This window comes from Echiichthys vipera, assembly GCF_963691815.1.
Source record: "Echiichthys vipera genome assembly, chromosome: 18".
Taxonomy (NCBI): Eukaryota; Metazoa; Chordata; class Actinopteri; order Perciformes; family Trachinidae; genus Echiichthys; species Echiichthys vipera.
This window is the reverse complement of record NC_139843.1, coordinates 5,534,668-5,606,756: the sequence shown is the minus strand read 5'-3', so window position 1 is coordinate 5,606,756 and position 72,089 is coordinate 5,534,668. Positions and strand designations below refer to the sequence as shown.

Here is a 72,089-nt window from a genome sequence, read left to right as displayed (position 1 = left end):
TTCTTGGCATCTGATTCGGTGTGTTTCGCGGAGCACTGTACTCTTGCTCTACACAAAAGCTACAGCTCCTCTACTTCCTCTCAAAATACGGAAGAAAAGCCTCAATATCACATTGGCGTGGCCGAGATGTGCGCGGGTCATCCCGATGTTACAAGGGACCTAGTCTAGCCTTGTGTTGATATTTAGAAGAGACCGGTGAGGGGTATCTTTGGATATAAGGAAATAGAAAGATATTAAAGATATTATGTACTCGATTACAGAAGCTCTTACTTGACAAACGCTGAGTTTCTACACAGAGAATCATGCAAACACACCACGTTAAATCCTGTGTTTACCATGTGCTCATGCGTGTCTTGGAAAGACAGTCAGCATGAAAAAAGCATTAAAAACGTACCAATCGATTAAAGGAAATCTCAGTCAGCTAAGACCAAAACTATAAATTAGTCGACCAATCGTATAAAAAAGGGGGAGCCCTAGGAGATATCATCGTCTACAGTCAAGAGAACTGTCTTGCCCACAAATCTAAGGGCCGTGGTTTTGATTCATAACTCATCATCTACGCTTCTACACGTCTGACCTGAGGAAAAACAAAGCTGAGAACATAAAACTCGAATGATCTCCTTAATGTGTCATATGAAGAAGATACTGAGCCCCAAAGTGATAAAACACAGGGTCACTTTTCCTTTGGTTGTCAAGGTTCAATGGGACATTGGACCCCTTTGTGAGTGATAATGATTTATTGGACGTGCCGTGTTCAATATTCATCACAGAGCTTCAGAGAGGTCCTTACTGAGCGCGCAGACACGCCGGGGCCACGCACAGCCACAGTAAAGACTACGACATGACATAAAGGCCCCACGTAACCATAAGAAGCATCACCATAAAACAAAAACAGGCCTGAGCTGTAGAGTTAACTTCTACGTCAGTCACCAAGTCGGCCTTTAACTTAAGAACATCTCCAGAATTAAGGCTTTTATGTCCCAAAGTGATCAGGAGAAGCTGATTCATGCTTTCATCTCCAATAGACTCGACTACTGTAACGCTCTTCTGACTGGACTCTCCCAAAAAAGTTCATTCAGGACGCTGCAGCTCGAGTTTGAACCAGAACAAAGAGATCAGATCACATCAGGCCGGTTCTTTAGACCTCACACTGGCTCCCAGTCAGCTACAGAAAAGATGTTAAAGTTCTGCTGCTGGTTTACAAATCACTGAATGGGTTTGGGGACAGAATACATGAATGACACGTGAGTAGAGTATAAACCCAGCAGAGCTCAGGTCACAAAGTGGAGCACAGAGTTCAAACTAGACGTGGTGAAGCAAGCATTCAGCAGCATTTGAACTGGGACAAACTAGCAGCAGATCTGAAATCAGCCCCAACTGTGAGCACTTTTAAATCCTGGGTAAAAACGTCTCTTTTGCTGTGCTTATAGTTGAACTCTTTATAATAACTTTAAACATGATCTATTTTCTTTTCTTTTACTTCTTTAATCTTCTTTGCTCCTGCTTTTAACTGTGTTTTTATGCTGTTTTTAACAAAGGTTTCGTCTTTATGTGCAGCACATTGAGTTGCCTTGGTATGAAATGTGCTCTATAAATAAAGATGCCTTGCCTTTGGACTCACACCCCAACTGCATTTGTCATCCACTTCCCAAACCTAAGCTCCCATTAGAGACCAGAGCAGAGGCTTCACATACCCTCGATATTAAGTGACCTACATTTGGGGCTAATTGCAAGTTCTGCACATTACATATGCACACACACGCCAACTGCATGGCAGGGCTGGCACCTAAAAAAGCTGCAAAGCCCTGCTTGTTGGGAGTCAGGCCAGACCCCCTCACATCACCATGGAGACGCTCCTCCATTGTGGGGTGAGAATTAATGCACTTGAGGGGTCCTGGCACGTCTGCGGTCCCGGGGGGCTCATTCATGCTTTTAAATAATAATAAAAAAGCAAACTTTAACGAGTTTTAAAGGCAGGAATTTAAGATATATGTAACTGTGTTAAAGTGACAGGAAGCTCCCACTAAAGCGACAGACCGTGCTGGTAATTACAGTGTAACTCCGATGCGCACTGGATGTTCAGGGAGAGGCTGCAGCCATGACGCACACACACACAGAGAGTAAAGCACTTTCTATCTGTCCTGTAACCGCGCAACAGGTGCAGGGAACAAGGTGCGTGAAACTTACCTGAAACCAAAGTTATTTTAGTCGTTTGTGTTCGAACAGGGAGGCGGGTTAGTCGAGCTGTGTATTCGCAAATGTTTCATCGTTTCCCGGCGGTGAAGTTAAGCGTAATTCCCAGGATCGCGTCCCCGCCGCCGCCGCCGCCGCCGCCGCTGCTGGAAACCAGGTGGAGGTTTTGGGAGTGGCCCGGCAACTCTCGGATTTAACTCCTTCCTTTCCCCGGCAGAAGCCACCCAGCCGACACTACCTGTTTGTAACCTGTTCTCCAGTTACATCATTGCACGGCGCGTTTTTACGAGCACAAGTTTATAACTGACGCTACAAAACCTGCAGCTCCACTAGGTATAAACTTTAATACGCACCCGGGAAGAAGTCAAAAAAACACCTCCACACCCGCAGAAACTGTCGAAACCGAGCCCCTGGATCAGCTGCTTGGACTGAGGTATTCAAGAAACATCTCGCCCATTGAAATGGCACGGAGGGGACGCGCATTCATATGCTGATGAGCTGGCACAGATACTGTGCGCTCAGGCAGCAGCGGCCCGGACCTCCACTGCAGAAAGAGTCTCCATCTACTCAGTCTGATCACACCTAACTGTTCTAATCAGTGCTGGAGTCACTTAAAAGGGGGTTTTACACATTAAAGTAGGTTTTAAAGTGATTAAAGCGAGTATAGGGAAGAAGTCAGATCACTTACGCAAGTAAAAGTTGCAATACTACAGCGTGGGAATAATGTTACAAGTGAAAAAAGCCTGCATTTAAAACTGCATCATTAGGTAAAAGCATAAAAGCAGCAATTAGCATCAAAATTCAATACAATTCAATTTTATTTACAGTGCCAAATCACAACAAAAGTTATCTCAGGACACTTTACAGAGTAGGTAAAGACCACACTCTATGACCTATTTATGATTTTATAGTATAACGTTATGATTTAAATATAGGTTACTAAGTGAAAGTGCTTATTATGCAAAATGGCCCTTATCAGAATAATGTTCATTTATTGAATTTTTAAATATATTTTGTTAGATTATTGACATGATTTTAATGCTGGGGCTGAGAAAGGTGTGGCTCATTTGAATTGCTCTGTAAACTGCTGTGTATCTTAATCCATTATAATAATATATCATATCTTATTTATATATCAATATATTATATTATCACTTATTTAGTTTGTACTTATTTTATTTAACATGCTGTTAAACTGCACGCTGCCTATTGTTGTATATTGTATAAACCTAAGTTTAACCACAATGTCTGTTGCACTCTGTCACGTTAGTTATTGTTTGATTTATTTGATGTTAGCTTTCTTTTGATTTGATTTATGTTTTTATGCTTATTGTCACTCTGATCCTTTCCCACCTTTGTATTGAAACTGTTACTGATAAATAAAGCTTGTTGAATTTTGAATCTTGAATCTTGAATCAATATATTGAGTAAAAAGTATGTTGGGGCTGCTCTATATACAGCTGTGAACCTTAATCCATTATAATAATATATCATATCTTATTTATGTATCAGTATATTGAGTAAAAAGTATAATATTCCCCCTGAAATGTAGTGAAATAAGTAGAAGTAAGTATAGAAGTGTCACATTAACATCTACACGACCTGTGCTGCTGCTCTCTGTGTACAGGTGCATATAGTTTATACTATTCTATAATCTATTTTCATCTTATTTTATTGTACCACATGTATTTATTGTTGTTGTTTACATTCTCTGTATGCACTGACTGGGCCTGGAGAAACAGCATTTCATTGTTTATGTAGACAAATACACAAAGATATGACAAATAAAGCATCTTGTCAAAGTAACATAAGATGGAATGAGTAAAGAACATATATAACTCAAAATTGTACTTTTTAAATGTACAGTTACTTTACACCACTGACTGCCACATGGGAAGTTGCTACAAGTTTATTCAGTGGTTGGAGTTTTAAACAGACTGTATATGAAAAAAACTACAAACTGTGCTGCTGCTCTCTGTGTACAGATGCATATATTTTATACTATTCTATAATCTATTTTTAATCCTATTTTATTGTACCACATGTATTTATTGTTTTATTGAATAAATATATATATGCTTTATTGGCCTAATCTGAGGAGGAGACTATGCCATAAACACAACAACCAAACAACAACAAAACAACATTTTTGTTTGAATTGTTTAAATCCTGAGTACATTTACTGTTGTTTATAATAAGTGTATTTTGCTCGTTTAACTACTTTTCAATGGTAAATCAAAGCTGTGAGAGTAAATGTGATTAAAGGAGATGTTTTAGCTTCATGGATCCTTTGTTGCAGGGTCGTCCGTGCGCTGTTGAGGCAACATGTGAACTCTTTCTCACTCTGTGAATCCAAGCCGACGTGAGATCTCGTTGCTGCTCGTGGGCATTTCAGAGACAACAGCTCTGCTCTGCTCACAGGTTTTATATTTGACAAATGGCAGCGATCCAGATTCCTTTTGTCTCACATTCCCTTACGGTGAAGCAGCGTCTACCTACAACTCCACCTCACAACTTTAAAAATATAAAGTATTTTGTGTCATGACATGTTTTCCTCCACTTCTCATGCTGTTGGATAAAACTAATGATGTGAGGCCTTAAAGAAACTAGCTGCATCAGTGAGGAATTAGAGGATTTGGACACTTATGAATACAAACAAGTGTGTTTTTGATGCTGCAACTAACGTTTATTGTCATTATGGAGTCATTTGCAGATCATTTTCTAGATTGATCATTGAATCGTTTGATCCATATAGTGTCAGAAAATAGTGAAAAATGTCCAACACTGTTTTTTAAAGTCCAAGATCATTCCTTTAAGTGTCTTGTTTTGTCCAAAATAAAAGATATTTCCATATTTGAGAGGCTGAAAAAAAGCATTTTCTGCCATTGTTGCATAAAAAATGACTTCAGATGAATCTATGACTCTTTCATTCAGATCACTCTGTAGAGATCTGTGTTTGATTTGACATGTAAGGTGTTTTTTTGCTGCTCACTGATAAAAAAAGACACTTTAAATCTGCTTTGATTCAACGCTGTAATAAGACAGTGAAACCTCAAAGCCAGTGTGCTGCAGCAGCATCTCTGTACCTTAGTAAATGATAACACAGCGCCCCCTCCTGGCTGTAACATCACAGTGATACGTTGATCTCATGTGTCACTAATACAGAATGATGATAAAGAAGTGACCTTACCTGCTTAATGGGAGGTTGCTCTGTTGACTGAGTTGCTTCTGCAGTTTGATTCTGTTGCTCCGTCATTAACGCGTCACATGAAGCAACAACATCAGGCAGCGTGGGGAAGGTGTCAGGTTTTGGGATGTTTATCTCTGGTATGGTGTCGTATATGGGCGAACTAGGGGGTGAGGGGAAGTCCGTATCCTCATCATGTGGAGAAGCCTGTGGCCGTTCGATGCTGTCATCCCGCAGTGAGCTTTCTGACTGTCCCTTTTGGACCTTGGGCACAGGATGAGGTGTCGTATACAGTCGCAGCAGGCCGGTATTTAGAGGTGCAGAGGTGAAATCCTCTGTTGAATCCTGTGTCTTTATGTCCTCTTGTCTGGTTTCTCCCTCCTCCAGAGTCCCACGGGGCGTCACATGTGGTATCTCACAGAAACCGAAAGTGGAGAACCGGCACGTCTCTCTTGAAGCATCCAGAGCGGATAAACGAATCACTGTTGTCCTTTTACGTGGTGTCGTGTTATCACCCATACCCCCTGGCTCACTGTCAGTCTCCGGCTCATCATGACCAGGAGGGTCTTCAGTGAGTGACCGGAGCTCCTTCACATACAGCGCAGGGACATAAAAGGGCCTGGTGTGCTGGTCTTTGCGGACGTGCCACCAGTGCTCGTTAGTCTTGGAGACCAGGATGTAACTTTCGTCAGGCTTGATGGTCACGAGGCGACCGTCCTTGGCCGTGTACTCGAATTCATGTTGCACTGACACCAGCCCCATGCTCCGGTGCACCCGCGTGGCCTCAGGGTCACTGCGCGGTTAACATCTTGGATCTGCAAATAGAGGAAATGTGAAGAGGGTGGCCTCAGTCATTATAATGTTAGTGTTTCATAGTTCATTGTGTCTGTTTGTGGTCATTTTGTGTCTCTTTGTGGTCATTTTGTGCCTCTTTGTGGTCATTTTGTGTCTCTTTGTGGTCATTTTGTGTCTCTTTGTGGTCATTTTGTGTCTCTTTGTGGTCATTTTGTGTATCTTGTTGGTCGTTTTGTGTATCTTGTTGGTCGTTTTGGTGTCCCTTTGTGATCATTTTGCATTTTAATGTAGTTTTTTATGTCTCTTTATGGTCATTTTATGTCTCTTTGTGGTAATTTTGTGTCTCCTTAAGGTTGTTTTGCGTCTCTGTGGTTGTTTTGTGGTCGTTTTGTGTCTTTATTTGGTTGTTTTGCATCTCAATGTAGTTTTTTGTGTCTCCTTATGGTAATTTTGTGTCTCTTTGTGGTGATTCTGTATCTCTCTATGGTCATTTTATGTCTCTTTGTGGTCATTTTATGTCTCTTTGTGGTCATTTTATGTCTCTTTGTGGTAATCGTGTGTCTCTTTAAGGTTGTTTTGTGTCTCTGTGGTTGTTTTGTGTCTCTTTTGTGGTCGTTTTACGTCTCTTTGTGGTAATTTTGCATCTCTCTTTGGGTCATTTTGCGTCTGATAAGATAAGATCAGATGTTGTTTTATTTATCCCCAGGGAAATGCTTGAAGTTTCAATACAAAGTAACAAAGAGTGCAAATCTGTCAGACCAATATGAATCTTTTTGTGCATCTTTTTGGCCGTTTTGCATCAGTGTGTTGTCTGTTTGCCTTTCTGTCGTCATTTAGCTTTTTGTATTTGTCTTAGGTCTCTGTAGTCGTTTTGTGGTCATTTCGAGACTCTCTGTATTTATTCTGTGTCTCTTTGCCATCATTTTGCATCTCACTGTAGTTGTTTAAGGTCTCCGTACTTGTTTAGTGTCTCTCTGACAAGATGAGATAGAACTTGATTCATCCTGAGGGAAATTTTGCTGCAGTACAAAGTAGCAAAAGTGTTTTCCTTTTCATCTGTCAGTAGTCGTTTGACTTGTAAACAAAAGTCATTTGAAACAGAGGCTCTGATTCACGCAGGGCCTCCGGACCCCCTGGGCCCGTCCAGGCTAGTGTTTGACATTATCATAACAATGCTCACTTACAAGAAAGGTTAATGAACGCAGTTTGAGGTCAAGATTAGGAACAAATGGCAGAAGTAAAAGCCTCTCTGTCTGTACACAGGAATAGACAGGAAGTTGCTTCCATTTGCTGCAAAACATCTTCAACTCAAACTCACAGACCGTAGAGCAGCCGACTGAAAACTGCTTTGCCACAAAACAGGAAGTCTGCACCAACCTCGTCTCAGCGTCAGCGCGACGTCACCTGACAATCTCAGTTCGCCTTATCAGGCTTTGTTTTATCTATGAATCCCTCGGAGGGCTTTTTTATTTCTCCTGCAACACACACAATGCAAAGAAACAACAGAATGACGTGTTAACAGCTGTATTTCACACACAAAAGGTGCAGTTTTGTGTTTTTTCTGTGAGCAACATCTTTAAATCAAAACATTCACTTTGTGTCAAACAAGTGTGAATATTCTTTTCTTAACGTGTCAAATAACCTGTTTGAGTAAAGCTCAGAAAAATGCTAAATAAAATACGGAAAATCAAAATATTACCAACATGGGGAAAATTACTTTAGGTTTAACTCACAGTATCATGTTGAATTTGGCAGTTTAGCTTAATTTTTACAAAAGTAAGGATAAGTGCAACTCAGATGAGCTGAAATACACTTTCAAGCTTAATAATAATAAAAAACAAATCCCACCCTAAACTTGTATGCCCTGAGGTTTCAGTGTGGGGTAATAATTTGTTGCTACTTGCCTGAAGTTGTTTCCAAAATGTTCCCGTTACTCGGTGTCGCTCAGACGACCTTGAAGCAGTTTTGTGTCTGAAGAGCCGGAGTCGTGGAGCCCAAACTGCTGTGGAGTGTCTCTGCTCGCCTACGAAACGCTTATTTCCTGTTCTGTGTGTGTGTGTGTGTGTGCGTGTGTGTGTGTCTACTGAAAGAGGCCACCGGTGATACATTACAGCACGAAAGCCACAAGAAATGGGAAGTCTGCCTGACATTACTTCCTAACATAATAGTCTTGATATTTATAAATTGTTTTTATGGACGCTCACTGACTGGAAAGAGTGTTGAGGTGGGGGTTAAATTTGACATTACAGCACAGAAAAACTAAAAATACAACAAACTTGGTGAATAAAAAAATACACAGTTACTGTAACTGCATGTTGAGAATGAGAAATACTTTAATAATCCAAGGGGGAAATTGTTTTTGTTTCAAACTCCAGCTACACAAACAACATGTTTAACAGCAGCAATATTATACAGATAACCCCCAAAGCAATTTCAGTCAAAAGACGTTTCACCTCTCATCCAAGAGGCTTCATCAGTTCATGTACACATCTGACCAGACTGGGACTGGACCAGGACCAGGACCAGGCTGGGAAAGGAACAGGACCAGGCTGGGACTGGACCAGGACCAGGACCAGGCTGGGACTGGTCCAACTAACTGGTGTGGAGATCCAGGTATTTAACCTCTCACAAGGCCGATGATGTCACTGGAACCGTCGTAAGAGTGGCAGTCGTTGTAGGGAAGTAGGTTTAGACTTGGTTAGTGCTCTATTGAGTCTGAACGACAGTCGTTGGAGTCACAGGAGGCCGTTTGTGAACAGTTGTTCTTTGAGGTTAGATTGTTGAATCTCCTGAAGGGATGAAAGGGCAGCACTGTAACTGTCACTCTAAGAAGGTCATCATTAACTGGATCTCCACACCAGTTAGTTGGTCCAGTCCCAGCCTGGTCCTGGTCCTGGTCCAGTCCCAGCCTGGTCAGATGTGTACATGAACTGATGAAGCCTCTTGGATGAGAGGTGAAAGGTCTTCCTGACAAATAACCAAGTCCAGTTGCTTTTGACTGAAATTGCTTTGGGACTAATGGGTTTTCTCAGGAGGGTGGCTGGAGTCTCCCTTAGAGAGAGGGGGAGAAGTTCAGTCATCTGTGAGGTGTAGAGCCGCTGCTCCTTTGCGTTGAAAGGAGCCAGTTGAGGTGGTTCAGGATCATCTAGTAAGGATGAACCCTGGGCGCCTCCCTAGGGAGGTGTTCCAGGCACGTTCAGCTGGGAAGGAGGCCTCGGGGAAGACCCAGGACCAGGTGGAGGGATTATATCTCCACACTGGCCTGGGAACGCCTCAGGATCCCCCAGTTAGAGCTGGTTAATGTGGCCCGGGAAAGGGAAGTTTGGGGTCCCCTGCTAAAGCTGCTGCCCCATGACCCGACCTCGGATAAGAGGCTGAAGATGAAGATATGATGAGATAAGTGTGACTGTAGATGACAGAAATTAACTGAGGGGAACATTATTAGTAAAGGCTATGGCACCACTGTGATACATACATACACATTTAATTAGTCATGTTGTGTTTCATTCATTCAATGCTAACCATGGTTATTGAGGAGACTCACACAAATACATGTGTTACAACATAGTGTTTGACATATAGTTTCCGTTAGGGGTAAAATTTGTTTATATTACACAGGTAGAGGAAGCCCCGCATGACGCAGGGCATCAAAAAATTAGTTAGAACTCATAATGTTCCTCTCCACGGAAATCTTTAGTAAAAGGCGAAAGATTTATACGATCTGAAGAGAAACATGAGCGTACTGCCCAATGACATGACTGAAGACGGAGTCAATTCCCGACACACACGTTACAGTGACGGTGGCACTTTATCGATCAAGCCAAACCTCGCTGTCCATGGAGTCTGTAATGTACTCACTCAACTTAACGCAGGATATATTGAAAATATATAGAAAATAACTATTTAGATAAACGATGTTTTTATCTAAATGACAGATTTATCAAACGTCTGAAGTGAGGCGCGGTGCATGATGGGTAGCGGTACTTTTACCCCGGTGACACGCCGCAGTTGGAGAGTTTTTCCTGAATTACAACGAAACAAACTAAAAATAATCGTCAAATATGAACAAAGCTTAATCGTGGAACTACAAACATGAAAAACTAGTCAAAAGTCACAAAATAGGTCGAGAAACCATACGCATGCGCTGTACGACGTCAGAGAGTAAAAATAACACGAGAGGATTCCCTTCCGCTACTTCCGTGTTCGTACAGAAAGCTTTCAGGCACAAAGAGTTGGTCCTAGTCGCCGTAGTTACTTTGTATTTCCCCGTTAAAATTAAGCCATACAAAAAAGGCGTTTAAACAGATGCTAAAGGAAACCTGTGTGATTAAATTAAACAGTTGGAGAAGGCTACACATTATTTTAAAGGGTCCTGAGCCGGCCTTTTTTAGTGTTTCCGCTTTGTGCTTATATGTTCCTAAGTTTTTTACTGTTCCAGCATGGAGAAACAATTTATTCTGACCTAGAGCCTTTTAGCAAGTTATCCTGCCCATGGTGCTCAATGCAATTTCCACAAAGTTACAATTTATAATATATAATGTGGTGCGAGAAGGTTACAGGTTCGCATCCCGGCCTGGGCCCTTCTGTGTGGAGTTTGCATGTTCTCCCCGTGTCTGCGTGGGTTTTCTCCGGGTTCTCCGGTTTCCTCCCACAGTCCAAAGACGTGCAGGTGTTCAGTTAATTGATGACTCTAAATTGCCCGTAGGTGTGAATGGTTGTCTGTCTCTGTTCGTCTCTATGTGTCCTGTGATAGACTGGCGTCCTGTCCAGGTTGTACGCCGCCTCACGCCCTATGTCAGCTGGGATCGGCTCCAGCCCCCCCGCAACCCCGACCCCGGGATAAGAGGTTGAAGATGAATGAATGAATGAACAAAGTATAACTGCAGTGAAATCCAACGGACTGTATCAGTTTCTCCATTTCTTCAAATAAAGGAACACCTCTAAATATACAATACTTACCCCAATTATCTTCATGATGATGATAATGTCGTTCACATGCGGTGAAGTTTTGACCTGCAAGCATACAGCAGGCCTACAAATGCCACGCACGTAGAAATGTTGGTCTATACTTTCACAGAAGTCTGGAAATGGTAGGAGACTTTTTCCAGTTTCAGGATCAGCAGTCCCAGTGTGAACTACCTCACCTCATTATTCAGGAGGTGGAGAACAGAGATTTCTTGTAATAATCTGTCAAATAAAAAGGTGTCGCAGCAGAATTTGGTTAGCTTTCACCAGAATGAGGTTTATTTGCGGTAATGCCAAACATTCTTTGTATGATCTGAAAAATCACAAGAGTGAAGTGATGGTTTGGTTACCGGCCTCATGGCCTAATTGCAGTTTTCATTATTACAGTACATAAAATACGTCACAATCAGAATGCTAGTACGGCAAACAAAATGGCAGTTTTGTGCAAAAACATCAGGACTGTACGTTTTCAGAAGATACAGTTGTCAACATCAAACTGGCAGGGGACTCCGTAGAAACTTTAAGAAACAGTAACGCAAATAACCAGCTCTGAAGTGGAGTCCATGCAGTATCAGTGGCACTCGCACACATTAATGCAAGCTTGTGTCATGTACTCCATCTTGTTAATAACGCCTCCACTCCCTCTGGTCTTTAGATTAAGCTGATGTTACTGACAGGTCACCGAGCAGCAATGGCGTTCAGACTGCACTCCAGACCATAATTAAGCTTCACAAACAGTTTAAAAAGAGCCGTCTTTGGCGCACACCATGAAAAGTTGTCACCTTGGTCCGTCTACATCCAAAAGGACTGATTGGTTCTATTTTATCTTTTGGTCGTCTGGATGGTCATATAAATATAGATTAATACTTTAATGTAAAAAAAATAAGGCAAGTTTCAGTTCTTTAAAATGTGTCGTGTTCTCTCCAGTAGGATTTGTCGACCTACTGTGCATTTTTCACTGTCCACAAAGCCACGTGTTGTGTCGCAGTGGATATTCCTGCGCATAAGGCTGGGCTGCACAAAGGGGATTGTAAAACCGACCGTTTAAAAAAGTGCCTGCGTGCAGCTTCACCCAGCTTCCGTTCAGTTCATATGGCCTTGACATCGATAAGGTGGCCGTGCTGGGCGCCTTGCCTCAGGGTCTTGATTCCTTGAAGCTTGCGGCCGTGGAGGGTGAAGCGAGACCAGGCGGCCAGCTGCAGCAGGGCGCAGGTGATAGGCACAAACACCACCATGTAGAAGCAGCCCAGGCGTAGAGGCGGAGTCCCTGAGCCAGAGGCCACGTCAGGCACTGAAACCAGAGAGGCCTTCACGGGTTCCCTCTCAAAAATATCATAACCTGGGGAAGAGACAACAGGTTTTCATTCAGTATACGCAAAACACAGAAGAATCAATTCACACTTTGAACGTCTTTATCAGGACGGATGGTCCCACCAATAACATATGGCTAGAGTTTAGTCTCTTGTCATGTCAGTAAACAATACACAAATTGGTTTTGGGTGGCTGGCTAGTGCCTGTCCCACACTACAAGACTTATACAGATGCTATAAATGTGAAAGACCCCCACACGTAACAACATGTAATAATATATATATAAAAAAGTTTTGTGTGCACAACACACGCTGACACATTCATTCATGAACAACCCGAAACCAACTCTCCAAACCAGAAATCGCACGATTGCACGAAGCAAACAGACGTCTTTCTCGTCCCACTGTACTGTTGTTGTGGAGGATGTAAATGGAGTTTAACTAGTTCACATTTGGGTTTGATATTAGGCAAAACTGGAGAATACGTGAACATGACTTCATCCACATTGTTACATGTCTACTTTCAAACAGGCTTCGATGACGCCAAACCATATCGACATCCTACAATCAGTATATCAATGCAACGACTTATATACACTTCCTTATGAGGACGTGTCGGTACCTGTGTAAACACAAAGCAGCCAGGTGCCGATGAGTGGAGCGAATGTCTGGCCAGGTTTGGTCAACAGGGCCACCATCCCGAAGAGGAGAGCCGAGGTGGCCTGCTGCCGTCGATTGACCACAAAGTCCTCGTCCACCAGGTCAGAAATAACCAGTTTCAGCAGCTTGCACGTCCCCTCTGTAAACACCCGGTTACTAGGGAGGAGGAGAAGTCTTCAGTTACAATCTCCAGGAGCAACAGTAACGCAGTTTGGGAAAAAACATTGATACAGTTAGGTTACAATCAAGGTGTGTCACCTATTTATAATGTCTCTATGGGTTGAGCGTATTCTCTGAGGAGGGGGAGGAGGAATGGATTCAGATTGTAATGGAGCTTGTTGAGGTGTGGCTGCACCACATTATGTTGTTTAAAACACTGTAACAGCTTTATCACTTGTGGCTGATCTTTTTTTTTTTTTTAACAGCACAGCCTGAAGGACTGAGACAAAGAACCAAAAGCATTCACACACACTGTTGACAATTACCACGTCTGTTTGACTAACTGCACACACTCCATCTGGGCTCAGCCGCTGAGTGCTTAAGAGAGCTTTTGAATCCTGTTGTCAACTATAAGAACAGCAGAACTGTAAGAGATTAATAAATGGAATAAAATGAACAATTACCCAAATAAAAACCTGGAATTTGCTCAACGTCTTCTCTGCTTCTTAAATATATATATATATATATATATATTTTCTCTTTATTTACAGAATATAGTCATTCTCTTCCTTCATACTCTAAATTCAGCGTTTCTATTGTTTGTCTGCAGCGGTTGTTCAATAACTATAATGAAATATGTTTGTCAAGGACCATTTTTTCCACGACAAGACGCCACCTACGTTATTAAACACTAATTGGACGACATCAACATGACGAAAAAGACTAAATTAAGTTTAAAAAATAAATATTTTTAACAAAATGTTGTAGATTTTAAAGGTATTTGACTCAAAAAATGAAAGCACTCTTGCTCGTTCTGAGTTCTGACACGTTCCCGGGAACACAAGTTACTGCAGCACAGAAAAGTTTAACACAATATTTGGATACAACTTTTAACAGATGTTGAGTTAACCTTGAACCGAGGCTGTGACAGAAAAGAGCCCTTGTTGTGTCTTTATGAACGCGAGGGACTGAACAAAACAACATGAACAAAAACAAGCAAACTGAAACAGGAGCAGTCACACATCGGATCCGTGAGGCATGTGCTGATGTGTGTGTGTGCGTGGCCATACCTAGCAATGAAGATGCACAGCAGATAAATGTGGTCAGCCCCTGCCAGCAGCATAGCCACACTAAGTCCCAGTTTGAGCATAAATAGCCAGCGGATAACCTGGTAAACCCCGTAACGCTGGCACAGTGTCAGGAAATACAAGTTGTTCAGGTGGGGGGCAATGTAAGAGATGCCTGCGTGGGAGCAAAAGCAGAAGTGCATTAAAGAAAAAATAAAGGTAAACAGCAGAAAGAATAGTAATTGTAAACAAAAAGATGGATAGCAAATAATACAGAAAGAGAACCCGGTTTCAGGATACTGATCTTTAGATGTAAGATAATGATTTTTAGATTAATGTAAGACGCTGCATCCACATCGACAACTAAAACTTTCCTTTATATACAGTATATATTTTTAAGTCAAAAGCATAATTCATGATTTTCTTAAATGTTTGGCCTGTGTGACATATTTGATGGTATACTTCATGTTATATTCAATTCATAAAAGTAACAGTAAAACATACTACAACATACTCTGCACAATTAACCCAAATAATAGTGAACGCAGGAAGTTTGTGAAAATTAGCGATTTGGAAGAATTTTGTTTATTTCCTGTGAATATTGCAGCAGAGAGGAGGTTTCATCTTGTTTTTTTTTGTTAAAGATAATTTTTTTGCAGTTTTTCAAGCCTTTATTATAATGGACCGACAGGAAATGGGGTGAGAGAGAGGGGGGGGGAGACATGCAGCAAAGGGCTGTAGGTCGGAGTGCAACCCGCGGCCGCTGCGTCAAGGACCTTCAGTCTCTTTACATGGGGCGACTGATCAAACCACTGAGCCACGGGCTGCCCCTCAATCTTATTTCATGTCAATTTTATCGCCCTGTTCAGTGTTTTCTTCTCCCTGACGCATGACCAGTGTTCTCCCTGACGCATGACCAGTGTTTCCTTAGCTCCTTGATTAACCGTATACTTTTCTAATGCAGGACGAGGACGTTTATCAGAAAGGGAACGCTGTGAATAAAGCTTGTCCCCTTTATATCGTTAATAATAATCCAAACTCGAAAAATAACAATTTTATTTAGTGTTCTTCACAGAAATCAATGAAAAGCTGAGATATAGGCCAACTGTATATTATGTCCTACTGTATATTATGTCCTACACCCCTTAAAATCAAGAAGGCCTCCCGACCCCCTGTGTAGCTTTGTATTCCCAACCCGCAGGTTGGGAATAAGTGGCCTTGACAATGCTGTGCTAATTACTGCAATATTCATGTTTTCATGTTTGCCTGTGTTGCCTAGCTCTAGCGCTACCAAACATGGATTCATGAGTTTGGTGTGTGAGTTGCTTCCTGTCTCTTACCGAGTAAGATTGAACCTGTAGAGGCAGAAATATTGTCAGACAGGAGATGCTCCAGGAACAGAGGAAAGAAGTTGCTGTTGAAATGGCAGTGAAACACCTGTGGGGGAGCAGAGACAACAACCGGATCTTACCTAGTAGGTAGAAACAAACTGAGCAGAGTGCCTTCTAACTTTAGCTCTACTAGAATTCATAGCACATCCAACGTTACTGACGTCTTACCTGAATGAGGTTCATTGACACAAACCACATGAAGTTCTTGTGTTTGGAGAGCTGCTTGAGGTACTGCCCGATGGTAACAGGTTTTTCTGGCTGGCTAAGTGGAGCATGACCAACACTCAACCTTTGACAGAGCAGAAGGAAACGAGAGAGGAGTGAGACGGAGAGAAACAACAACACAATCCAAACACATGTCAACCAGTGTTGGTGAGAATTTCCATCTTTAGAAAACCCTTACTCTTTGAGTGTCTGCGCCTCATCCAGTCTCGGACGGACTTCCTTTTGGAAACGACGCTGGAGCAACCGGGACACTAAGAAAAAGCCCAAGACGGAAAAAGCTGCGAGAGTCACGCAGAAGAGACGGAAGGAGTAGAAATCCTCCTTGTCCCAGAAAGAGTAAGACAGAAAGACGGAGAACGAGCCCAAAGCGCTGAACACCGAGCAGTGGAAGTTGAGGCGTGTGCGGTCGGTGGCGGACACGGCGAGGTCGGCCAGCAGGGCGCTGTGATGGAGGTCCACCATTGTCAGAAAACCGTCGTACAGACACAGGCACAACAGGAACTGCAGTCCTGGTCTGGCCCACGCCACCCAGAAGGCCAGGAAGGACAGAGCGAAGAGAGGGCCATTTGTGGAGAGGGCCTTCAGGCGCTTGAGCACCACCTCTGGAGTTGTGATCGGAGAGCCCGACCTGGGCGGGAAAAACAAACAAACGAGACAAATAATCAGTAATTAGAAAGAAACACACGCTTGTTATCATTAAGAAACTTCTCTGGTGCAACGAGATACAGACAAGACTAACAGACATATTAAAATATCTTTCAGTCTGTTTGTTTTGACGATGTACTTGACATTACACTGTGTAACTCACTGTGTAAATACAGAATCAGCAGCACCATGAACACAGTAAAGTACGCTAAAGCCTTCATAACAACAGGACATGAATAAGAGGGTGCATGGTTCCTGCTTTACAAAACCCAGACAGTCAGATTTAAGGACGCAGGTCTCAAACCTTTACACAGAATAACGTGATCAACTTTGTTTTACGACAGGACAGAGTCACAGACAGTTTAATCAAAATGAAATGCAAACACAGATGGCAGCTTTATGTTTGACAATCCTCGCCCTGACAGCGTGTTTACCGAGCCTCATGAGAATTACCGCAGCTGATAAAAGAGTTTGTGCGGAGACATTTGCGTGCACGTGGGTGTGTATTAATCTATTCGTTTAGAGGCAATGTTTGCGGGAATAACAGAGGGACAAATATGCAGTTTGACAGGAAGGTCAGGAGGGATTGGAGGGATTGGGGATGTCAGACTGAAGATGATTTCCTAAGCGTCAGCAGCATTTTACACAAAGATACAGTGTCGAAATGTGTCTGAATACAAATATAATGTATTCTAGGCAAATGTAACTCAGAGTTTCAAAAATGACACTTGTGCTAATGCGTCACAGTGTGAAAAACATGAGCATGAGCAGAAAGTGTACATAATAATCAGTATCTCTGAGTTTTCAGCTAATAAATAGCCTGTGATTGTCATTCATTCATTCATTCATCTTCAACCGCTTGTCCGTGTCGGGGTTGCGGGGGGGGCTGGAGCCGATCCCAGCTGACATCGGGCCTGGACAGGACGCCAGTCTATCACAGGGCACATAGAGACGAACAGAGACAGACAACCATTCACACCTACGGGTGATTTAGAGTCATCAATGAACCGAACACCTGCACGTCTTTGGACTGTGGGAGGAAACCGGAGAACCTGGAGAAAACCCACGCAGACACGGGGAGAACATGCAAACTCCACACAGAAGGGCCCCAGCTGGGATGCGAACCTGACACCTTCTGATCGTGCATTTAATAAATAAAGGAGAACAAATCAGGTAGGATGAAAAACACCTGAGGGCTCGTAAAAGGAACCCAACTATCATAGAAATTAAAGAGAGCCGTACATGCCTGCCCCTCACTTATAAACAAACGTAAATATTTTAAAAAGTCTCCAAAAGAAAGAATAGACTTTCCAAAATACTTGAGATAAAAGAGATAAAAAGAACAATAAAGAATTAAATATGCTGATATTAGGTGTCTGGTGTCAACTGCCTCTCTCCACAGGGAAAGAAAAGATTGCTGCGTTAATGGATATTTTTAAAAAGGGGACATAATAAACAACACCTTTGTTTTGTTAATGTATCTTTTATTTGACTACACATTTATTCTGATTTTTTTTTCCTTTGCTTTGGGACAGCTATAAATAAAGGAAAATTGCTATGATGAAAAAAAGCAATTATCCACTTAAAATGATTCTCATTGATGTTGTTGTGTAATCACACCCAAGCCTAATTTAGCTGATTGTTGTAGGCAGCTGTTTTTGCAGTGTTTTAAATGTTTACCTGGGTGGAAACATTATTAGGATGGAGACACTTACTGAGGAGAGTTGAGGAAGGCGTGATCACTCAGCCAGCCGAAGAGAGGGTCATTCAGACTGTTCCAGATGAGGAACACCGACTGTGGAGCAGGTAAAAGGACAATAATGGTTTTTAAAAGCAACAAACAAAAGGATGATGGTCATCGATAAGCTAGAACCTGACATCCAGCTTCTGAGAATTAGAAGAAGACTTGTGTGGGAGGACTGTGGATCTAAATTCTGATACTTTACTTACCGTTTGAATAATCCAATTATCATAATTTTATGTACAGCTGGGCAATATACTCATACAATCTTCTGATTACATGAATTTCACTGTGATGAACTTCAATGATCAAAATCCAGCCACCTGTGCTTTCTATCACTTCAACAACACAATTAAATAAATAAATATGCGACGATTAGTTGATTAATCAGTCCCCATCTTTCCTGATGATTGATTCATCCTAGAAAAGTCAAAATTTCAGCTTCTAAAATGTTATTTACTGGTTTGCTTTAGTCCTCTATGACAGTGAATACATCTTGAGTTTGAACAAAACAAGACATTTAAGGGCACAATCTTGGGCTTTATCGAAATAGTGAGCAACATTTTCCCCCATTTTATGACATTTATGGACCAAACAACTACTCGATTAAACGAGAAAATGACCAACAGATTGATCGATAACAAAAATAATGGTTAGTTCAGGTTTAAAGGTAAAAAACTGCTTTAGCCACATACTAAACTGGCAAGCAGGACTCACCTACAGCATTAAAAACCACTGCTGACACACAGCAACATCAAACCGGCAAACCAGTGGTACATTTCAAGCCCGGAGTACGGATCTGTAGGTCTCTTTTTACTCACCTCTCCCACCCAGAAAGAGACTTTATCAATCTTGTAGACGGACACGAATGTCTCCACGTAGTAAAGGAGGAACACATTGTGAAGGATGGAGGTAAACAAAGCCAACGAGCCGTAGAGCACTGCAGTGGAGACGACGCTTTGCCAGCAGCCCCAGGTGCTCCTGCCCATTCTTCTTTCTCAATCACTCTCTCTGTCCGCCTTTTCTCCGTGCCAAGCTGCAATCATCTGCACTGCCTGGCCGACCCAGGGTCACCACCTCATCGTAGCCTACAAAAACACGGTGCAAGAGTGAGTTATGTTCAGTTCAGTAGACAAAGGGAAACTCACCCTGAGGCAAACAGACATGCTGCATAAGTGAACATCTGAATATGCTTAAGATGTTTCTGAGCATTAGTGGAAGTTGCATCCACGTCTCTAACATGTATCTGTTTCTGAACAGAGTTTGAGCAGACCAAAAGAGAGCTATTTTCATAGCAATGCTACTGTAAGTAGTCATTAAAGTTAGTTACGCTGTAGGCCACGGTTCTTTTCTCCCCTGGCCCACACCCAGCTGTGGTGTGGGTAAAACTATAAAACTGGAATTTTCCTCAGTCTTTTTTATGACCGCTCCCCTGACACTGCACCTCATAAAAAGCTGGTCTTCATGCAGTGAAACGACGAGAGGAACGTCAGTCTTTCACTGCGCTTTGTTTTCCCTATGCGTCCTTTTCAAAATTGCATTCTGACACCAAATCATTTACACCTACTCTAGTCAGCTGTATCTCCACAGCGCTGTTTCAGGGCTGGAGAACATTCTGGCTTGTTTGAACTTCTTTAAAACAATAATCTTCTTGCCACGAATGCAGCACTGGTTCCCCTGCAAAATACATAGCGGTGATAGCAGAGAGGGGGAGGAGACTGCTGTCTGAAATAAGTGGCCAATGGCAGGCTGTATGCCAACAGTCTACACCCAGCGAGTCAAACTTCACCTTCTGTAAATGGTAAAGGCGTAATTTAGACAGAAAAGCGCAGACTTCAAAAGCACACAATGTTGTCTCCATGTCACATCACCTTTTAAATGATTGACTCCAACTGAGGCGAGTTCCCCGCAATGAATGCAAATCCTGCATCATCTTACATACTGGCAGACACGGTTTCACTTCCCCCTTGAAGATCCCGGTGCAGTCTCACAAGTAGCACCCATGGGAGAAAGAAAATCTTTCATATAGAGGCTTCTTTCTTCACACCTGACTCCCACAGGCTTGCCCTGATCTATAAACATCCTCCGACAGCTTCAGTGAGGGAAGCTGCAAAAAAAGCTCATAATAACAGTGTCTCAAGGTGATGGGATTCTGTCTGTCAGAGTCAACCACAACGTAGCGTCTGAGAAAAGCTGCAGCACCGCGGATTCCTATCAGGATCTCAGTCAGCCGGAAAAAAAAGCTCCTTGGGAGTGCAAAAAGCTTTCCGAGCTCGTTCCTATCAGATCCGAGTGTGAAGCAGGATGACTCTCAGCGCCGTATCACATCTCTGACACATATCTTACTAAATCAGAAGTGGTCGACTTGGTGAAAGGCAATAGAGCAGGACGTGGATACGCAAACATCCTATTCATGTCCTGTCAGCCACAGCTGATTCAGGAGTGGTTTCCACCTGTGGAGAGGTTTCGAGGCCAAAATAAATGATGGCCAAACACGGTGACTGGGTCTTTAACACTGACTCACAGAACACGATAAAAGATGGTATCAATCATCTCTAATGTGTGACTTGTTCAACACATTTAGATCATAAATAAAGTTTATAAGATAGAAGCTAGCAAGACACAAGGATGCAGACACTGCCAGTGATAGCTGACCGATACAGTTAACAAACATGTAAGCATTCATAGCATCCTTTAAATAAGTTGTATCCATAAATTAAAAGAAAAAAAAACACTAAACAACAACACCTAGTCTGCGCAACACACATTTAAGGAACGTGTGTTGTTGCTCCTCTTGGAAAAAACGACATATCAACAAACAATAATACTTTTTATTTAAATAGCGCTTTAAAAAAAGAGCATGATATGTCAACAAAAGCAACATCAATTAAGCTACAGTAAAAACAATGACAACTAGTTTATACAACAGTGTAAAAAGAGCAATAACAAATGTAACTGAGGTAAAACAAGGTGATAAATATGTATCTGCATAAATGCATCTAAACACACACATGCTTTGTACACATGCTTCAAAATAAATGGAAAACCATTAAACAACACTTGGTCTGCGCAACACACATTTAAGGAACGTGTGGTGCTGTTCCTCTTGAAAAACGACATATCAACAAACAATAATACTTTTTACTTTAATAGCACTTCAAAAAAAAGTACTTCACAAGTCGATGAAAGCAACATCAATGAGGCTAAAGTAAAAACAATGACACAACTACAACAGAGCAGCGTAAAAAAGGGCAATAACAAGTGTAATTGAGGTAAAACAAGGTGATTAATATGTATATGCATTAATGTATCTAATACACACATGGGCTTAGTACACATGCCTCACACAGACACATGTAATGTAATAAACGTTAATGCTGTCTCTGTAGATGCTCATTCTCGACCATTAAAGCTACAATAATACACCACCTGTTGTTTGCTCTGCTGTGTCTGGAGCCGGCAAGCTCGATAACTATCAGTCAAAATGTACACACTCTAATATCAATATAAATCTATTTAATAAAGTCAACTTCCGCTAGTTAGCAGCACTAGCTTAGCCTTATTTAAAGGCTAACGTTAACTAGCTAACATTGGTCACGATAATGTTAACAGGCTGTCTCTATGGAGATAAACACATTTACAACTAAATATATCATTAAACAGAGATAGAGAGAAATGTAACGTACCGAAAAAAGAGCTGTTAGCCAGACGGGATAACATAAACCGTGTTTTTGTCTCGGTGTGAGCCGACTAACAGGCTCGTCATCAGCGGCAGTTGTGTCTCAACGTCAGAAGACGTCATCGCCATGACAACAACAGTCGGTTACTCATCTGTAACGGTCCATCCAAAACAGACAAACTACTATTTATATCCCTTTTTTTTTAACTTATATTTTAATTTGTTTATATTTTTAATTTATGCCTTTTTCTTGTTAATTTTGTATCCTACTTTTATGTTTTTAAAAAAATTATATTTAGATTTGTTTATATTTTAATTTCTACCATTTTATTATTTATTTTGTATCCTACTTCCATGTTTTTTTAATTATATTTTGATTTGTTTATGTTTTTTATTTATACTATTTTATTATTTATTTTGTATCCTACTTTCATGTTTTTTTAATTATATTTTGATTTGTTTATATTTTGATTTTATGCCATTTTATTATTATTTTGTATTATACTTTCATGTGTTTTTCTTTGCTTATATTTAGATTTGTTGAGTTTTTTAATTTATACAATTTTATTATTTATTTTGTATCCTACTTTCATGTTTTTTTACTATATTTTGATTTGTTTATATTTTTAATTTATACCTTTTTATTATTTTTTCGGTATCCCACTTTGATGTTTTTTGTTTGTTTTTTACTTATATTTTGATTTGTTCATATTTTTATTTATACCATTTTATTATTTATTTTGTGTCCCACTTTCATGCTTTTTTTCCACTTATATTTTAATTTTTCTTATATTTAATTTTGCAGAAAGGCAAAAAAGAAAAAGTACAACAGTTGTGTAGAGTGCATCAGCGCGTCTGTTTTAAAGAGAAAAATAAAAATAAAAAACCCAAATAAATCCCACTATCCCTCCCAACAACCAGGGAATTAGTTTAAAGTCTATTCATCACCTTTTTATTTATAAAATCCAACTCAAACTCAGAGATATGATCGGATTATTGTTGTGTATTTGTGTGCAGCCCCATTGCACAACATCACCATGTCCATTTAATGTGTGTCTGATTATTAGACTAAAGAATATACCCTTGAAATTAATTTCATTTTTTACATCACTGCATTTTAAAGGTGTTTGCACAACTGGATGAATGTATTTCTGTTACAAAAGACTTAACTCTTTAACATGAAAGAGTAATAAAAGTCAGATAACACCTTTATAAAAGGGACTTTACCCTGTTTGTGACTGTGAACTCAATTATATAGAGAGGCTACTTTGGTGTGAGGCAAATGCATTTTAGACCCCTGTCCTAAAACATCTCAATAAATAAATAAATAAATGTATTTCAATGGATTAGGGAACAAGAAAGAGACACTTTTAATCTCTGTCTTTCCATTTGTTGTGCAGCAGGGGTCAGTCACGAGGCACAGATAGAAAACCTCAGTAACAACAAACTATTACAGTTTTCATTTGAAGAGATTATAACATTTCTATAATGTTCATGAAGTAAAAATGTCACATTTGAATTTATATTTCCATGTAGATCTCACAACTTCCTATACTCAACACTGGAATATTATGACATTATTGTACTTTATTAGTCTTTAGTGTGATTTCAACAGAAAATAAACACATCTAAGCAGCATTACTGTAAAGCCTCATTGAGTGTCCAGGTCAAGATATTAAAGTAAATGTAAATTGCGGACATTAAAACATCTTATCCAATAAAGAACAAACTATAAGAGAACTGCAATTTAGAATAATCTTACCACCACATGTTTAAAAGATATTCCTGTGATTGTTTTTCTCAAATCCCAAAAGGTGGCTACTTTGGTTGAAACTAAAGTTTATTTAGTTTATTTTATTTTATTTTATTTATTTATTTGTCGTTGTTGTGTCCTGACTTACTTTGGTGTCTTTTAGTATGCATTCTTGTATTATTGTGTATGTCGTTTGTGTCTGTGGTGTTTGCTTTCTATGTGAAAATCCAAAATAAAATATTTAAAGAATAAATAAATAAAATGCTGAAACAAAAGTTGCCCAATAGTCAACGTTTATGCGTCAAAACGAAGAAAAGGAAGGAAATGAAGGTCCATCATGGGCTATACATTACATTTCCTGTGTGTGTGTGTGTGTGTGTGCGCGTGATTGCGTGTGTGTGTGTGAGAGTGTGTGTGTGTGTGTGTGTGTGTGCGCGCGCGCGTGTGTGAGAATGTGTGTGTGTGTGTGTGTGTGAGAGAGAGTGTGCGTGTGTGTATGTGTGTGTGTGTGTGCGTGTGTGTGTGTGTGTGTGCGTATGTGTGTGTGTATGTGCGTGTGTGTGCGTGTGTGTGTGTGTGTGTGTGTGACACACGGGGGTGGGGGCCCGGTGGTGTGTGAGCAGCAGTGTTGGGTAACTGCAGCAGAGCAGCTCGGTGTTTCGCCGCGGAGAGGACGATCAGAGGATCAGAGGAGCACAGGATATTTCTCTGGACTCCAGGAAACAAAAGCAGGTGAGTCGATCTTTCTTCTTTTATCGCTTTTATTCTTCTCTTTATCACTGTGCCCTTTTATTTCAATGTGTTTCCGGCACTTTTCCTGCATGTGCACACACACTCTGTAGTCTGTACGTGTGTCTGCGCTCAGGTGGAGGTGGTGAAAGAGTGCGCGGTGCCTGTTTTCCCTCTCAACTGCTGCAGTCCGGGTCGGACAGGTGCACATGTGCACATGTTTGCACGCTCATAGCGCTCGCGGGGCTGCTTACAGACGATATAACCCTGTTATTACTTACATTTATGGTCTCTTATGCTCACTTTGTTCTGCATTGTTCTTCATTTAAAGTCAAAGACGTGATAGAAAGCCATGCATTAAAGGCTGCTTGTCTGTTTTTCAGCTGTTTCATGTCTTAGTGTTGGGAGAAGCAGCCTAGAGGTGAATGTAAGCATGATGATAATAATAATAATTAGTCTGTTAGAGTCTTCAGTGGTTTGTTGTGAAAGTTAATTAAACATTAAAGGGGAACACCACCCAAAATTTTAAAAAAAATCCAGTATGCTATTAACATGACCAAGGAAAAGTTGATTTAATATCTGTGAACATGAGCTACTCTCTTTTTAAAGCCATGTGCCAGAGAAGTAAGGCTCAATGTTGAGTAAAGTCTACCTCATAGACAATCACTTCGTTAATGTGCACATCAGTAACCAAAAATGGCCTCACCCCGGTTAAGGGAATGATCGGATTATTGAAGTTCCCCGCGTACACATGAGAGGAGGTTGAATGGGAAAATGGAGTAACCCTTCCTCCGGTACAGTAGGTGGCGCTCCACCAACATACAGCTGGACTGAATACGGCTTTTTTTCCGGTCACAAATGACCGACTTTTGGACAAAATTACGACAGAAGCGTTTCTTCTTGGTAGTGATGTTTCTTGCCGTTGAGAGGTCCTCCTTCAGTTTAAAGGTTACGCTCGTGTTGTTGTTTTTGGCGCCCTTGCTTCCTGGTTTAGTCTCTTTCCTGGTCAAAAGCCACTGCCGCAGAGTGGGGAGCATGCGCAGACGAGAAACCCGACAGTAACCTGAGAACGCTGTTTACATGCGTGAATAATCGGGGAACTGAAGGAGTTCTCTAGGTCTGTTAACCGGGGTGTGAGAACCCCGATTTTACCCCGGGGTATGGTGTTTACATGGGGTTTAAGAAACCGGGGTATGCCCTTAACCCGATTTAGTAGTAGTAAGCAGTTTCTCACTTTTCCAAGAAGTTAGTGAGTCATCGCATTTCTGTGTAAATGTTAGTGATAAAATGATTATTAGTGGTCCATCGAATGTTAATTCATAAGTTATTGGTGCATAGACTTGCGTACTCGCTGATACAGACACCGTCATTTTAACCAAGCTATTTCAGATACTGATATCGGCTCAACTCTACTAATAAACACCAGCCACAACCTGGCAACCCAACACATCTTTAGACAAAAAGGGCGCCTGTTTAGAGAGCGGCTGAAGTGGTCACCTCATCTCTTTCAATCTCTGTGATTCGAGTGGGCTCGTGAGGTAAGTGTAGAGAGGAAAGGGGCATTTATTAATATCAAGGCTGACATTTGCCAAGCTGATCAAATGACACATTATGTTGCTGCATCTGCCACAGTTAGATTATCCAGAACACCCAAACTGAAGAGAGCCATTTGTTTCTTGAGTGAACTTCTGTATAACGCAGCAAAAACACAAGTCAACTTCCCTATATTCAAATCAAAACAACTGTTATTTCATCATAGACCTTCACAGATCCGAACAGGAAGTTGCTCTGGTGGGTGCTCCATCTTGGTGACACATAGGGCTATTGTGTGTTAGATGAATTTATTAATATTACAGGCACACGCCAGAAGAAAACCCTCTCTTAGGGCGTACTCACACTGTCCTTCCGCACCGGGCCAAAACATGTTTTTCGGGTCAAGCCTAGTGCGTTTGACCAGTGTGAGTGCACCCGCTCCGCGCATAACTGAGGCCAGCTGGCCGTTCACGGCCCGTCTGAGAGAGGTGGGCTTTTGTAGAGCGCGTTTGCACATGTACGAGCACGAGCACAAGGCCTACGACGTAATTTATGTGCGCCTGTTTGGACATAGAAAAAAGAAGGAGGGACCATGCGCGGACATTTAACAACAACAACAATGGCGGCGAAAGGTTCACGTTGGTGTGATGCGGAGGTGGAGTGTTTACTGCAGATTTGGTCGATGAAAAGATTCAAAAACAGTCGACAAGACGCACAAAAACTCTGAGATCTATGGAAAGATTTGTAAACAAAGCGACGCATCGCCATGACGTCAACCAATGCGTGTGACGTGTTACGGCGTGATGACGTATGGACAGCAAGAAGCATTTGCACGAGGCCCAGGTAGTGTGAGTACAAACGGGCCTGGGGCTCTGGGGGAGAGGGAGGGGGGACAAGTACCCTAAAGCCCTAAATCATGACATATTCTTATCTTTGCGTATGATCGCATAATATACAGCCTTTCTTACATCTGTATATCTTCAGCGTCTGGAGAGGCAGGTTATGTGCTACACAATTGTGATTTCATGCTTCTCTGAGGAGATTTGTCTTAAGATTTCTTAATGTGGCCCACAGGGTGAACCCACTTCTTCTTCTTTCAGTGTGGGAGTAATCTCTTTTTATGGTTCAGCTGTGCGCCAACTCCCGCTGGTTTGGGATAAAGGCAGAAATATGAAGAAAATGCCATATTCAAGTAAAGCATACATAGCACGTAATCCCCTTAATAAAGTATTTTCAGTCAGTCGTTGTCGGGTGATGGCTTTAGCAGAAAAGTAGTCGGAAGTGCGGCGTGTGTTTAGCATTAAAAGTGGGACGAGCTGGAAGGAAATACAGGAATAGCATATGTTAAATCATGCTGATATTGACAAACTATGGAGCCAAAGGAGTGCCATAAAAAAAGAGAATAAATAAGTAAAAGGAATAAGAAAATAACAAACCGTCCTCACCCAAAAAAGACTGTATTGTTCAATTACAGCCTTTAATGACCCATATTTACGCTTGTTCGAGCAAAGGGGAGGTTTTCGTCACCGCTGTTTGCTCACGGGGGAATTGTTGGGTCCGTAAATGAGAAATAAGTCAAAGAGTGTGGTCCAGACCTGCACAAACACAGGACTCTCACACAGGAAACCACCGTTCGAGTCCCGTATCAAACCAAAAGGCGACGGTGCCTTTTCTTACGGTAACCAGCTGAGTTACGGAGGCAAATCTCTAACGTTTCAGACTCATTTTAAGCCAATCCATGAACTTTTCCCAACCCTAGCCAACATTTTCTTGTTGCCTAAACTTAGGTATTTCAGTTTCACAATGTAAACTATGTGTTTAAAGTGAAAACTGACGCCGTTTTACAACATTTAATCAACCCAGTCTGACGTTTAGGTATGAGGACGTGTTATTCTTTTGTAATTTTGGTATTTCTCCTCATATTCCCACATTTTGTATTAACTTACTTATTATTTTATCTATTAGTTTATATATTTTCTTATTATTTTCCATATTTATTCTTTTTCTACCGCTCTTCTATGGCTCTGGCTTCATCGTACTCTGCAAACGTCCTCATATTCTCTAAGTTGTGGCTTCACTTCAGGATACATTACTGAAACTAGGCTAAAATGTCCCAGTAGATCTGACGCAAATCCATCTCTGTGGATCAATACAAAGGAAGTAATTGATAGCTGTTGCTAAGGAAAAGGTGTGTCAGACACCGCCTGCTGCTTTGCTCGATTCCTCTCGTCTCCCCTCATGCATGACACATCGGTCGTGCCACTGCCAAGGCAGACGTGTTTACCTTCCCCACCTGGAGCTTTCATGCTTTCATCAGTGAGGCAACACCACGGTGTCAACGTCCGTGCCAGCTCCTGTAGGATACAGTGTATACACAACGCAAATGCAGATGTGTTGAAACTATACAGTCTATGGTTGAAACAACCCTGTGTTTGCTTTGTGCTAGGCTACATGAGGGCAGCAGCTGATGAAACCACACCAAAGGGCTTCTCACCAGCATGGCCCGCTTGTCTGGTTCATTGGCTGTCCTCGATTTTGACACAGTTTTTGGCAGACTGCTTAAGGCTTGCAAATCTCTGAACCAAAGTGTTAAGTGGTTGAAATGCATCGTGGGAAACGTTTTGACAAGGAAGAAAAAGCATTTTTGCTGCATCCATTTTGAGTCTTTTTCTTTTTTTCCCCTGTCTGTTGTTTAGGGACCTTCACGTGATAAGATTTTGCGCTGTGCTCACCGCGAGGTTGGGCGCAGAGTCCCAGTAAGCAGCTCAATCAACTTTTATTAAATTAAAACAACCGTTAACTCATAAACTGCCTCTTCACAAACCTGGCGTGATGCTTATGAACCTCCATCATTATGGTTTTCTTCAGAGACCATGAAACGACTTTAATGTAACATTAAATAGTTTGGGAAACTCAGACACACAAACAATACGTTTTTCCTCCATCTTAATCAGCTTGATGTCGCTCTCTGGTTGCCTAGGAAACAGAAACGTCACACTCAAAGCTTCTATCTCATTGGTTACACTTTCGAAAGGTCAGCGCAAAATAGGTCAAAGTTCAACTGAGTTGGATTTTGAGTGCAGCGGCAAAGAGGCAAATCTGAGCGGTGTGCGCCGCTACCGTGGGTGCTGACGCTACATCGGGCGCTCCATAGGAAATAAACGTGCTTTTGCCGCGTATCATGTGTGCATGTGCATCTCAAAATGTACACAAGAACTTTATCTACGCAAGTATGTCTCAGTAAATGCCAACATGACGAACCTGAATGCAACTTAATTTCCTCGCTTTAACTTAGTTTATAGTTAAAATCGAGAAAGAGGCTTGAAACATGATCTTTTTGACTTTTCAGGACGAGTTAACAGAGGAATGGTTTAGCGACGCATTAGACACAGCTTTAAGAAACCCTTCTGAATATATGCGAGGTGAGGGGATCCCTGCACCATCACTAACTCTTCTCCTTCCCATCTCTCACTTTGTCGTCTTATAGGCTGGTTTTAAACTGCTGTCAGAGAGGTCATTATCCTCACTGTGCATCTCGCAGCGAGCAGCAGCAGCAGCAGCCGGGGAGATTAAACTGGGTATTCTCCGGTGTCACAATGCGGCGTAGCGAGATTCACAGTGTTGACCCTTTGATCAGTGACAGAGCAAGAGAAGGGGGCAGCCAGGCGGAGATTGTTCTGATGGCACGGGGCCTAATCTCTAGATTATCCGTCATGCTGCTCCAGTGCGAACACAGCTAATTAAGAGATGGAGTCGTGTGTTGCAACATCGCATCACAGGGGCACATTATTTAACTCCCCAAACTTTTTAAATGGTCTTTTGTGTAACAGCGCCTTAGTCATTCTCTTTGGCTAATTGGTTGTAATCAGAGAGCAACGGTGCATATCAGCAACTCATTTTCCGCTCATGCTGTCAAGTAGGCAAGAAAGTTCAGACGTCTCTTCAGCAACTTTCACTGCAGATGTTTTGAAGTATTTTACGACGTTATTAGTGTCTGTCTGTTCAACATTAGGGACATTAAGGGCAGATCGGAGGAGTGCTAACTGTCTCTGAAAGCTTTGTGATGCACTCACGACCTTTCAGAGTTGTTTCCCACCAACTAATGTATGCAACATTTACCAAAGTACCGTGCTTAAGTACAAGTGCAGGTACTTGTACTCAAGAGGACATATTCTACTTGTATTTTGAGTTTCTACTAAAACTTTTCCATGCATTAATGTTTAAAAGACATTATTTTTCTTGTGCTGTTGGTCCGAATATCCGTTTATTCACTCTCTGTCTGAAACGCTCGGTTTTAGCTCCTGTCTCTTTAAGAACCCCTCCCGATAATGCCTAGTCTGATTGGCCAGTGTTTCCGGGGTCTTCCGCATCTGCACTCTTGAGCCATTTCTCAATACCAAGTACGCCAAGTTTGGACTTGTGGACTTCGACTCGGGAGTCCAGACTCCGAAGGGCGGGATGATGCAGTCTGGACGTTCTGTAATTGGAACAGCAGCGGATTTGATGACATCACCATCTCAGCTCGTCTTGGTTGTCAGGGTTACCCCGGGACCACGAGATAGGCTCTATCTTGATACATTGACCGCAGATTCAAAGTTTAAACAACTATATTCTCGCCTAAAACTTCTTAAATCTGCTTTCGTGACACAAATACAGTCGAATTTTGCTAATTATAACTCAAAGTTGTGTGTTGTCTCCTGCGCCATCTTGGCTGATGTTAGGGTGAAATGCATTCTGGGATACTTGGCTGTCTGAAGTCCACACAAGTCACCTCTGATACATCCTGGATAAAATGGGCAGAGCAAGTCATATCCGGTTATTTGGATCGTACTCGGGCGGGCTCTTGAATTGGAAAAGTGCTTGGGCTACGACTGATGACGTTTCACTAGTCCACGAGAACACAAGTACAGACAAGAGCGCAGATTTAGGAATGGCACCGTCATTGCAACCGGGGAATGACTGTAACGACACTGAAGCGTCAATTTCTACCCATATATAGTATATTTGTGACATCACAACCGTACAGGAAGTCCTGACGGCTCGTTTTAAGACAGAGTTTCTGAATATGAGCTGTGTGCATTTCTCTGTGGATTGAGAGTTTTGATACATTCACAGTATTTTTACTAATATTTTAACACCTCCACCTGCTTTATAATAAATAAAACATCTCACTTTTTACAATATGGGACCTTTAAAGTCTACTTTATCTTCCATTTTCTGCTACTTCCAAAATGTAAAGAAGAAATATACTTTTAACTGCGCTACATTAATGTGATCGCTTCAGATACTGGGTACTTTTTTGGATTAAGATTTAACATGAAAGATTAAATATTTGTGGCTTCTTTTGATTTAAATCACTCTGTGAGACCCAAATAGGAAGAATAGTCCTATAGTTCACAAAAAAAAGAAAAGATGCATCAATATTAACTTCCCAAAATGTCATAACTATTAATATATCAGTCAGAGGGACCGTGTTTAACAGAGCTGTGATACCTTTAGCACACTTGGCTGATAATGCTGATTTTGACTCTTACTTTACCACCACTGACTTTAACACAATTTTGAACATTACTTACATACACAGTATTTCTCCTCAGCAACAACAGCCTCTGGTTTATATGACGGATCATTTCTATTTTTAATTAAATATGTTTTTTTCTTTCTCAGCTGGAGGACAATCAAAGAGTCTTGATCTCTCGTCGCTGGGCCTGAAGACACACACTACTCACGCTCCGATTTTGCCTCCAACTAATTGAGCGTAATCGAGGCCGTGCTTGGACCGGTGGTCTGCGTGTTAAACATGGGAGACCAGAGATCAGTCCAGCGGCCGCTCCTGCCCCTGCTGCTGCTCCTGACGCTCCTCGCCAGACTGTCACAGCTGTGGGCCTTTCCCTTCAGCCCGTCCCTGGACCTGGATGTCACTCCGAGGACTACCGTCTTCTCCAAAGGTGAGGGGCAAACATAATCTGTGAATCATCGTAGTCTGGCCTACTGATACTGTTTTACCAGCACGGTGAGCCGTTGTAACTGCTGCTATCATATTTTTAAATTCAGTTTGACTCACTGTTTCCGAGGTTATCTTTATCTCGTCTGTCAAACGTGAATAAACATCCTTAAAAAAGATGCTCTCTGTAACTTCAGAACAGGCCTGAGGATCATCAGGTTTTGAAGTTTTCCTCAGTATTAAAGTCATTAAAGTTTATTAATATGCTAACTAACTAAATAATATGCTAATAGCTAATTTGGCGTATTTTCACTGTTGGCAAAATGTAAACAAATGTATCTAAAAATAACTCGAGTTGTAGCTCACAGCGTAACTCTTTGAATGAATGGCAACGTTTTCCTTGCTGTTTGCATCCCCAAAGCATTATGGGAGTAGTAATGACATGATTATCCCCTAAATAGAAGGAAGACAAAGAATAATAGGCTGACAAAATGCCCTGATTGTTGTTGGGAGGGGAAGGGAAGGGGGGCCCCTATTCTAGATGCATCCATGTAAACACGAGCCCACCAAGCACTCACCTCACCGTCCTTATTTGAATCTGCTCAGGCGTCCTCCTCCCTCCCTTCCTCGTTAAAGAAGTGGCCCAGTTTTTTGGAAGTTGGCCCTGAAGACAGCTCGTTCATGCTCAGAGTTATTAATCGCCTCTCCCAAGCCCTGTCCTAGATCACACGGCTCAGCAAACACTTCGAAATAAAAACAATAGACAAGAAACCCTCATAAAGGAAGACCTGAGCACAGTGGACCTGATTAGAGTCCGTGCAGAAAAAAATACAGCTGACTGGCTGTAATTTGGCACAAAGGGAGTGTTTACACACATCAACGGCACCTTCTCCCTTCTACCTTACCCCCGCCTGCTCACCTTTCCCCTCCCTCCGTCCTCGCCCCTCATCACTGCGGCAGAGGCTACCACTGCAGCTGCAGCGAGAGGGAACTCCGGCGCTGGCAAACTGATGAGATGGCTGTGCTCTTACCTCCACCCCTCGCCCCTCTCCGCACTCCTCCTCAGTCCCCAGAGGATGACTATTGTTAGAGGACGGTCGGAGCGGACAGGGCCCCGGCTCTATTGCCGAACGAGCTCTCCGGTGCAGCGTCATGAGAGCTGTTGAGAGTGTTGCAGAGTGAGATGATACTTTGGAGATGGGATGATGTGCTGCTTGACGCTCTGAATCACAATCACCCATTATAGCAGAGGAGGAGATCTTTTTTCTCTGCTTTCACTGCTGCTGAGGCTTTATTGTGAATGTTTTTTGATCCGACCTGAGAGGAGTTGTTGCAAAACAGAATATTTATTTTGCAGTTCGCTGGAGAATATGAATATTCCTCCTTCAGAGGCCGAGTTTTGCTTCACAATGAACTGATTTGTTTGGAGAACTGAGTCTGCCAGAATAAAAATCGAATCATGAAGGATAAAAATAAATATATAATAATACTAATACTTCTATTTGGTATAGAACCTTACACAGAAATAAGATTAAAAAGTGTTCTACAAAAACAAGGATACAGATAAGATCATAAACAAATATATATAAATAAATAAATTACTCAGTAAATCAATTATTATGCCGTTAAATGAGCAGAAAATAAAATAAATATTATTGACTAAATGTGACATGAATTCATATTTCTGTATTTATTTAGATTTGCATTTTATTTCCCTATTTATTTATTTTATTTTCAATTTAATTGTTTAATTTTTTTAAATTATATTTATTTATTTCATCATTTGTTTATGTATTTATTTAAAAAAAAATTAATGTATTTCTTTCCTTTTTTTTAATTAATTAGTTTCTGTTTATATTTCTGTAAACGTTCTTCTTCATTATGACGGTCATTCAAAGTCACAGGGGCAACTTCACACCTACTGCGTTGAGTGCAAAGACAGGTTTGTTTTGTTCCGGAGGATATTTAGGGGGAAAAGAGTTTACGGCGCACCCCGCAGCAGTACGAAAAACACACACACTGAACATGGCGCTTCTTTTAAAGCTACTGTTGTTTACCACAACTCACGAGAGACAGCTGTGAAGTGATCACTCACATCAGCACCGTTATTCATCAAGTGAAAAAGGACACACTCCGGACACTCTGAGGAGTTGGAGCAGCACGATCATTAAGCCTCATTGAGTCATGTTTTTAAGTGTTCATCGTAGACAGAAGTCAGTCTATCCCCAGTTGTCGTGCCCGTGGCTATTTATTTACACATCTCCGACTCTGCTCCGGATTATAAATCATACATATCGTGGGCACTTTCCTGTGTGCTGCAGCCAGAGTTGGTCTCATCACAGATTTTATTTTTCTCTTTGCCCTCGCAGAAAGTTGTCCTTGACCTACTTTGTAATCGTCGGGGGAGTGCATGTGAAACTGCAGGATGTGCACGTGTGACGGCATGCGTTTCGTCAGTCTCTGTGTGTGTCTGCGTGTGCACGTTTTCTGTGTGTGTGTGTGTGTGTGTGTCTGCGTGTGCACGTGTTCTGTGTGTGTGTGTGTGTGTGTCTGCGTGTGCACATGTGCTGTATGTATGTGTGTGTGTCTGCGTGTGCACGTGTGCTGCATCTGTGTCTGCGTGTGCACGTGTTCTGTGTGTGTGTGTGTGTCTGCGTGTGCTGTGTGTGTGTGTCTGCGTGTGCACGTGTGCTGTGTGTGTGTGTGTGTCTGCGTGTGCACGTGTGCTGTATGCGTGTGTGTGTTTGTCTGTGTGTGCGTGGGGGGAGAGGGTTATTTGGGCACGCATGTAGGCACATCATGTAAAATCTGCACACGCTGTCATTTTCCCCGCGGTGACACATGTCACTTTGGGGGGGTTGGAGAGTGGCGAGCTCCACTTCACAGGGAAGATGTGTCCGCCTGGATGTGCAGCACTGTATATGGAAATAAGATGGATGTTGAATGTGGGTGTCACTACCTGTGGGAGACTCTGTGGGAGGATTTATACGATGTTTCTCAGCTGGGGTGAGGGGGCGCTCATTAATTTATAGTATGCTTTACAGATGGCCTGTGTGAGTGGGAGTACAAGGACACGCTGTATCAGAGGGAGCTCAGGTTTTATAAGAAGGAAAATGACACAAGATGACTTTATGCACTCTCGTACAGAAAGCACAGGTGCGTCGGAGAACAAGAAAGGATGGTGCATAGTGTAGGAGGTAACAGCTTGTGGATAATTATATAACTCTTCATTAGTGGTCGTAAATAGTCTCATCTATTATGTAAAGCTGCACTAATCAATATTTTTTATATTAACAGTATGATCAAATGGGTAATGTGAAAGAGGCTAAGGTAATCTATATCGAGGCAAGCAGCAAGAGACACCGCAAGCTTTCCAGACAAACTTCATTTCCTCTTCATTTTCATTTTACAAGAATCATCAGCAGTTTTTCAAGCCTTTTATTATGAAGGACAGACAGGAAATGGGGTGAGAGAGAGGGGGAGACATGCACTAAAGGGCCACGGGTTAGACTCCGACCTGCGCTGCCTCGAGTACCTTAAGCCCTTTTGACATGGAGCGGCCGCTCTAACCACTGTGCCACCGGCCGCCCCTAGAAAAAACATTTAACCTAAATTTCAGTCTCGTCTCTCTCAGTCAAAGTGCAAAGCAATTAGCTACTGTAGCTGAATACAAACTTCCTCTGGGGTTATCTGCTGGCTAACCTAACCAGCTAACAAGTAGTTACCTGACCTAACTTCTAGATGTCACAGTATGGAAATAGTGACTTTTCCCAACTGCAGACATGCTCCTGTCCCCAGGGAATAGGAATGAAGCTCTGGGGACATTTTGCTCCCCAGTAACGTGTCCTCTCTGACAGAACAGGAACTTTCTGGTTGGGGTTTGCAGGGATGACCGTTGCAGCGCTGCTTCTTCAACTGCTTAATTAAAAGAAGAAGTACTTTAGACTCGATTTATGGAAATATAAGGACGAGGGGAGAACATTTCTTTTAGTTTGATGACATTAAATGTAAACTGAGGCTTTGCTGTCGGAAAGAACAGAGAGAATTGCCAGTAATGGAGAGAATTAAAGGTTATTTCGGGCGTGGGTTTTCCCGGGTTCTCCTGTTTCCTCCCACAGTCCAAAGACATGCAGGTGTTAGGTTAATTGATGACTCTAAATTGCCCATAGGTGTGAATGTGAGTGTGAATGGTTGTCTGTCTCTGTGAGTCTCTATGTGACCTGCGATAGACCAGGATGTGCCCCGCCTCACGCTCGATCTCAGCTGGGATCGGCTCCAGCCCCCCAGGTTGAAGATGGATGGATGGAAAACGTTATTTCACAGCAGTTTTATTTTAAAAGTACAAATAAATAACCATCAAACACTCAACAGACGATTTACTGCGGAGACAGATGTTATTAGCTTAATTTTCTTCCTCTGCAATTTATTCATTACATCCAACCTGCAGCAGTTAAGTGTCGTCGCAGTGAGACGAAGCCTATAGTTTAGATGAACCCGGCGGACTAACTGAACTGCAGGCTGCGGAGTGTGTTCACCTGAGTGTGTCCCGTCGTGTTGCTTTTTCATACGTCAGCGGACTGATTTGCCCGTATCTTCACGGATCGTTAGATCGCCGTGGAAACACAGACAACGATGCGCCAAAGGAACCTTTTAGTTCCTGGAAACTTTGGGTGAAAAAAAGGTCTCGATACAATCTGCGTCTGATCAAAACGTTAGAATAGCTGAGCTTTTGAAAACCGTGCACCAAGACATCAAACAACGCATTTCAGGAATCCAGTTGTACGCGTGCAACTTTAATAGGCACAGTTAACGTCAACTCGGATCGTGTTTGTGTGTTTATGAGACAGTCGGATTAATGCTCGACTGTGTTCTGAACTCTGATGTTCGCCCCGCGGGGACTCCCTGCTCCGGCTCTCGCTGCCTCTGCCACCAGACCTGAAGTAATGCAGCTGTGAAATATTGATGCACTGTAAGTTGTCTATTGCTGCTATGACAAGCTGAGGAGGCAGAAGAGGTCTTGGTAGTAACATTTAGCAGTATTATTACCGTGGTGGTGATATAGTGAAACCTGCAGACTTGATGTCTTTTTGTCGATTATTATAGTGTAATTACAGTGTTGAGGAGTCGGTGTATTCCCTGTTCAGACAAGTCTACTATCGTCTTTGCAAACAGCCTGTGCAGCTGCATCTGGTGATCTGCTCTCATCACCGGCTCGGCCGCGGCTGCGTTGACTGAAGTCGTTTAATCTCAGTGTGCGACGGCGTTTGTTACACCCACTGTTTTTTTGTTGTGGCGAAATCTCATGCTTTTTCTTCTGCTTTGATCTCACATCCCCTCTGATACAGTGCTGCTGATGTGTGATTCTGACAAGATCTTATTGGTGATTCGCTGATAGCATCTAGCGAGACCTGAAAAAACACACTGTTGGACTGTTTGTGTGTCGTATGTGGGCTTGGCTTTCTTTTCCTGAAAGATGAAAGTCTTTCATCTTGTTCTCTGCAGTCTCCCCGGTCGAACAAGGGCCTAGGAAAGTTTCGGCTCTGACACAAAGCTCTAAAAAAAAGGAGTTTTGCTTGTGTCATTGTGAGATTAATTCATTAAAATAAACATATCATGTTAATGTTCTTAATAAAGCAGCTCCAGCAGGGGACCCCCAAACTCCCCTTTCCTGGGCCATGATTACATGATTTCCAAAGTCAGTGAGTAATCATGAGAAATAATCTTGATCTCAATATTTACCAAAACAATTGTGATTATCATTTTTGCCATAATAGAGCAGCCCTGGTAAAATATACACATATACTTTAAACCTTATTAACGGAGGAAACGCCACTCTGCGTCGTATTCTTTGCCTCCTATCTTCGTAAACCTGTGCACCCATCGTGGGTTACGTAATAACGTGTTCGCGGACTCGCGGGGCTGTTAAAGAAGTGAAGAGATGCTTATATAACATCATGTGACGACGGCTGACAGTTCTGACGCTGTCCGAAGAAGTTAAGTCACTCTCTCCTTCCAGCATTTGTTCCCAAATCTTTGCTGTAAGCACGTGTTTGTGTGTCACATGGTCTCCATAGTGTCTAGTGAGTAACACAGGAAGTCACACACACACAGACAGACACACACACACACACACACACACACTCACTCAGATGACTGCGGTAGAAACACACACGTTAACACACACTGGATTTCCTATCATCTTGGATCACACATGGAGGATTACAAATATGTCTGATGAGCAGCAACACATTCTGGACGCACCACCTGTGACGGCTCAGTGTTGAGAGACAAACACACACACACACACTCTTCAGATCATCTGAGTCACTGACAAATGTCTTCACTGCTTTTTAGGAAGCAGATGAATCAGTGTGAAGTGTGTGTCGGTGTGTGTGTGTGTGTTCCCGCAGGAAAATCTGACAGATGTTTTTGAGGGGCAGTTGTTTTGACCTCATCGAACACACACACACACACACACACACACACACACACACACACACACACACACACACACACACTCTTGCATACAGGATGACAACAGTAAATAGAAACCAGCCATCAGGCAAGAGGCTTCTGGCACACCTCAGCGCTCTGTTGACTTTCCTCATTGATTTTGCAGCAAAGCACAAGGTACAGTGTGTGTGTGTGTGTGTGTGTGTGTGTGTGTGTGTGTGTGTGTGTGTATACAAAACTGTAGTTTCAGGAATAGCAGGTCAACATCCACACGGGGCTGTTGCTAATTTACTGAGGATATTCACGGCCGTGCTGATGCTGATAAAACTGTGGAAACCTCGTGTTTTCATTTTGTTGTTGCTGCCTTTAAAGGAGCTGCACTCAACGTTCAGAGCACCAACACAGCAGCAAACAAATGCTCCACAGCATCCCCCTCCACTCAGAAACGTGTTTTCCTTCTCTTTCTGTCCTCTAAAATGTCTGACATTGACTGTGCCTATTTATATCTGTGCAAAAGTCACTAGAGATGCGTTTTCACATTTTTTTCCTCTTCTCTACAATTTGAAATTCAAACGTATCCCAGTTAAGCTTTAGTTAGACTGTCACTAGTAAATAAACCAATCGCTGTGTAATATGTGAAACGCTATTCGTCGGGGCACCGACTTCAACACAACACCGGCAGAGGAACCTGAACCCTCCAGCTCAGGGCGTCAGAACAGAGAGAAAACACGCTGCCATCATAGAAGCTAACAAGCTAACAAACAACAGAAACTGATCAAAGTTGCTAATTACAGTTACCATTCGGATATGTCTGCTAGTGCACCACCCCTGATCAGACTCTGGGTGTGCCTGACGCTAGGTTCAGGACGCCAAAACTATAGCTCAGTTGCAGATCGCTAACGTTAGCCCCATGGGCAGACAGCTCGGACTCCGTGTCCATCCATCCACCTGCGGGAGTCCAGGAGTTGCACCTGAGTCGTCGATCCGCCTGTCTGAAGCATAGACTGTATAAAAAATGGACGTAGCCTCTCTCTCGGGGCCCGTTCTCTCAACTTGATCCAACTGTTCTCGCCTCGGGGGGCCGCCATCTTGTTGGACTTTGACTCATCCTCATTTCCTCTAGCAAAACAGAGCTAACGTTACCACGGTGTATTCCTAAACCATCTGTTTGTACAGTTGATTGAAGAGCGAAGCATCTTGTCACCTATGGTAACACCACCACACGAATGACCGCGGTCCAGGTCGAGATGACGGAGTTAGCATGCTAATCCTGACAACTAGCCTCCGAGGAGAAGTGAGGGCCAGAGGCTAGCACAAGAGGCCCCTAATTATTCATAAACTTTAACTTCCAATAAAATAAAAACTTGCCTCTTACAAAAAAAGTGTTGTCAGTGTTGTCATGGAGATAGGACCTAAACATACAGACTAGGATGTTTTTTTGTACCAGGCCTTAAACAGGTTTAATGATGCTGTGAAAACGGTCTATTTAACATGGGGGTCAATGAGAAACTGCTCTATTGTGCAAACTACTCCTAGTGGACACTCTGAGAACTGCAGTTTAGGGCACTTCATTATTGGATCAACCAGGAAGTCGCTGTGGTGGGGGCTTGGTCTGAAGCTCAAACATGTAGGCCGATGGCTGATTCTCTACGAAGTGTTTAGTCATCTTGATGAGCTGTTTGCACGCTACTCCGTCACCTCTAGCCTGCTTTAAAACCTCCTGTAGAAGCTAGAACATAGTAAGAGTCTCAACCTCCCACGAGTGCACGCACGAGCAGCTGAGGGCAGATGCAAAATTTCTCAATGAGGGAGAAAGAAAAGCTGTGCCTCCAGCTTCATCTCTGAGGGGTTTTTTTTTACTTTCTGTGTGGGGTAATCCTTGTTAAAATATTAATCATAGCAGAGGAGCTTTTAAATACTTTAAATCGTGTCTGGAGTGGGACTTTAAGAAAATTACATTAGTTATGAATAAATCACTTGGACACAATAATCACAATCTGCTCTCACTGTGACTCCGCTCGTATGATTTCTGGATAACTTTTTAATGCTCCATCTGCCGCAGTATATGGCTGATGTTTCCTCTAATGTTTACTTCGGAGGAAGTTAACATTGTGGAAAGTTGTGCTTTGACTTAAAATGTGTCTTTTTATGTGGTTGTGTATTTGTGTGTGCATTCGGTGGGGGCAATTTATTTCCCCCACATGTATCTGAAAGATCGTTTTTAGAGCGCAGCTGTGATTGCGGCCCATTGATTTTGGTTCTGTGGTTCAGACTTAAGTGAACATTGATACATGTGGCTGTCGCGTTGTCACCGAAGATTGAGGGACGTTCAACAAATGTGGCAACAAGTTGGAGTTGCCTGCACATGAAAACAAACACAGGTCTGAGACCAAGGTCGCTGTGCCGCTGCTGCCTTGGGGCCGGGGACATTGTGTACGTCACACGCAGTCCTTCTCATCAGCACTGTGCTCGTTATATCATGCAGGGACTATTTTTATAAGATAGAAAACCAAGGCCTTTGCTCACTCTTGGATGACTCAGAAGTAGTGGGCTTTTTTACGTTGCCTCGGGCCGCCACCGTGTTTGCATAACTCTCTCTAAACGTGTTCGCTGAGAACTTGTTCTCGTGATGAGGATTATGTTTTGTTGTTTGTGCATTTTTTTGTCCTCTCCTCTTTGTTGCTTATCATATATGGACTATGTGTAGATTCAGTGTGTGCATGCCTTTTATGTGCGTGCACCTGTGTGTGGAGGAAAGGGTCCCTGCTGCGTGACTCCGGCCCCTTCCTGCCGCAGACCCCCATCCTTCAGATGAATCCGCCCCCCTCCGGCGTGTCCTGACCTTTGGCTGTGTCGGAGGAGCTGCTCATTGCTCACTCAAATCCGAGGCTGACCGCGGATGAGAACTTACGGGCGGCAGTCACACAGTTTTATTTGTAGGTTTCATCGAGAGTTATATGTTTTTGCCCCCGTGGCAAGGCGGCAGCGACTCCTGGGAAGTTCAGTTCGCTTGAACTCTGACACTGATAATGAATGGGCTCAAACACTGCACTCATTTTCATTTCATGCCCTTATACAAACTAAGCGTGATGTCATTTGAGTTATGTTTAAGGATAATTCCGGTTTATTCCAACTTGGGTCTGATTTTCATAGTTTTGTCCATCATTACCTTTTATTACTCACTAAATAAACTGTCATGACCGAAAAAACGAGGTCGAGGGTCCAAGCGGCTGAAATGGGTTTTCTCAGGAGGGGGTCTGGAGTCTCCCTTAGAGATAAGATGAGAAGTTCAGCCATCCGTGAGGAACTCGGAGTAGAGCCGCTGCTCCTTTGCGTTGAAAGTAGCCAGTTGAGGTGGTTCAGGATCATCTGGTAAGGATGAACCCTGGGCGCCTCCCTAGGGAGGTGTTCCAGGCACGTCCAGCTGGGAGGAGGCCTCGGGGAAGACCTAGGACCAGGTGGAGAGATTGTGTCTCCACACTGGCCTGGGAACGCCTCAGGATCCCCCAGTTAGAGCTGGTTAATGTGGCCCGGGAAAGGGAAGTTTGGGGTCCCCTGCTAAAGCTGCTGACGTAAATAAGATATGCCGTTTGTTAATTAATGCAAAGCTTCTTGACCATAAACCGGATGGCCGGAGGGCAAGGGGGGGTCGCCGGGAGGGATCTGTTTGTAGTAAAAGAGAGACCAAAGTTTATGGAGAGAATCTTTAAGCAACAACAACAACTCAGTGTTTGGATCTGAGCTTTCAAACGGACTCAGATAGGGAAGCACGGCTCAGTTCTCTCGCAGCGCTCGTCACAGTTGATCCCGTTGCTGAAGGAGCGGGTGCTGGGAGAGAAGGGCGTAAAGGTGAGATCGTGGTCGTTCCACTACCCAAACAATGTTAAGGTTAGTAATAGAGAAAGACTTTGGCGATTAGGAGTCTAAAAGCTGGACATGTCGGACTAAAGCCGGCAGGTGATTTACCTCCAAATAAAGTAGATTAAGTGCGGGCTTGTTTAAAATTTGTCTGTTCTGCTCAGCAAGTTGTAACAAACTGAAATTATCCGTTAACATTGCTTTAATCACACACAAACTCTAAACAGTGGAGCTTAATTACAATGATCACACCCACAGGACCATTCATTCGTTGAGAAATCTGTTTTTAAACCGTGATGTTGCTCTGCATTCGTTTGTCTTTTTCAGTTTCAAACAAACATTATTTTTCTACACTTGAAAAGTCTGAAAGCTTCACATACGCTGAGCGACGTGGGCCGTAAAACCATTTCTCTCTACAAAGTGAGATGCAGGGGCGTATGGTACCTTCGCTAATTGCTCAAAATAAATGTTTTGAGGATTGATTTTCTCAAATGTCACTGTTGATGTAACTTCTGTGGAGGGTTTCCTCCGCCAGGAGCAAGAAAGTGCAATGTCATTCTTCACAGCTGTCGTGCACATAATCAGTCAGCGTGATAATAACCCACTTATTGACCAGAGAGAGAGGTTCCTGTGCTTGTCTGGCCGTCAGTGATAGATCCAGTTAGAAAAAGGTCTGACAGGGAGGAAGGTGGGCGGTAAAATCTGACTCAGTCTCTGCCTGATGATCTTCTGGAGAGTCGATGGGCACTCGCAGTCATCAGCCACTGTGTCCATGTGACACTCAGACAGGCAGCCAGTCATGGTGGGAGGAAAACACCCTCCATGTGATGTTGGGGAAACAGTTTTCATCGTGTTGTGTTATGCAAGATCAAACAGACTCACATGTCCTCCTCATAATCACCACAGTCTCAGTATGGTTGAGATAGTAGAGGCAAAGCTTTAAGAGCGTGTGTTTGTTAACAGAAACATTGTCATTTTTGTCTCAAACTATACTGTAAGCTTAAACCCCGGCTCATAAAGTGAATCTAGTTTGTTGGACTAAATCCATATTTGCAGACCTTGAATGTTCAGTAACAACTGGTTCCTGATTAATGCTGTGTTCACATGCTTGCGGACGGTCCCATTCACCCAGATGAGAGTTCTTCTGACTTTGACAGTTTATGAGCTTTAAGTCGTAAACATGCGAATGCTGCAAGGAAGATGTGTTGTGTTTTATTTTTCTGACTTGTTGCTGCACCAGCACCTTCCCTAAAACCACTAAAATATTGCTTTACCTAACTTGGCTGGAGTCTCCCTTAGAGAGAGGGTGAGAGGTTCAGCATCCGTGAGGAACTCGGAGTAGAGCCGCTGCTCCTTTGCGTTGAAAGGAGCCAGTTGCGGTGGTTTGGGCATCTAGTAAGGATGAACCCTGGGCGCCTTCCTAGGGAGGTGTTCCAGGCACGTCCAGCTGGGAGGAGGCCTCGGGGAAGACCCAGGACCAGGTGGAGGGATTAGATCTCCACACTGGCCTGGGAACGCCTCAGGATCCCCCAGTTAGAGCTGGTTAATGTGGCCCAGGAAAGGGAAGTTTGGGGTCCCCTGCTAAAGGTGCTGCCCCCACGACCCGACCCCGGATAAGAGGCTGAAGATGAAATGAGATGAGAAGTAAATAAGATATGCCGTTTGTTAATTAATGCAAAGCTTCTTGACAATAAACCGGACATTTACTTTTGTCCACCAAATTTCTGCGTAATATGACGTCACCTCAGCAAGTCATGTACTGAAAGTTTGGCAGATTTTTCCTGTTTAGTTTAGCTGGGGATCAAACCGCCGCTCTCTCGAATGGAGGATGACCCACTGAGTCTAGTTTACTTGTCTTGTTTAGCATTATTCCACCTGGGAAAACAATCATATGTGTTTGCAGTGCTGTTGAGTTCTGCTGTATTATACCTAGAAGGTTTTAAAATAATATTAATATCGCGTTTGTTCATATAAATCACATTGTTTCAGAAGTTTGTGTGATTGTAGTTTTGCATGTCGCTTTTGTTTGCTGTTGAAGTCGCACTAAATTGACCCTGATCTAATTCAATAAGTGTAAGTGAAGTGAATGAACGTTGGAATATAAAATAAGATAGTGAGTCAGCTCACACCGCTGGTTAATCATCTGTTTACTTGCAGCAGTTACACTGTGATCCTCGGGCTGTCCCAGCTGCACTGAACCCTTCTCGCTCCATTACAATGAACAGGAGAACAGATCGACCACGACAAGCGTGCAGTAAAACCGATTGGTGGGGCACAAATATAGGTTGTCTTATGACTGGGAGCTGGAACATGTTGCCATCGGTTGAGGAAGAGAGGCGATTAATACGCCCATCTGTTCTCTGCTGACTCATCTTCCCCAGTGTCGATAACTTCACGTTATTCTGTCGTTCTTTCTGCACGGGTGGTTTTCTTCTTCTTCTGTGTGTCAGATTTGTTTAAATGGACGTTAACTTCCACTTGCATCTAACTTTTAGTGCAAATCAAAGCTCCGTAAACCTACTTCTGCACAGAGGAAGAAGAACCAATGCCCTCCTTCTTTCTATCGTCTCACAGCGGCAGAGCGACCTGGCCCCATTTCTGAGGTGCTACACCGTTCAAATATTTAGTGCACCAGGCCAATTATTTCGTAATGGATTAATAATCTGTTTGTCTGCCGCCCTCCTCCATCACCCACATGCACACACACACTACTGATGCTGTAGCAGTATGACTGATGTGATGTGGCATTACTGGGACACCATTCCTGCTGAATGCCCTAAAATTTCGCCTCCCCCATGCCCGCCGTCCCCACAGTCCTCTCAGCAATCACTCCGGCGACCCCCACCACCTCCCAGAGCTGCTGTCGAGCCTCACCCTCCTGCAGTCAAGATCAGCATGTTCGGGCGTGTGTGGACTCTCCAGTGAGTGAAGAAAGAAGCTTTTATAAAACTGTTCTTACGGTCTGCAAGCAGATAATGGGAGTTGTTTAAAAACGTTTGATTCTGGTGCAAAAACCGTTTAGATTTTCATTTAACAAAATACAGCAGACTTCTCAAATGCATCAACATTTTGTAAATAGAAGCAGCTGTTTGAACCTTGCTTAAATAAAGTACAGTCAGATTAGCTAAAACATTTCTTAAATGGGTACTCCTACAATTTAGAGACCGTCCTCCCCCCAAAAAACGACTCCTTATTTCGTAAAAGCAGCTTATTGCGACCCATATTCATGTTTACAGTGGTGGCGACCTCTAGTGCCCATTGTGATTGTGACGGAAGCAAAGGAGGAAGTCATGTGACGCCATATAAAGAGAGACAAAGTCCGCGTAAGGAGGTCAGGGTGGGTGGATGGATGGATAGATGGATGGATGGTTCAAACTAACACAGGACTTTCACCCAGGAGAGCGCCGTTTCTGTCCCGTGTGGAAACAGAATAGCAACGTTTACGCCAAGCTAACTTATGTACCCAACTTGTAAGTTAAGCTATCGCTACGTCACATTCTACGTCACATGCTTATATATAGGATACCATACTGTCTAGGGTTGCATCGCAGCAGCTTCATTTACAGCATGACAGAAAAGACCAAGAGAGATGAGCAAAGACGAGCATTAAAGCTGCAACATTATTTTGATCATATTCACTGAAACCGACACTCTGCTCCGATAGCACAACATAAATCATCCGGTTTTAGACAACAGTTATACGCCTGTACGTGGACCTAGAGCTTGTTGTTTGTTTTGCAAAAATCTACCTTGCCCGTATCATCCTGTCCAATCAGCGCAGTTCACAGTTCGTGCACACGCCACAGATCCCCCCTCTCCCTCGCACGTGTTACAATATCACATGCACATGCCTCAAGCTAAGCATACGCTAAATGACGTTAGCAATTGCTATCTATGAGTAAGTTAGACAGCCTACCTCTGTGTAGCGTGTGCTCCGTGCCATTTATCGATGAGAAAACAGGAATCTGGTGCACACGCACTGACGAGCACTCGATGGGAGGGAGCGGAGGAGCTCGGTGGTAGTGGGGGAGGGGCGTGAGAGTTGTAAACATACAGAATTTGTCTACTCGATCTGCCAGACGTGCCGACTGCAGCTTTAAGACATCAAGTTAGGAGCTACTTTTAGCTTTAAGATGTTTTGCAAAGTTTATCTGTATAGCACAATTCAACAACAAGGTAATTTAAAGTGCTTTACATACAACATTAAAAGCACTGGGTCAAATAAAACATTTAAAAGATTGTTACAGGCACAGAAGTTACAGTGCAGTTTACGGAAAAGCAGCGGACCTGATATGTAAACAGTGAAGCGAGGGTTGTGCACGTGTCTTTGTTCATGGGGGAGTTGTTGAAACAGGAAAGAGCCTTCCCCAAACTGTAGAAACTAGACAAAAAGCACAGGAGCATTCGCGTAGTTTTGTCCATTACCAAAAAAACATACACAGTTACATGTGTCATATATTTGCAGGTCTGCTGGGCAGCGCCAGTTTCACCGGCTCTTCCCAGAACTACAGCACCCTCCTGCTGCAGGAGGAGGCCGGGCTGCTGTACGTGGGAGGCAGAGGAGCCCTGCACGCACTCAACACCTCCGACATCTCCACCTCCGCAAACCTCACAGTGAGTGCCACGGAGGAACAGCCCTGACAACCCCTCTTCTTTCTTCCATTTCCAAAGTGTTCAGGGAGGACAAACTAATAAAAGCCTTAAGCAGATTGAGCAAATCCCATTGTGTTCGTCCAATTTTATGGTGATGTGAATAAATGCAGCAGGCGTTTTTATTCGAGGGTTACTGAACAGAGTGACGCAGCCAGAAAATGAAGTGAGCTGTTCTGGTCCTGTTTATCACATACACACACATTTTCTTTCTGCTCTTCATCCCCGCCTCCTCTGTCCACAGATCTTTCTATTTATCTATCTGTGCTGCCCTCCTCTATTTATCGAGCTGAGTCATTCTTGTTGCCCCCTCCCCGTTGTTTGCAGATTGATTGGGATGCTTCCCCCGAACAGAAGAAACAGTGTCTGAACAAAGGCAGAGACAATCAGGTACACGGCTGCAGCTTGACTCTCGTATTATTATTATGATCATCGTTATTATAATTATCAGCTGCTTTTTCTGTTTCTTTGAAATGAAACACTTCAGCTTTGTGATGTGCAGATGGCTTCTGACAGCAACGGAGTGGATGATGCTTTCAGTTGCATCCACACTTCACCTGAAAAAAATGAATCACTCATTCATTGACTTTTATCTTTTTGTGCGTGTTCATGAAGTGCATTGACTAAACTGTGTTCTCTGCAGCTCTTTCCTGTTGTGGAGCCAGAAATAACCTTTCATTTTATTCCTGTCTCTGTTCCCTGCAGACAGAGTGCTACAATCACATCCGCTTCCTGCAGAGATTCAATGAGACTCACCTGTACGCGTGTGGAACAAACGCCTTCAGACCCCTCTGTGCTTATATAGTAAGAGCCCGTATGATTTAAATATCAGTGCAATTATGGCTGCAGTTGTGATTTTAAAGTGATTTAATTGTCTTTTCTCTGTGTAAGGATGCGGAGCGGTTCAACCTCTCGTCCGGCTTTGAGGATGGCAGAGACAGGTGTCCATATGACCCGGCGAAGGGATACACTGGTCTCCTCGTAGGTGTGTCTCCCAAATTAGCATTTAATCTCTTCCGTATACAGTGTGTTGGTGTTGTCAACGCAGAGTGCAAACACATGGGGGGGGAGTGCTGGAAAATGAAAAATGAAGATGAAAGCTCCCAAACTTTACTAGACTAAGAGCCCGTAGCCATGCTCGCTGCTCTGTGATGCAGTACGAAACACTAACGTCATCAAGTCTAAGATTCTCCGTCATCCAGGTCATGGTGTGTCCTGAGGGGCTAAGTCAAGGGCAACTGGACTTGTTTTTGGATGCTCACAATGACAGTCCTAACATGCTGATGTGAAGCAGATAATGTTCACCATGTTTGGGCTCCTCTCATTGCTCTTTAAGTCGTAAACATGCGAATGCTGCAAGGAAGATGTGTCGTATTTGATTGTTCTCTCCTCGTCTCTTCTCCTCCGTCCTCCTGCCTGTGACCCAGAAATGAATCTTTGCGCGCCATCTTGGAGTTCCTGAAATGCATCTAGACTAGAGAGGAGTCTTGCCTGAGGAGCCATGAGTGAGGATGCACAGGTGTATATGTTGTGGAGGTGTTTTAGGCGCCTGTGATGTATAAAAAAGGCGTGACAAACAGCTTTTATGGTAGTTACTTTTACTTAATATGATTTTTTGGGCAGTTGTTCAAGCCTTTGTTTTATTACAGTGGACAGATATGAAATGGAGAGAGAGAGAGGGGGGGAGTCATGCAGCAAAGGGCCACAGGTCGAAGTTGTACCCGCTGCCTCTACCTCAAGGACCATCAGCCTCTTTACACGGGGAAACTGCTCTAACCACTGTGGCACCGGCTGCCCCATGGTAGTTTACTTTTAAGTAATCAGTTATTCTACAAGATTACTGCTATTTAAAAGTAACTAGTTGCGTTTGAGCGTTACCCATTGAGATAAGCGACTCGTTGGAGTACAAAAGGGTAAAACCCTTTGCAATATTGAGTCTACAGCTCAAAATCTGTAACTCCGCGGGCTGATAACATGAATGAATGTCACCTTCAAAGCTCTTTTATTAAAGAGAGATTCTGCTGATTTAAACCCAGCTCTGTCGTGGCAGTGCGGGCAGGGACATGAACATGTACGTCCGCGGACATGAGAGTAGTGTAAATAGAAAACCTTGACCTTTCAGCTTCTAACAAGCAAGCGGAGCCACTCTCCGAGACGTCTGTCCTCCGTCTCAAATGCAGAAAGGTCACCCTCGTGCCTCCGGTGACAGCTGCAGGCGGCGGTGCTTCAGTGGTTCTTGCAGGGAAAACTTAACTAAACTACTGATAACTTGCATTGTGAAACTAATTCGTTACATTTCCACAAAAAATCAAGTAATCTCAGTAACTTTTTACTGTGTAGCACATAATCCGCACCACAGGTTGTGCCACACGTCATATTTAAAGGGACGACTCCGGAGCACAGATGTTTCATTTTGGTTAATGCCACATCTCTTCCTCGGAAGGTGAGGAAAGGAAACGAGGATCAACAAACAAATCAGCAAACTGAGAAATGAGAAGACGCAAAGATTAGCATGCTAATAAGCACCATAGCTGATGGGAATGTTTTACAGGTATTTGCTCATAAACTAAAGTATTGGACAAACTCAAAATGGTGCTGAGTTAAAAGTTTTTACCATCCATCCTGAGGGGAACGTCAATGTCTGAACCACATTTCATCGCAATCTGTCCAATAGTTGTACAAATATACACATATAGTTGTTTTATCTCTGTGCTTTTAGCTGCCTGCTTTATTTCTTCCCTTGTGAAGCATTTTGTAACTTTGAAAGCTGCTCTATAGTTGAAGTTAATTTTTTTATTACGTGGACAAAACACAAACAATAATCTTTAATTGTTGCTTTGGAGTGGAGTGAAACTGTAAACTGAGTTTCGTTGTATTGCACTATACAATGAAAACAAACTATCTATCTATAAACCTACATAGAGAAGATGCTCTTTCTATTTGACTCAGACTGCCTTTATAAAACAGTATAATTCAAATAAAGGAGACGCATTTACACATTATTAACAATGTAAGCATGCTCGGATCTGTGTTTCATTTACAAATATTATCATATGGGTGATAGGTCAGTTTACCTACTTACTCTGCACTGCATTCTGCAACTGCGTTCATTTGTATCTGATTAAACTCTGACGTCCACGTTTCTTTCTGACTTTTATGCAGACGGTGACATGTTCACGGCCTCTCAGTACGAGTTTCGCAGCTCTCCGGACGTGCGCAGAAACTTCCCCTTCCCCACACTCCGGACAGAGGAGGCCCCCACCCGGTGGCTTCTGGGTAAGCACATCATGTATTATGCTCCAATTGGCTTATACGCCTTTATCTGCAATTTCCCACGGTAAAAGTTGCCCCTGAACTCTGTTATATTCAGTCTAACTGTTAAAATGGCGTTGACGCGTCCAGTGGTTGTGAGCATCTTCCATGTAAGTGTTCAAAAACATTGCAGACACTGGTTTATATAATTCCTCTTGCTGTAAACTACTAAATGGACCAAACCTTATTGCCATTTTGCACATTTTTAGCTCATCGGATGTTTTGCTTGTTACGACACAAACTGATTGACATGCAGATTGAAAATCACATCAGGAAAAACTGCAGTGCTCTGCAGCTCTAACTGGCTTAGTTGTGGCAATTCAATCATACTTATAAGCTCCATCTTCGGTTTCCAAGGAGACACTTCCAAGGCTGCTAATAGGTCTGTGTTTGGACATGTGGATCTGAGTGTGTGTTTGTCTGCGTGTGTGTGTGTGTGTACAGAGGCGGATTTTGTGGGCTCTGTGCTGCTGAAGGAGAGCATCAACAGCTCCATCGGTGACGACGACAAGATTTACTTCTTCTTCACGGAGAGGAGCCAGGAGCACATCGCCTACCCGAGCCAGACCAAGGTGTCCAGGGTTGCCCGAGTCTGCAAGGTCAGAGACAGAAAGGGAGAGGGAGAGAGAGGAACTAACGCAAATAATCGTATTAACCGTTTCCCTGGGGTGGGAAAGTTAAAAATAAAAGACAAAACTCACATGGCAGATTTATAATGCCTGCAAGGTCACGGAAAAGAAAGCGTGGAAAAGTTTCCTGTATTCAAAGTGCAAAAAAAAATGGTGGGATTATTGAATGCTTTACGTCACTGACGCAGAGTGGAGCAAGTGGATCCAAGGAGACTTTTCTGTTCTTGGTTCTTCTTTCTTCAGCTGCCGGTTATTTCCGTGCTGAATGAACCGGCTGGGTGTCTCTAATCCTGGTTTCTTTCTGTGCCACTGTTGCCAGGCAAACTACAAGTCCACCATCCTCCACCTCCCTGTGGCAAAACCCTCTCCCTCTCTTTATTGCCACCTCGTCCTCTCCCACTCCTCCTCCTCTTCCCCCCCCTCTCACCTCATTTCCCTCGCGATCAGCATCTCCGGTCTAGACATGCATGCCCTGCAACCCCTCTCCTTTTCTTTCCTTCTTTCTTTCTTTCTTCCCTGTCGTTTCTCTTCCCCCTGTGCGTGCTGGTGTAATTGCCGTCACAGGATGCCGATAGGCTGAAATCACTGTTGCCATTTCTCTTAAGGGTTCATAAAAAACGCCTAAAAGACTCGAAACGATGCTCAGAAATAAGTTCAAACCCCTGCACCTTTGTGGGATTGATGAATGTATGAGAGGGGGAAGAAATGAATGTGAAAGCTTCATATGTAGGAATCAACTTTTAACATTTAAACACGGTTAAATTGTCCAAACCAATAAATGCAAAATGCGGGCACCGCAAATTACACTTGGCAGAGAGAACGCATTTCCCAGAGATTTATTAGCCTACTTAATAATTTTTTTAGGTCTTTCTGGAGCTGTTTCATCACAGTTTATCGCCCATTTTGATACATAATATTTCTGGCTCCATCCATCTTTTGAAGTGATGGTTTCTTGTTATTCAGACATGGCTGTGTTTACGCGTGAACGTTCATTTTGCAGTAAATCAGACACGACAGGAACCTTTTTGGAAGAAGCCACAATGCTTGTGATATATTTGTCTCTTTTTCTTCTTTTGTTTGGTATATTTGAACTCTTTCAACTTTGTTTCACAGCTGCTGCACAGCCATTTCTCTCAGGATGACTACGTTTTTTATCTTTGTATTAGTTTATATGATGTTATCTCAGGGTGGCTGTGGCTCCGGAGGTAGAGCAGGTCGTCCACTGATTGCAGGGTCTGCGGTTTAATTCCCAAGCTCTTCCTCTCCACTGAGTTCTTTGGATAAAAGCACTATATAATCCATTTATCATTTCTGTTGTGCGAGAGGAAGTGGTGGCACTGCTGGGAAATGTGAGTTGAAAAGTTACATCAAGGAAGAAGATCGATCTATTCTCTCATAGGCTGCATTTTAAAACTTTACTTGCTGCTGAAACCTTAAATAATGACGTTTATAAAAAGCTTTTGCACATTCATGAACTTGAATTTCTGTAAATTATCTTCTTAAGAAGAAGAAGCAATACTTTATCAAATGTTTGGACTCTATGGTATATTCACAGTGGCGGCTCAGCACTTCTTATATCACGATAGAAAAGACCATAGACTGTATGTGAGGACTCAAAGAAAAATACAGACTTTCTGATGTTCTAACAAAAGAAATACCAAAACTAATCATCGTGGAATAACAGTTCACAGATGAGAAGAAGTTCCCCACCCTTCTCTAAAGCTAGCATGAAGTTAAGTGACCGTCCTGATGCTAAATGAAGCTAACACCAGCTTATGTTGGGTATTTAGTAATATGTAATTTACCAGTAAGATGCTGAAAATGATGTTTGTCATGTGTGTTATTCAAGAGAGGTTGAACTTAAGTTCCTCTCTGAAAGCGTCACTCCCTTTCGGGGGGGGGGGGGGGGGGTGTGAACTGTTAATGGAGAAATCCTGGAGAGTCGCTAACAGCCAGACGTGGCTAACAGTGATTAGCTCGGGGCAGGTGAAGGCATTAAAACGTCTTTTTCAACCACTAACACTGTTCAAAATAACAGCAAACCTCTGCAGCAGCATGAGAAGAGTCCCTACACACAAAACAAAGCACCAATAGGCTCCTTCCTTTGGGATTGACTTTGGTAATCCACTTGAATGGACTTTACTATGAGAGGAGCTGGTACAGGGGCCAGTAGGTAAGTCTTTAAAACACTCTTTTAATAAACTCTGGGTTCACTAACTACGTTGTTGCTGCTTTGTTTTCTGTGTAGGGACTCTTCTCATGCTGCTGCAGAGGTTTGCTGTTATTTTCAGCAGTATTAGTGGTTAAAAAAGACCTTTTAATGCCGAGCTAATCAGTGTTAGCCACGTCCGGCTGTTAGCGACTCTCCCAGATTTCTCCGTTAATAGTTGTTACACGAAAAAAACTGTCTTGAAAAAAGCCCATGGAATGATTTTGCACCATAATTACACTTTAAAGCCGCTCACTAACTACACAAGAGAAGGTATTTTAGTTTGAAAACCCCCATTTTTAATTCAAGCAAGTATCCTGTATCATAAATATCTGTCCGACATTCGTGACAAACCAAACTGCTTGAAAATTGGTGGAAAATCAAGTGAGAAATTATGATTTAAATCGTGGATAGACGCGGCTCCACTGTATCATGATGGCAGCCATTATCATGAATCAGTCCAATGGACAACAGCGGCCAGTGTGACATCTATGTATATACATATATATATATTTATGTATATCCAGGCGTGGACTTGAACCGGCGACCCCAACCCAAATCCCAGCATGTCTGTGTTTGCACTTTTTTCAATCTGCACATTAAACCACCTGCTCACACACAGGTGGAGAAATCAATCCTGAACTTTATTTAATCCCGTGTTTTCAAACAGTTCATCTCCTCGCGATTCTCTCTGCATCCAAAATAAGTCATTTCCGGAAATAAGCTCCGCACTCCTCACCTCCTCCTCTCTTCATCACCAGTGCTGTGGAGTTGTCGGAGCAGTCGAGAGAGTAATAACTCAGTCTGAACTAGGACACGGCGGCACATGCAGATGTCGAGCCGGTCCCCAGCTCGGCCCAGTGGCAGCCTGACTCCACACTGGTTGGAGGCAGATCTGCAGATAGTGACGGCCTTGGCAGCATCGCCTCTGGCTTGAAACCACTGAAGACTTGCCATTTTTGAGCTGCCTAACTAGTTGTCCTCTTTTCTTTGTTAGACCGCATCTACTTCCTCTGCAATCATGACCCATTTTCACAGAGAAGGGCGTAAATTACATGCAAACAAGGTCTTTTCAGGAACATAAAGAGCGGAAATCGATGCTATTATGATGGACATTATTTAATACTGGCCATTTTAGAGCTCTGTGTATCTCCAGCTGAGAACGCTGCTCAATTTCTCCTCTGCAATATCTTTAGACACCGACTTTCATGTCCCGCTCAAACTGCTTCCACCATGTCATCCTGGCTTAATTTCCCCACAGGCCCATCTTTATGGTGCTACGCCTGGATTCTTATTTTCTTGGGTTTACGTCACGACAGCCCGATGACCCGGACGGTGCTTTGATTGACGTAGATTGTAATCTATCAGTGTATCCCCTTTTAGCTCTTTCCACAGTGATAACCTGGTATCCATCTCTATATGAAATTATCAGCTGCATCCATCTTAAAGAGACAGTTCTGATTTTTGTGAAGTGAAGTATTTATCAATAGTCAGTGTTTTACAGAGAAGCAGGAAGCAACGTACTCCTGCGGACAGGGAATAAAACATAATATTTTCAGCACTTTAACACCCTTGTTTAAGTTTACGTCGGGGGAACTGAAGCTGTTATCTCTCTCTTTTCTCTTTTCCCTGCCTCAATTGGTGAGTTTGTTTGTTAGTTTTGTTACTTTCTAACCCTTTAAAACACCAAAGTCACACAATACCACACAAACAAAGTGAAGTGGGGTTGTCAAAGGTACAGCAGATGGTGTCGACATGTCAGTGAGGACCGGCCTGGAAGCTTCAGTTGATAATATTTTCACAGCTTTACGTTGCAGACAGACAGCCCCGGAGAAGTTTACGCCGGGGGAACTGAACCTGTTCCCTGCTCTCGTCAAATTCACCAGACTCCACCGACAAAAACAATAATTTTACCTCACAGGACACAGGAGTTACTGGTCTACCGTTGCCTTGATTGGTTAGTTTGTTTGCGTTATTGTGTGACTTTGGTGTTTGAGAGGGTTCAGAACTAACAAAACTAACAAATAAACTAACTGATGGAGGCAGTGGTAGACCAGGAACTCCTGTCTTCCGTGCGGTAAAATCACTCTTTTCGTCAGCGGAGTCTGGAGGCTTTGACCAGAGAACAGAACGGCTTCAGTTCCCCTGTGTAAACCTAAAGCTGCAGTCGGTGAAAACAAACAAAAAAAAGCCAGAATTTGAAGCAGAGTGAGAGCTCTCCTGCCGCTCTCCATCTCCTTCCTCTGTCCTGAGCCGACAGGAACGCTCTCTGTCTCTGAAATGACCTGTGATTGGCCAAAGGCTCCTCGAAAGAAGAGCCAAAAGGAGATGCATGAGTCTAGTTTTCTCTCAGAACAGTTGAATTACAATATGATGTATGACGTATTATGGATTTGTTACTCAACCACGTCCAAAAGTACTCCAGCTCTCTCTACTCCAGCTTTAAACAGGTCTGTTTGACGACAGGGTAAAGCTGCGCCAACACCGACTCTCGAGGGGTTTTGCTCTGTGAGTTGATGCTTTTGTCTGCAGCCCTTTTCCCTCTCTTTGTCTTCTCTTTACCAAAAATTGAGTTGTTATTATTGATGGAAGTTCTCAATGCAGACTTTTTTTGTTTTCCGTACTCTGATGTCAATTTGCGTGGGAGGCGGGCGGAGGCAGACAGACGAACAACAGACGTCTGCGAAAGGCACAAACGAAGAAAGACGATGTGCTATAACTGTGAAGTAACAGAGAAAATAAGTCTCTGCCTCTTGTTTCCCTTCTGCTCTTCTTCTTCTGCTAAATGAGGTTTGCTAAATTGCTCTTTTAGGGAGAGAGTTCTTGCAGCTTCGCCTCGCGCTGCTACTGAAATGCAATTAGAGCAAATGTGCTAAAGTAGGCACTAACAGTGAGCTCCGGTTTCATAAGACGCTGCTCACTTCCTCCTCCCCTCTTCATATACGTGTCGTTATGTTTACATTAAGACTTGATTCCTATCTTTCTCTGTAGGTGATTATATCTTTGTCTTACTGTATTTACAATCACAGAGAAGTGGCAGTGGACGGATGAGTATGAGCGTGAATATCAGCTCTTTTTGTCTCCTCTGTGTGCAGAATGACTGGGGGGGCCAGAGGACCCTGCAGAGGAAGTGGACCTCCTTCCTCAAGGCCAGAATGGTTTGTTCGGTCCCAGAGTACGAGCTGCACCTCAACATCCTGCGCAGTGTGTTCGTCCTGCAGGGTCGAGACGCTCAGAGCAGCATTTTCTATGGCGTCTTTGGCCTGGAATGGTAAGAGACATCAAACCATGCTCCTTGTTATGTATTTATTAATATTTTTTTTCTATCGACAACGGGCGAACGGGTTGTTAGGTAACTTCAAAATTGAGATCTTCACAGACATGTGCATTGACTTCTCTGCTAAGGTTTCGGGACGGAGTTTCCGGGGAAATCCAAAGGATGTGACGTTTTGCGCGCTCCCGAGTCCCTCGTCTCTCTTCAGCTCGGCTACAGCCAACAGTGAAAGCTAAATGGAGTCCGCTAACACCAGGAAGAGTTCACACGTGCTGTTCTTTTGTTGTATATTCTACAGCGGCGGCTCAGAGACTGACCTAAGGTTGGCGGCCGTCCTGTTTAACAGGAACGAGAGAAACTTGAGTTCAGAAGGTGCAGGCCCACGGTTGTATTTTTCTATCTAATAAGGAAACAAACAAGTGTAAGAATATATCTTTCCTCAACAGTTTGTAAGGTTATATTGCATTTATTTAACTTCCTACATATCGCCCAACCCTATTAGTCAATAAGGTTTTTTAAGTCGATTAGTCATTTTTTAAAAGGCTGTTTTTATGCTAAATTACTCATTTTCAAGGAACAAGCACATCTCTGGTAAACAAGTGTTGCTTTTGTGATTCTTTGTGCAGAAACTTTAGACTGGGTATCCCCACACCCTCTTGCTGTTGGTCTGGAAAAGAGAAGATCTATTCCTCCTGTTTCCTATACTTTTTGTCTAGATCCAATCACCAAGTTGGCTTTTTCCCCTGGCGCGTTATTGGCTGGTTAAACCCGATGAGAGAAGCGTCGCAAGCAGTTTTCAGTTACAATTTACAGTCAACATGGCGGCCGCCGAATCGCAGCAACCGCTCCCCGTTGATGCAGCTGTCGCTCGAAAACTGAGCAGAAACTTTCCCTGGAGCAACTCCTCCAAAGAAAGGGTGTATTTGCTTTACTGCTGACTGGTTTTAGTAAAAGTTTAATTTATCAGTTAGCCCCGCTGGTGGCCGAACGAATGGAGAGAGTCATCAGGATCCTTGGTCTGATTGGTTGAATGACTGTCCAATTGCGTGCAGCCATTTGAACTACGACAGCAGCCTTCCCGGACCAACGTGCAACCGTAGCTTGAACTTAGTCTGGTAATATCCGAGCTAGAGAAACTCCAGATTCAATTATTCATTTTCAACCTCTTGTCCCTATCTGGAGCCGATCCCAGCTGACATCTGGCGTGAGGCGGGGTGCATCCTGGACAGGACGCCAGTCTATCACAGGACACATAGAGACCTCAAGATATGTTGATTAAATCAATTAGTCGTCAAAACCGCGTTCGTCGACTAAGAAGTTCTTCTTTTCCTAGAATACGGATCAGTTTCCTAAGCAACATTAGTCATTTAAGCCATTCAATTAAACAAATATGTTAAACATTTTCTGGCTGCAGCTTCTTCACTGTGGGGATTTGCTGCTTTTTCTCTGATTTAATTTCATTATAAATTGAATATCATTGGGGCTGTTAGTTGAACTAAACAATCCTTTTGCAAACGCCACCTTGGGCTCTGGCAACATGGGACTTTCTCCCTCTTTCCAGACATTTTACAGACAAAACCGTAAAAATTACCAACACATCTCCCGTTAACGAGTACATAGTTATAAAAATGGAAGCAGTCGGAGCTGAAGACCCTGTCAGAGGACAATGGCTGCTGCCGCTGGAGTATCTGGCAGCGATGTGAGTGTGTGTGTTTATGCTGATATGCAGAGTCATGCTGCATAAAACTGTCCCAAGGGTGTTTGCATTCTGATGGAGAGGATAGCATTGCAACGGGACAGTAACACTATCTACTTTCTCTTGGTTTTACCTTCTTTTTTTTTACTGCACTCGCTTTTGTGGATATTCGATCTCAACCTCTGTCTCCTCATTCACTGCAGCAACTCTCCTCTCTCTCTCTCTCCTCTCTCTCTCCTTTCTCTCTCTCTCTCTCTCTCTCTCTCTCTCTCTCTCTCTTTCTTGTGTTTCACCGTGCTGTTTTTGAAAAACACACCTGTGCGAGTACTATTCGTCACCACGCGTTAGACTCAAGCGCGCAGCAGTGAGTAAGCCCCCTGAGCTATACCACGCAGCGGTTGGAAGATTCAGGTTTCACTTCAATCTCGTTTTTCTCACATGAATGCCTTTGAAGGCTGAGGTGGGCGCACACAATGAGCCTAAGAATGTGACGCAGACACTTTCCCTCCATTACTAATCTCACCTGTAGGGCTGAAGATTAAAAAGGGGGTCATCTGGTTCCCAACTCATGCTGTCGTTATGTTGTTCTCTCACCAAAACCACAAACGGGGCTGCTTTTATTCCGTGACTCACAAGGGAGTGGGTATCTGCAGCACAAATACTTCTTTCTGGAGTGGATGATGGGAGCAGTGACTGGAGATAAAGACGGGAAATTACACACCTGTCAGCGACGGCACTCCCACATGCCCATTCAAGACGGACTGATAAGATCCCAAAAACAGTTACCACCTTAAAGGGACAGTTCAGTTTAAGTGTACGCTATATTTAAAAATATTGTCACAGCTTTACCTTGTTATCAGACAGTTTAAGTGACTGAAGACGTGTCGTGCTAAGGGCAGAGCTTATGTGAAGTTATTTTAACAGAAACCGTCTGTTAAGTCGTGACGTGACGCCCTTTTAAAATATGATTTTCGGTCCGAGCCTCGTAATTGTTCACATGTTCAGCCGTTGTTGTCTGTTTTGTTTCGACGGAGCGTTCGGACCCGGGAATCGTATTTTGAGAGGGTGCTACGTCAGACTGAACAGCCGGATAGACTATCTATGCAACATCTACTAATTTCACAACAAAACCTAAATAAATGTGTTGTTGGAGATAAACAGGGCCAGATAAAGTAAGACCAGAGGAGTCTCATGCGTTGGGGCGTATGAGTGTTTAGCGGAGTGGAGCTTTGGGGAGACTGAACCACGTGAAGTGACGCCGCTCGCTCCTTATGTGTGAAACGTATTTGGAGTCAGCTGTTGCACGGGAAGTACAGCTGTTTTTCTGTGCATATGTAAGGTAGGTAGGGGTAAGGGTAAGGTAAAGCTGTGAAAAAATTCTCAATATAGCGTACACTTAAACTGATTTGAACTTCCTTTAGGTGTCTAAAATACATTTATCTGCTGTCCCCGTCCACAGCAGTATACTTCTTAGCTTCTGTGTCTGTCCTCCGGCCTGCTTCTCCAAACTGGGGGCGAGCCGACCGCCATGTACCGTAGGTAACACACTGACTATGGATAAACACCTCATACAACCTCTTGAAATCTGAACTCTCCCTTGAACACCCCCAGTTTTCACACAATAGAGCAGCCTGGTTACCTTTTTGGCCCTACGATCTGTGATGTGTTTGATATTTGATCTGGGCGGCAGCTTGCTCCCCAGATAATAAACCCCTGCCCTGTGTTTATCCAACACCGAGTCATTCATCCCGATTGTGTCCTTGTGTCTTTCAGGAAGAATATCAAAGCATCTGCTATCTGCCAGTACGCCTTCTCAGATGTGCAGAAGGCTTTCGAGGGGCCGTACATGGAGGTGCAGGACTCAAAGTGGAGGGAGTACACAGGGAAAGTTCCAGAGCCAAGACCTGGATCTGTAAGTTTCATCCATTAAAACAACTCTTTCTACCGTCATGAGTGTGTTAAAAGGTCCCATATTGTACCAAGGCAAGGAAAAGATATTTGTTTACTCTGAAGTTGCATGGGATTTCCTGTCACTTGGAGAGGAGCAGGTGGATCCAACTTTAAAAACAACTCTTAATTTGAAGTTTAGTGCAGGGAAGGCAAAACAAACCCTCAAAGGATCCAACAAAGACTGAACTGAAAACTATGGTTTGAATGCAAACTAATCTGCTGAGGGAGTGAAGTTAAGGTGGAGAGATGAGCGGAGATGCTCAGGTGAAAGGAAATGAGGTGATAATGCAGGAGAACAGGCGGGGGAGGGGGCGCCTCAGGGAGCAGGGAAGGACTAATGAGGCTGATTCAGAGCAGGTGAGGAGGGAAAGGCAGCGGAAACACAGCAACCAGATAAAAACAACATAATTTAGCTTTTGTCCAGAGCAACTTCCAATAAGAGCATTCAGTAATTAGGGTAAAAACCAGAAGAGCAAGTTATTGAGAAAGTGCTGTAGCACTGATCTAAAGATACATATAAGTGTTATCTCCTTAACCAAGGTGCAGTTGAAAGAGATGCGTTTGTAGCCTGCGGTGGAAGGTTTAATCGTGTCCTGGATGTAAGCTGGGCCTGATCCGTTAGCAGCACGATGAGCAAGTGCTAGGTGAAGGCCAGTGAAGGGAGCGGAGGAGCGTGTGGTAGTACACGTGGCAGGTTATTTTTTAATACATTTCACCTTCTCCGTTAAAAAATAACACCATGCACACCCGTCTGTTTTCAGGAAAATTACATATAAATTGCATATATACTCTTATCCGTGTATATATGCCGTCAAGAGCACGCCAAACCTGTAGGTGACAGTGTATAGAGAAGCTTAAGTCCATGTTAGCCAATGATCCATGTTCACCACAGCCGAATGAAAATGTAAACGTGGTGGTTAGCACCGTTGCCTCACAGCGAGAGGGTTCCTAGTTTGCATCCCGGCTGGGGCCCTTCTGTGTGGAGTTTGCATGTTCTCCCCGTGTCTGCGTGGGTTTTCTCTGGGTTCTCCGGTTTCCTCCCACAGTCCAAAGGCGTGCAGGTGTTTGGTTCATTGATGACTCTAAATTGCCCGTAGGTGTGAATGGTTGTCTGTCTCTGTGAGTCTCTATGTGCCCTGCGATAGACTGGCGTCCTGTCCACGGTGGACCCCGCCTCACGCCCGATGTCAGCTGGGATCGGCTCCAGCCCCCCGCGACCCCGACAGGGACAAGCGGTTGAAAATGAATGAATGAATGAATGAAAGGTCGCACCTATGTTCAAGTTCTCTGTTAACATGCAAACGCAGGGAAATGTCTCTGTTGTCTCTAAAAAATAACCGCGTACGTGTAAAACAAAAGCATCTTTGACACATTAAACTGGCAATAACCATAGAGCTGGAACTAATAACCAACTAAGGAACTAATAAACAAGAAGTCAAACACGAGGAGAGCGACTTTCAGAACGAAACGGGAAACAAACTGAACCAAAACCAAAGATCATGACAGAATGTTTTGGAGGTGACGAAGTAGCGCTGACTCGTATGGGATTAACAGTAAACAAGAATGGTGTGTCGATCAGGACACAGGAATGAAGAGAAGGAGATGTCATTTCTTCTTAGACTGTTCCAGTCCCGGAGTATCACCCACAGGAGAAACACGGGGGGGAAAAAGGCACAGGAATCATAAGCATAGGATGATGCGCACTGCTTTCCAGCGCTTACTCTCGGCAGGCAAGGACAAAACGAAACCTGACCAAGGAACGTCATTGTCGCTCGTGAGGAGGTTTAGGTAGAGGCTCCTAAATGACGTGTTACTCATGGAAGTAAAAGCCTTTCAAACTCAGAAAGTGAAGTTACGGTCAAACACACTTGCATGATGGTGCAGAGATGCTGAAACGCTGACCAATCAGAGCACACTGGGCTTCTTCTGGAGGGGGTCTTAAAGAGACAGGCGCTAAAACTAAGGGTGAATCCAAGTATATTCAGACAGTATGTGTTTTTAAAGATTAAAGCATGTTAAAATGTTCAAATAGGAACCTAAAATACAAGTATGAACCTGAACATGAGGAGAGTATCTCCCACATCATTCCTCTGTCTCTCATCTCTCCACAGTGCATCACAGATGTGCACAGGTCCCAGGGTATCAACTCATCTCGAGACCTCCCAGACAACGTCCTCACTTTCGCCAGAAGGCACCCGCTGATGGCCAGCCAGGTGCACCCAATAGGCGTGCGCCCGCTCATGTTCAAGAGGAGCGTCAACTACGTCAAGATAGTCGTGCACAAGGAGCCGGCGCTGGACGGGAACATTTATACTGTTCTGTTTCTGGGAACTGGTGAGTGACTGAAGTCATTTGTTGACATCAATAAAAAAAATATATGTAATAATGTGATTCTTTACAAAAACTGGATGCTGCCCTCTGAAGTGTCTGGTTTTGTTTGACACAGATGACGGGTGGCTGCACAGAGCTGTGGACATCGATGGAGACGTGCACATCATAGAGGAGCTGCAGCTGTTTGAGAAACCCCAGCCCATAGAGAGCATGGTCATATCCTCTGCTCTGGTGTGTGTTCATGCTTTTAAGGGTTCACTCACACTGTCCTTCCTCACCGGGCCAAAACAGGTTTTGCGGGTATAGACTATTGCGTTTGACCAGTGTGAGTGCAACCGCTCCGCACCACTGCGGTCAGCTGGCCGTCCACAGCCTGTTTGAGAGAGGTGGGCTTTTGTAGAGCGCGTTTGCACATGTACGAGCATGAACGTGCGCACGTTTACGAGCACGAGACCTACGGCGGCTCTCACGTCATTTATGTGCGCATGTTCGAACATATAAAAAAAAAAAAAAAAAGACGGACCATGCGCGGACATTTAACAACAACAATGGCGGCGAAAGGGTCACGTTGGTGTGATGCGGAGGTGGAGTGTTTACTGCAGATTTGGTCGATGAAAATATTCAAAAACAGTCGACAAGACGCACAAAAACTCTGAGGTCTATGGAAAGATTTGTAAACAAAGCGACGCATCGCGATGACGTCATCAATGCGTGTGACGTGTTACGGCGTGATGACGTATAGGCAGCAAGAAGCATTTGCGCGAGGCCCAGGTAGTGTGAGTACAAACGGGCCTGGAGGGGGGGACATGGACCATAAAGCCCGGGGGACGGTGCGGAAGGACAGTGTGAGTGCGCCCTAAGAGTCATACGTTAACAGCCTATTCATGCTAAAGTGATACAAGTGGAAAGCTTTGATAGGTGATGGTCTGACGTACTTATTTGCGTGGAAAGTGGAAACATGCTGTTGACATTTATCAGCCATTTGAATCCGAAACAAGACATTGTTTAGGAAGATTTCAGTGCCTATATTTTTACAAACATGTATAAGTTAAGTTATTACAATGCGTGTGTTAGGTATGGTCATTTTAGCATTTAAAAAAAGATTAAAACAACTTTATCTTCTGCCTGCAGCGGAGCATCTACGTGGGCTCCCACTCTGGAGTGGTGCAGGTGCCGATGTCCGCCTGTCGGAGGTACACTTCCTGTTACGACTGCGTGTTCGCCCGAGATCCGTTTTGTGGCTGGGACGGCAGGGCGTGTGTGGAGATATCTTCACGTGCAAAGAGGTGAGGGAACACACACACGGGACAATAAGTGCACAACCATCCACTGTGTCTGCAGGTCCTGAAAATATCTCAACCCCTTCGGACCCTGTGTCCATTAGAGCGGTCATGACATATTTCTGTCTCTAAACCAATAAATACTCTGTAATTGAATGATGTCAGCATCGTTATCTAATCAAAATCAAGTCATGACTTTGAGCACACTTAGAAAGAGAGACAGACATCAGATAAGACGAGCATGAAGCATCATTTGTGTAGTGGTTTGTATTTGTATTAGTGGTTAAAAACACAGGTTTTGGATGGTTCGGTGCACTGCCCCTAGCTGATCAGTGTTAGCCACGTCTGGATGTTAGTGAAGCTCCAGGATTTCTCTGTTATTAGGTGATCAATGAAAAAAACTGCCTTGATGGCTTATTTAATGTATATTTATGCCAGAAAAACACAATAGGGTCCAATTTTGCCAGAGTTACACTTTAATTCATACCCTCTAATAACCATATTTTTACGTAAAACCTACAACCGGCACAGGACAACATATATGCTAAAACATCCGTATTACAGCTGGTTAAAAATGATCATGATTTGGCATTAAATGTAAGGGTGTGATGCTACTGCATACACCGATACGTGTCGGCACACAAATGCACATTTCCTGGCAGGACGCAAACACACAGAGTGAAAAGCAGAGAACAAACTTTCAGAAGAAGAGCCGAGATTTGGCAGAAAATGAACCAGACGGATAAATTTGCATTGCTTCGTGTTAGATCCTGAGTCTATATCTCCCTAAACCTCCTCTGCAGCTCCACCTGTTTATCCCGCGTTCATTTCCTCCCTGTCTTCTCTCTCTGCTGACGGGACGACAGCCATAACTCTCACACTTCTGTAATTAAAAACAGAATAGCATCCTTTAAGTGGCAGACACTGAATACCTCCATTCATTTTGTCAGGATGAAACAAACCCTCCGCATTAGTAATATAACCCTTAACGCGGTCCAGAGAAAATGATGGCGTGATGATTTAACACGTACTGATACGAGTAATAAACCTCCAAACAGACGTTAATGTGTTTTGACAGTGTACATTTTTGCATTACATGACCTTTATTTCTTTCTTCTGGGCTCGACAGCAGCAGCAGCAGCAGTAGCAACAGTCTCATTAATTATTTATTCGCCTTATTTCCTCTTCCAACCGAACAGAAATGAAAGCAGGTCGGAGACAATGTGGTCGACCTGCATTTCTCAGCTCAGCAGGAGCTTGTTCTGCACCTCTGAGTGATTGTGAATGAAAAAACACTTTGAATCAGCATTTAGGTCGAGTGTAACAACAAAAAAGCTAAAGAAAAAACTGGAGTTTACCCAGATTTTTACAGATTATTCTACAAAACCGTGACCTGCAAATCTGGTGACACTTTACTTACAACCTCCCTTATTTGGGGCGACTGTGGCTCAGTGGTAGAGATCTTCCTCTATTCGAGAGATTGGTGGTCAGATCCCCACCTCCCCCGGGTTCACATGTCGAAGTGTCCTTGGGCAAGACACTGAACCCCGAATTGCTCCCCGTGCTGCGCGTGGGTGTGTAAATGTGGTGTGAATGGTTAGATTAGATTAGATGGTATGTAGATGTCCACTGCCATCAGTGTGAATGTCTGTGTGAACGGGTGAATGTGACAAAACACTGTGAACGCGCCTTGAGTAGTCAGACTAGCCTAGAAAGGCGCTCTATAAGTACAAGTCCATTTACCATTTTTTTTATTTAGCATTCATAAGCATAATATAGACCAAATATATGGTTTATAACGCACTATAATGCAGTTGTAAGCAGCTTTAAGGAGCTTTATGTTCTGTATTTGTCATATTTTCATTCTGTTTTATATTTGTACCACTGTATTTTAGTGTGGTGTCATTCATTGTGTTGATAAATGCACTCTACAACAACATTATAATGTGTTTTAAACAATTTATTATAGGTATATATATAATATACATGCTAGATAGGAGGACTTAAAGGGGAAATTAGAGACCATTTTAATTGCTGGTGTGACCCTGAGAGAGTTGTCTGCATACTTATTTACTTTACATATTTCCAGTTATGAAGTAATAATTAATACATTTTTATTTGGGTTTAAATTGGGGTTTACCTTTAAGCAAATTCTTATTTTTCATTTACCTAATTACATACAGCAGGTGTTTCCTATACGATGATGATGAAGTCGTAGGTCAGCAGAAATAAACGTTGCACTGATTTGAATTATTGAAATTGTTAATTAAGAAAAGGATAAAAGTATCATTTGCATCATATACTTAAAGTCTCAGACGTAAAAGCACTCAATGCAGAACGTGAGTGTTATATTTGTTATATTTTATATAATAGATTAGTGTCGCTGATGCATAAATGTGAAAGTAGAATTTAGCTATTGCTGTTGCTCGAGGTGGCTCTAATTTGAACCATTTTCTCCATTTTTTATCGCTCTTATCACACGTTTTCTATGCAAAATCTGAATTTTTAAAGTAACTTGTGACTTAAGCTGCGAGATAAACATAGTGTAGTAACAATTACACACATATCTCCCTCAGAATTGTAGTGGAATAGAAGTATAAAGCCGCATAAAATGTGTACTTCAGTGCCGAGATAGTAACTGCATCCTGGAAAAACCTTTCTTTAACCTTAAAATAACCATGTTTTAGTTGTTGTCTGATGATTGGATTCAGCAGAACAGAACCGGCACATTTTATAAGCCCCTTCCAAACAAAACCAACACACACACACACACACACACACTCGATAAACATTGGCTCAGTCTTGCATTGGGGAGTGTTTGTGCCTCTCTTCCTTCCCCCTGCATGAGTGAGTAGCAGACATGTTAATCTCCATTACGGCAGCAGACACCTCGGCCTCTCCTGTGGGTTTGTTTGGGGAGAAAAGCTGCAAAAAGAACCAAATCTTAATTGGGGAGATCTTTCTCTCCCCTTGTTTATCTGCACAATGTTCACTATTTTTATTCAGGAAGGTTGTTGCGACACAAACATGGGGTTAGAGGGGGCGATCTTGCAGGATTTCTCTCCATTCTGCACTGAACTGGGTGGAAAAAGCTGCTGTCTCTGTCGGGAACCGTCTGTATTAGATCTTAAAACGTGTTTCTCTTTGTGAATTGTGCAGAAACCGTGCGTGCTCTCTCCTGGCTGCAGATGTTCAGGGCATTTTAGAATCTTGATTGCTGTGTTAGCCTCATTAAGTTGCTGTTTTTGGTGCATCTTAGTTCATTTTTATGGTTTTAGACGAGCTCCTGGGTTGATTTAACCGCCCCTCTCTACCATAGAGCAAGTGGGGGGCAGGGGATGCTCACAGGGAGACAGCAGGTCGACAGAAGATGCCAAATAGAAGTGGTACACATCATCTGAAGGCTAAGAACCTGCAGATGACTGAGATTAAATGAGATGCAGTCAAGTTTTTTCCAGTCATAAACCTGTACTGAACATTGTGTTCTGTTTCGATGCCTGTTATGGTTAATGTTGAAAGTTTAGAGTGTATAAGACCTTAGAGCCGTATGATTGAAGTATATGATTGTCATTCCCATGCTCGATTATGTCTAATAGTTTGGTGCAGCAAATTTTTTTGGGGGGAGGGGGTGGCATGTTTGAGTTTGCATGTTCTCCCCTTGTCTGCGTGGGTTCTCTCCGGGTTCTCCGGCTTCCTCCCACAGTCTGAAGACGTGCACGTGTTAAGGTTAATTGTGTGAGTGTTTGTCTGTCTCTGTTCGTCTCTATGTGCCCTGCGATAGACTGGCGTCCTGTCCAGGGTGTACCCCGCCTCACGCCCAATTGCTGCTGGGATCGGCTCCCCAGTTAAAGATAAATTAATGAATGAATGAAATTTTGGGTTGATACGATTTGTTACACAGATTTAGTGTTACATGTAACCATTTTTTACCACCTGAGAACTGATCAAAATTGTCAAAAATCTCTCCAAAATATCACATTAAGACCCCCAGACCTCAAGGAACACCACAGAAAAATCCATGCTGTGATTAGGGATCAAAAACATTTGCAGATTTCTGCAAGTGCATTTTCCGCCGATTGGATGGCGAGCACATCTGTTGTGTAAGCTGCTCAGAAACATCCTCTGAATACTGAATTTTTCTAGTTTGTGGTTGTAAAGTTTAATGAGGCTGTGATTATCCCAGAGGTCACAACAGCTCATTTTATACAGTGAGCTCGAGTTTAGAAAAATTACCAACATCATCACACATCGCTGCAGCGGATGGGAGACGGTGGAAGGCGTGGAAAAGGTTAAAGTGCCATGGTTGCTTCAGGGAAGGAATCTCGATCGTAGAAATGCAGTTCAAGATTTTGTAATGTGTGTTTTCAAGGCTTAAAAAAAGATAATTCATTCATTTTTTAACCTTATTTCAGGTCAAACCTAACCCAGGATATCCTGAAGGGGATCAGGGGCTGCAAGGAGAATTCAGGAAATGGTAACAACAACACGCAAACACACACTGTACACCCGATATTTACCATGCGTCACTTTTCATTTTAAGAAAGTTTAGTGCTTTGTTTTACCTCACGTCCATTCCCCTTGATGAGCGTGCCTGACTCACACACGTGCAGAGATTATGAGGTGAAATAAGTCCAACGCTTCTTTTCTCTGCCTGAAAACTCAAGCGTTTAGCAGCTATTAAGGGATTTCATCAGGTGCACGCTCCTTACCCATCCCCCAGGTCCCGGAGTACACATTTTAATCGGTTCCTCTCCTGCTGGAGGTCAGCCGGTCGTGCTGGCTGCATTGCACGGACACACTACATTTAAAGAGGATTATGAAATGTTTTGTAAAGTGATGCTGAAAGGTTGACAGGTTGCTCACTTGCACTTTGTGACCTGACATCTCTTTCTATATTCATCTCTCCGTTCTGCTGCCTCTCTCGCTTTCTCAAACCCTTTATCTCACGGCTCTTGTCTTCTTTCTCTGTTGCTGCTCAGTGGTCCATCGGAGGCGCTCCGTGATGTCGGGTGACGACGTGCTGCTCCAGTGCGAACTGCGCTCCAATCTCGCGACCCCGCGTTGGACGCTCAACGGCAAAGAACTCCAGGGATACGGCCTCAGCTCAGGCTATCGCATCGGCACAGACGGCCTGCTCATAATCGGAGCTCGTGCCAGGCAGAGCGGGTCTTATCGCTGCTTCGCCATGGAGAACGCCGTCTCAGTCCTGGTTTATCTTTACACAGTCAGGGTGCACACGGACTCGTACTTCCCCGTGGAGCCCACAGCCACGACTAACCCCACTACGGTCTCGAGCCCGGCTGTTTTCTCCACTAGCAGCCCCACTGAGCAGCCTCTGCCCTCACCTCCCGCCCCGCTGCCTCCGGGAGCTGAGTACCAGACCTACAGGCACATGGAGGCCGTGTACATTTCTCTGGTGGCGGTTCTCGGAGGGCTCTGCTTGGTGTTGACCGTGGTGCTGCTTTACGTGAGCTTCTGCACCAGACGGGCCTCCCGGAACCGAAAGTTCTCCCATCAGGAGCTGCAAGTTCTGGGGGCCTCCGAGAGAAAGAGGAGCTCCCTTCTGGAACTTAGAACCATCTCCAGCCACTGCAACGGCCGCCAGGGTCGTCGCTCCATCTCGGTGCCAACCTTCGGGGACATCAGCGATAGTTTCCTCCAGATCGTTCCAGGCGAGGGCCAGTTCTCTCCGTGCAAAACGCCTCCCCCAGCCCCTCCTCTGCCAATGCCACCTCCGCTGCCCAACATGGACTACGCCAACGGGCTGTCGGCCACTCTGCCCAGCGTGCTGAGGAAGATGAACGGGAACAGCTACGTGCTGCTGAGGCAGGCCGACCACGAGGGCATGTCGCCGCTCTACCACTCCTTCACAGAGGAGCTCAACAGGATCCTGGAGCAGAGGAAACACTCGCAGCTGGACCTGCAGCCTGACGAGAGCTCCATCTAGGACGCCACCTCTACGGTCTTTTGTCGTATTTATTTTTTACCCCAAACGGTGACCCGTAGTTGTGGGGGAGAACTGACTTGTCTGACCGTGTCAAACGCTGCTGTTATTTACCCAATGTCAGAATACCTCACCTGGTCTGAAAATGTGCAGCCCCTCGTGTCTCCCGTGACAAATGGGCCCGATTTCACTTCAACTATGGACTACACTAACCAGAGATGGCTGTTTGAAAAGCGGAGCTGTGAAAGATTAGTCCGTAGACCGCACTGTTACAAAATTACCGTGAGTAGGGAGCTTATTGGCGCTACCTCGACGTGGAGTGTGAAAGACTGTGGTCAGAATCAGAATCAAGACAGGAGGGGACCACTAATTTATGAGACTGTGGGAGTCTTCAGGAAGTTTTTAGTACCGTGTAATATGGAGCTTAAAGTGATACTACACCCAATAGTGTGTGCACGTGTTACACGGCCAAGCATTCGTCTACCGTTCACCCAACATGCCTGCTACCCGAGAAAATTTTCCCTGTGTGTTGCAAGTCTGACATTAGGACACTCCTGCTCCCTGGTTTGGAGGAGAACAGGTGGGACTCACCCGGAGTTACAGACCTGGACCTTGACACTTTCCATCATCTCCTGTGGGCAGTTCTGGGGTTCTTTTATGGGCTAAAAAATGCATCCTTTTGGGATGAATTGGCTGGCGTCCCACCTCCACGTGTGACCCTCCAGTCTCCTCCTAAAATTGCACTAATCTACCAAACTAAAGGACTATTGAAAGACTTATAACACTTTTATAAACAAGCTGAAGAATACAAGAAGTACGCAATTATGTTGCAAGAATGGTTTAAGGAGTTTCATGTTTTTAACCACTTAGGAATCCATTGTAAGGCAACTAAAGAACCCGAAATATCCCATTTAAAATGACATCAAGCCGCGAAAATCAGCCAATGCTTTCATTTGAGAGGCTGAAGCCGGCGAGTGTTTGGTCATTTCGCTTTGTAATCGGTGATAAATGGACAAATATGTGTTGAATCAATCTGATGACAAGCTTTTGTTCTCTATCAGGAACAAACTACTCGCTTTACAGCCACATGGGGAGCCTGTTTGATACGTGAAACATACAGTGGTTTGTATGTGGAGTATCACTTTGGAGAGCTGTTACAGTACACACAAGAGCTCAGGTGGTATAAGGCAAATCATACATTTCTATTTATTTAAACCACCCTTTCCTCATTTTCTTCTGCCCTCGTGTAAATTGCAATAATCACATCACTGCTGCAGCTGTTAGGAGCAGTTCGTTGTGTCGGTGCCAGGGGGGAAAACAGCTTGAGTGGTCTATTAAAGACCATTTAAAGGTGCAGTCAGTTTGTGGTTGGATTGATTGAATTGGCTTAAAACCACAGACTAGCTTCAGGGTCTGGGGGGGGGGGGGGGGCAGATAAGATGCTGTAAAGAAAATGCTCATTTGCTGTTTTACATTCATACAGCTGAAACATTTGTCTTCGTCTCATTCATTACACCTTGAATATGTTGCTTTCTCCTGAGTTTCCTGGCAACGCTGGATTCTTTCAAAGACGATGTTAACAAGAGAAATAATGTTTTTTTCACGAATCAGAGTAGAGGAGACCTTCACGCATGTCCCACACACAAAGGCGTCCTCAGTGTCATAGCAAAGCCGAAGCAACAGGAACCACGGAGCGGACAGTATTTCCTTGGCAAGGTGACCGGCGCTTTGATTGAACAGTACAACTCAGAGGGGCCGAAATGAATCTCTGAGTAGTTTGTAAACGTGTCACGATCGGTGTCGAATTCAAATCCGTCTTTTCAGCATAGTGTTGAATCAGCTCTTGTATCGGTGGCTCAGCAGCCGGCCCCTCTGCGGTGACTCGCAGCGTGCATCTGTCAGAGTGTCGCTGACAGTAACAGAGTAACTTGGCTCGCCTCCGCAGGTAGAAGCAGACAGAAAACATTTGACCTGAATGTCCTGGTTAGCCATGCAGGAAACGGATGATGATACAAGGAGGCAGCAGCTATTTTGCACTCGCAGGTTCTCACTTTGTCCTCTTGTCTGCCTTGTAAGCCACTTTATTCTGAGAGTACGGACCAGGAAGTGCACTGTCTGCAGAATGTCCTGGTTCAGATGGAGGAAGTTCGGCCTGATTTAAAGGCCTCGGGTTGATTCAAGCAAACAAAACGCTCCTCTGCGTACAGATGAGGATCTTTTTGTCATTTTTTGAGTGAATATTGAGGAAAGTCTGTCCAAAAGTGTACGTTTCGTAGCGCCTTGTCCGTCCGTCTGTGACCGCAGGCATTTACACTCACCCTCAGACATGGACGACCCGTGACCTAATTCTTTTTAACCATGCTGAAACTTTAAATCAACTTCTGAAGATGTATGTTTACTGATTATTTTCAATGTGGCCATCTCTATGTGACGTCCCGCCAAGCCTCAGTGTCCTCTGACTATAGATTATCAGCCAAAGTGTTCGCCCTTTACTTAGTCTGTGCTTCAAAAGATCAGACTTTTTAAA

At 43.4% G+C, this 72,089-nt stretch overlaps 3 protein-coding genes across 3 annotated transcripts in view; 1 reads left to right on the top strand and 2 right to left on the bottom strand.

Moving 5' to 3' along the window:
* arhgap27 (Rho GTPase activating protein 27) overlaps positions 1 to 6,142 on the bottom strand; it is a gene marked incomplete at its 5' end in the record, with an annotated part of 29,520 nt that extends 23,378 nt beyond the window's left edge. The window contains one exon of the mRNA XM_083932152.1: positions 5,384 to 6,142. Within this exon, the coding sequence (XP_083788278.1) occupies positions 5,384 to 6,142 (759 nt within the window). The remainder of the gene's footprint in view (positions 1 to 5,383) is intronic.
* A 5,288-nt stretch (positions 6,143 to 11,430) lies between these two features.
* mfsd13a (major facilitator superfamily domain containing 13A) lies at positions 11,431 to 22,100 on the bottom strand. Its single transcript, XM_083933030.1, has 9 exons — positions 22,025 to 22,100; positions 19,160 to 19,426; positions 18,313 to 18,392; positions 16,131 to 16,580; positions 15,896 to 16,016; positions 15,677 to 15,773; positions 14,340 to 14,511; positions 13,073 to 13,266; positions 11,431 to 12,479 (listed from the first exon to the last, which is right to left on the bottom strand). Exons 2-9 carry the CDS (start codon positions 19,325 to 19,327, stop codon positions 12,229 to 12,231), a joined length of 1,533 nt encoding a protein of 510 aa, XP_083789156.1. The 5' UTR covers positions 19,328 to 19,426; positions 22,025 to 22,100; the 3' UTR covers positions 11,431 to 12,228.
* A 9,732-nt stretch (positions 22,101 to 31,832) lies between these two features.
* Positions 31,833 to 69,565, top strand: sema4gb (sema domain, immunoglobulin domain (Ig), transmembrane domain (TM) and short cytoplasmic domain, (semaphorin) 4Gb; the record flags this gene model as incomplete). Its single annotated transcript, XM_083933029.1, has 14 exons — positions 31,833 to 31,980; positions 46,753 to 46,901; positions 47,265 to 47,327; positions 47,643 to 47,741; positions 47,829 to 47,922; positions 50,100 to 50,213; positions 50,694 to 50,848; positions 56,183 to 56,358; positions 59,831 to 59,969; positions 62,119 to 62,341; positions 62,454 to 62,569; positions 63,470 to 63,624; positions 68,031 to 68,092; positions 68,598 to 69,565. 14 exons carry the CDS (start codon positions 31,833 to 31,835, stop codon positions 69,563 to 69,565), a joined length of 2,661 nt encoding a protein of 886 aa, XP_083789155.1.
* Positions 69,566 to 72,089: the final 2,524 nt, after the last annotated feature.

Bases quoted from the DNA above. Each gene is read 5' to 3' on its own strand.
- mfsd13a (XM_083933030.1), bottom strand. From the start codon at position 19,327: ATGGGCAGGAGCACCTGGGGCTGCTGGCAAAGCGTCGTCTCCACTGCA. The intron at 16,581-18,312 runs GTAAGTGTCTCC...TTTCCCGCCCAG, and splicing joins GCCTTCCTCAACTCTCCTCA to GTCGGGCTCTCCGATCACAA. The intron at 16,017-16,130 runs GTAAGGGTTTTC...GCTCTGTCAAAG, and splicing joins GAGGCGCAGACACTCAAAGA to GTTGAGTGTTGGTCATGCTC.